The sequence below is a fragment of the Macaca fascicularis genome, chromosome 14, assembly GCF_037993035.2.
Source record: "Macaca fascicularis isolate 582-1 chromosome 14, T2T-MFA8v1.1".
In the NCBI taxonomy this organism is placed as follows: domain Eukaryota; kingdom Metazoa; phylum Chordata; class Mammalia; order Primates; family Cercopithecidae; genus Macaca; species Macaca fascicularis.
The window spans coordinates 52,719,941-52,783,520 of record NC_088388.1 but is presented as its reverse complement, the minus strand read 5'-3'; the positions used below and the strand labels follow the sequence as shown (position 1 = coordinate 52,783,520).

General features: G+C 42.1%; 1 protein-coding gene and 1 long non-coding RNA gene across 3 annotated transcripts; one reads left to right on the top strand and one right to left on the bottom strand.

Annotated features, from left to right (window-relative positions):
• Positions 1-5,899: 5,899 nt before the first annotated feature.
• On the bottom strand, positions 5,900-32,829 carry LOC123568748 (uncharacterized). Of its 2 annotated transcripts, XR_006692249.3 has the most exons (4): positions 32,253-32,829; positions 24,680-24,817; positions 11,662-11,729; positions 5,900-6,769 (listed from the first exon to the last, which is right to left on the bottom strand). It is a non-coding gene; the product is annotated as an uncharacterized lncRNA (long non-coding RNA). The 2 variants fall into 2 exon arrangements; XR_012423388.1 differs by lacking the exons at positions 5,900-6,769; positions 11,662-11,729 and adding an exon at positions 21,947-23,135.
• Positions 32,830-32,943: 114 nt separating this feature from the next.
• On the top strand, positions 32,944-37,777 carry RASSF10 (Ras association domain family member 10). Its single transcript, XM_065528535.2, has one exon. It carries the CDS (start codon positions 33,204-33,206, stop codon positions 34,728-34,730), a length of 1,527 nt encoding a protein of 508 aa, XP_065384607.1. The 5' UTR covers positions 32,944-33,203; the 3' UTR covers positions 34,731-37,777.
• Positions 37,778-63,580: the final 25,803 nt, after the last annotated feature.

Below are 63,580 nucleotides of genomic sequence, written 5' to 3'. Positions count from 1 at the left end.
GACTTACACAATATTGAATAATGAACAAAGCAAGCATGTGGCCTAGCTTTGTCCCTTGACTTGGGTTTGTAAAGAGTAACATGGACTGCTACTCAAAAAATTAAAACCAGAATTCTGGTAAAACAGGAAAAAGCTTCAAGAAGAATATGGATCATTTTGCCAGGACTGGATTTGCAGAGTATCCTGACAAATTAGACAGGAAGACATATGTTGGCCATAAAGGAAGGTTCTAGAGAGATTTCAGATCTGCCATTAATTACTAATATCCAGGTTTCTCACCAACTTAGTCAATTTACAGAGGCCTGAACACACCCACATCTGTGTTGCCTGGGAATTTTAGGTAATTTCTCTGGTTATGTGGGAAAAGTTAAGGAATAAGAGTCTAGGAAACTATTAGCTCTGTCATTAACTGTGCAATCTTGAGCAAACTATTTTCTAGGCCTCAGATACCTTATCTGTAAAATGAAAGCATTGAACTAACAATAAAACTAACCATTTACTGAGCATATACTAAGTACTAAGCTCTTTGCTATATACTGTATGTACTTTATCTTATTTAATTATCTGAGGTAGGTGATATTACTTTCATTTAACAGAGGAAACTGTGGCTCAGAGAGTTTGCAAAATATTTTATGCATAGTCATTTATTTGATAAATATTTACTAAGCATCTTCTATGTATCTTATGTCAAGAGTTAAGGGTTGACATTTAGCCCTCATCCTCAATGAACTCACAATAGGAGTCATAACTAGAAGACGGAAGCCTGAGTATGTGAGCTTAGGCAGGTCTAAGCTCTTAGCCTTTTCAATGCACTGGATCAGAATACAAACATGCTGATGTTTCTTCCATCTAAATGAACAAATGGCTTCTCTCAATCCCACTTTTCCCACCAGCTTCCACCCCATTTAGATGCTTCTCATTGCAGCGCTCCTATGAGTTGTCTGTACTGCTTGTCTCCAATGCCTGTCCTATTTTCTCTTAAACTCACCCCACTCAGGCTTTTGCCCCCACCACACACCCAGGTCTTATCATGGACATCAAGGATCTTCACACACTAAATCTAATGGGTAACTCCCACTCCTCATCTTACTTGAGTATCAGTGGCATTTGACACAGTTGATCCCCTTTCTCCTTGCTATATTTTCTCTTCACTTGGCTTCTAGGACTTCCCCTTTCTCTTAGTTTCTTTCCTATCTCCTTGGTTGCTCTTTATCAGTCTTATTTGATGGTGTTTCCTTTCTCATAGATTCTTAGCGTTGTAATATTCCAGGACTTGGCCCTCTTCTTTGTCTACACTGACTCCCTTGGTGATAGCACCCAGTTTAGAACTCTTTAATATCATCTTTATGCGGATGACTCCCAAACTTGTGTCTTTGGCCCAAACCTCTCTCTCAGATTTCAAATGTAAGAAACAACTGCCACTTGCCATCTCCACTTGAACATAATAGACACCCAGCATCAGCATGTTCAAATGTGAACCTACGGTCTTTTCTCTAAAACCTGTTCTGCTTGCAGCCTTCTCCATCTTAGATGATTGCAACTTTACCTTCTAGTTCCTCAAAACCAAATCCTTGCCTCATTCTTCACGCCTCTCTTGCTTACGTACTCCATGGCCATTCCATTAGGAAACGCATTTGGCTTTATCTTCAAAATGTATTTAAAGACTGATCAATTCTCACCACTCCTACTACTATATCACCCTGGTCTAAGCCATCATTAACTCTTAGCTGGGCATCTACCCTGTGCTGGGCTTTGTGCCAGATGCCAGGAATGTAGATAAACAGGACACAGTCCCTGCCCACAGAGCGTACACAGTCTAGTGAGAAGACAGATATAAAACTTGATAATCATAATGCATTATGATAAGTGCTGTGGTAGAGTCACGGAAGTTTAGAAGACGGTATGTCATCTTTATATCCCTTTCAGCTCAGATGTTAAAGCTGCTCGCCTTAGTCCTATATCTTTAAGCTAAGCTGACCCACAATGTACTAAACACCTTAAAGCTAATTAAAACAAGTCTTGGGTTCCATTCACAAATACCGGACCCATTCATTTACAATACTTCAGTACTTGTCTTTCTACTTTTATTTTTGCCTTCTCTTCCTTGTATTATGCTCATCCATGAGCTTAGAGGTAGAACTCAGAATTCTCCAGCACTGACGTTCAGTGTGTGTTTCCCAGGATTGGCCTGCATTCACCCTTCTTCTCCTGGTAACTTTTAACAAATTGCCCACTGTACCTGCTCCAGCCCCACAGACTCAGACCCAGTGGCCTGACTGGTGCTCAGTCCGTGGAAGATGACGATAGCAATATACCTTGATGACATCTCAAATTCCCATGGAATTAACCAGGTTGGTGCTTAATTAAGAACAATTGGCCTTGGCACCCTTAGTATGAGAAATATCTAGGTATCCATCTGTTCCATCTGATTTTCACTGCTTCCCCTTAATCCAAGTTCTCTCCTTTCCTTCTTTCTCTCCCGACAGTCTAATTTGTACATGGTTTTCCATACACATTTTTTTAAAGTACTGCCCTGGCTACATCATTCTTCAGGCAAAAGTCTTCCAGGGTTCTTTATTGACTACCAGATAAAATTCATAGTCATTACCAATCAAGGCCCTCCATACTTGGACTCAAACTTTCCCTTCTTATCTCCCAGCATACTTGTATATAGCCATGACCTATCTACGCACGGAGCCCACAACCTGCACACCCTTTCCCACCTTCCTCTTCTGCTCTCTCCACCGCCGGGCATGCTCTTCTCCCCTTCATTCACTGAGACAATATCTTCAAGGCCCAAGCTAACTTTCTCCTCCATCTTGCCCACTGTGGCCCACAAATCTCTGCCTACTCTGAAGTTACAGCCCTTTGGCCTATATTCACTAGCAATGAGTCATGTCCATCCCTCTTCATAACATCTCTTGCAATGTAGTCCTTATTGTTTTATTTTCCTACTCTTATACTGCTATTGATCCTTTTGTCAGCTATGTCTTCTCCTTTGGGCTATGTCAGGAACCTGTGCAGTGGGAAAGCACAGACTTTGGAGTGAGATATGGGTTGTATGCCAGCTGTCTTATCGATTAGATATGTGACTTTGAGCAAGCCATTTATGCAGCCTCAGCTTCCTCATCTATAAAATGGGGATAATAAGTATCTCAAAAGACTGTTGTGAAAATCAGATAAGATAGCATGTGTGAAATTGCTTAAGGTGCATGGTACATAGCGTTTTTTCCCTTTTCGTGTCCCACATGGAGCTTTATACATAGCATGGCTTGAAAATCTATTGATTTAATTTTGAAACAATATGTCTATAATTACCTTGAATTATGAACAATTAGAGAACACCCATTTCTGCCATATACATTAGTGCCACAAAACACCTAGAAATAATGGGTACATTGTATCCTTTTAAATGCATAACTGGATTTGCAAAAGGAAAAGAAAAAAGGAAGGAAATGCTCCGTGTCCACAAATGGAGCGTGAGCTGATAAAAGGAGTTGCAAGGAGTATCTGATATTTCGGCTGTCCTTGGGGGCAAGGTTGTCCATTTGGGGTTTCATTGCTCATTCAGGAACAAGACCTCAAACTGAGAAGCCTGCATAAGCCAATACCTTTCAAAGGCACATTTGGGGAAATTCTGCTTTGCTGTAAAGGGCTCTGGGTAGGAAAAAATGTTTTCCTTCTGAAAAATCATAGCAAACATCCAATTGTAACTAAAGGATTATACCCACAGCGGGTCTTATACCATAAGGGTTTGAGGTTCAAAAAATATTCTGGGGGACAGAGTCTCTATTGCCCAGACTGGAGTGCAGTGGCACAATCAAAGCTCACTGCAACCTCCTCCTCCTGGGCTCAAGCAATCCTCCTACCTCAGCTTCCCGAATAGCTGGGACTACAAGCATGTGCCATCATGCCTGGCTATTTTTTGCAATTTTTCTAGAGACAAGGTTTTGCCATGTTGCCCAGGCTGGTCTCGAACTCCTGGATTCAAGTGATCTGCCCACCTTGGCCTCCCAAGGTGTTGGGATTACAGCCATGAGCCACCACACCCAGGGAGGTTCTAATTTATATTACTTGAGTGTGGGGGAGGTCATCCCCAATAATTCAACATAAGAAACAACTTGAGCTGATAACAAGGTTAGCAGAAGCAAATGAGAAAACCTTTTTGAAGAGATACTCTTAACCCAAGCTGCACAGAAATTCCATAAACCTCATCGAACATCAACCCACACACCAAAACTGTGAAACACACATAGAAACAATCTCACAGGAAACAGCAGACATAAAAAAAAAATAAGCAAAGCAGCAACCACAAAAGCAGCAGAATTAGACCCCCAAGTTAGCAATATTTACTGCAGTGGTTGGACCCGGGTCTGTCTTCAAGGAGCATTCAATCAGACTGGGAAACAATTCATTAACAGTCTAAAGCAATACAGACAAAACCCAATTTAAGAATGGCCCAGGTTCCACAAGGTAATTAGAATATGCTGTTCAGCAATCAGAATGTCATTTTCCTTAGAAAACAATGTTTTACCCAGTAGATCACAAAAGCTTTTGGAATTCACAGGTCAGAACCTCTTGAGGACACCGAGGCACAGTTTCCAGCACAAATTTGTGCTCCATAATCACTGGCTAAATGAATTCATAAATGAATGAATGAGGTAGCTAAATCTGACACAAGTTCCAGTACCGCAGAACACGAGGCCAAGGAGTGAAGAGGAAGGAGGAGAAACAAAATATTACTGTATTTCCAAGGCACAAGCCCAGCTGTCTGGAAAGCTTCTGAATAGATACAGTTTGCATCAGACACTCTTCCACCTGCCCATTGTAGATACTGGAGATTATCTCACTGATCCTAAACCCCGGAGTCACTGAGGCTGTCTACACCTAAATGCCCCCCTGCTCTGAATGCCCATCTTCTCAGTGCTGGGATCTTAGCTCCATGTTCTTGGAAAGCAAATAGAGTGAGGATCAGGGTAAGATGTAAGATATGAACAGCCATTTACCCCTCAGAGATGTCTGTAACTCTAAAGGATGCTTGTTTCCCCAAATGAATCTCTAATTCTTGTGACAAAGTGAAATAAATGTATTCCAGCTATGTGGTCATGATGGACTAGGACTGAAAACCTTTGCCCAGGCTCACCTTCCTGAGGTCCATCCTTGGGGTCTTCATTCATTCACTCATTCCTTCAGCAAAGTGTATGGACTGCCTACTTTTTTTAGGCTCTGTCTACCTACTTCTGTTTCAGGCCCTGGAGAGGCAGCAGTAAACAAGACACTATAGCCATGCTCCTATGGAGTTTTCATTCTAGGTAAATGGACAAATAATAATAAAAGAAAACACATGGACAGGATATATGCAGAGTGATACATGCTACTTAAAAGAACAACAAAACAGGGAGAAGTAAGAGGGAGCAGCCCTCCCTTCCTCTCATTTAAAAAAAAATCAAAGCATGGATTCCTTTTTATTGCTTCCCCCGTGTTTTTTTTGTTTGTTTGTTTTTTGTTTTTTGTTTTTTGTTTTTGAGATGGAGTTTTGGTCTTGTTGTCTAGGCTGGAGTGCAATGGCGCGATCTCAGCTCATTGCAACTTTTGCCTCCTGGGTTCAAGCAATTCTCCTGCCTCAGCCTCCTGAACAGCTGGGATTACAGGTGCGCACCACCACACTGGGCTACTTTTTTGTATTTTTAGTAGAGACGGGGTTTCACCATGTTGGCCAGGCTGGTCTCAAACTCCTGACCTCAGGTGATCCACCCACCTCGGCCTACCAAAGTGCTGGGATTACAGGCTTGAGCCACCACGCCCAGCTGCTCCTCCCATGTTTCTGTCTTCCCTACCACCTCTGAGGAACCCACAGTTTTTTTTGTTTGTTTGTTTTAAGCTTCTGGTTTTTTTTTTTTTTTTTTTTTTTTTTTTTTTTTTTTTTTTTTTGAGCTTCCTCTCTTGGTAGCTGAGTCTGTTGACTCAGGGAGGGAGGAGTGAGTATATAGAGGTGTTGAAATATTTGTAGAAATGTCTTAACCTGCACTGATAACTGCCATCACACTATCTGATTCCTTAGTGGTTCACTCACACACACTTCAGCAAAGTTCTTTCTCTATGTGAGTTTTAAGGGTCTGCCTATCAGTGGACTCATCTTAGCCTCCCTATTAATTTCAGCATAGAAAAAGAAGTTTTCCCACATGTAACCTTTGGAAACAAAGGCAGAGCTTGAGCAGTGATCGAGGCAGTGATTAAGCAGTCAGAAATAAAACGTGAGCTTGCATTCACCTCTGCCGGTGGTAGCCTGAGCTTCTTCCTGTAGACTGTTGACAAAGAAACTTGAGAAGGCAAAAAAGCCTTTTCAATAGCAAGAGGATGCTGTGAAGTGCAGGGAGGACCACATTATGTTGATGACGGATGAGTGGATCCCTCTCCGCTGAGTGTGCCAGGTTGGAGCCCAACCATTAGAGAGAGCTTAATCTGCCCAGAGATCTCAACAGCTCCAGATGCTGAAAGAGAAGCCTCCTCTTCCTGCCTCCTCAGAGGGCTGTTCTCCTGGAGAAGCCACCTGGCGTCTGTGTAGTGTTCAGAAACTGCAGGAGTGATTGCTCCTCCTCCTCTCTGGCTGGCAGCCTTTGGGGTGCCAAGCATGAATGCAACCTGGAGTTCTCATGCTGCAAGCTTCCCTGGTGTCCTGGTCACAGCAGTCCACAGTTGTTCTAACATCGTGGAAGAAAAAGTCTTTTATACTTGAAAACTCATAGTGAGGAGAGCTTAAACTTTCTCCCTGTGCAGAAAAGAAAAAAGTGGATCCTGTTTTTAAATGGATTTCCTCATAGAATCTTTCGATGTGTTAATTCCAGGTCTTGGTCTACAGTTTGAGAATAAAAATACCAACAAATCAGTGTCCCTTGTGAAGGACTTCTCTCGATCTCTGCCACACCTCTGTCTGTCCCTGTCTCTGTTGTCTCTCTCACATGTCTTCCCCACGCCCTCTGTGTTTTGTTTTGCTTGTTTTGTTTTGAGACAGGGTCTCTGTCACCCAGGTGGAGTGCATTGGCTCTGTCACAGCTCACTGCAGCCTCAACTCCCTGGGCTCAAGTGATCCTCCTGCCTCAGCCTCCCAAGTAGCTGGGACTACAGGTGTGTGCCACCACACCCAGCTAATTTTTTCTTTTTTTGTAAAGACAGGGTCTCACTATGTTGCCTAAGATGGTTTTAAACTCCTGGGCTCCAGCAATCCTCCCATCTCGGCCTCCCAAAGCGCTGGAACTACAGGCCTGAGCCACTGTGCCTGGCTTCTGCTCTGTGTTGAACCCACTGTATTTCTGCCCATTCTATTCCATGTATTGTCCCCCTCCTCTCTGCCCCTACCATCCCTATCCACACTTTCAACATCTCCCACTAGTGCCATCAGCCTCCTAACAAGCATTCATCTCTGTGCTTTTATATGGGTTTTTTTTTTTTTTAAGTCTATCCTCTTCACTGTCTTGGCTTATTATTATGTTGGTCAGCAGCTCCTTATTACCTACAGTACAGGGTCCAAACATCTTAACATGACATAAGCAACACCTGTCTACTCGTTTCTTTCTGCGTCCTGCAGATACTCTTCTCACAGCTGAAGCACTCTATTTAAAGGGTCTCAAATGCTGAACTGCAGTCTCTAGTTGTTGCAATTATGTCCTTTGCTCTTCTTTCTAGATGAGCTCCTATTCAGCCTTCAAGGCCCAGATTAGAAACTTTGGAACTTTGAGAAACACATTAGGCTTCTGGGATTGTGTTGCTATTGTAATATTGTATTGCTTATCTATTTCAATTTAATGAGTTACATAAAAATTTAGTGGCTTAAAACAACAAACATTTATTAGCTCACAGTTTCTGTAGGTCCGGAATTTGGGAGTGGTTTAGCTGGTGGTGCTGGCTTACAGTATCCCATGAAGTTTTAAGTGGAATAACAGCAGGAACTGCAGTCATCTAAAGGCTTGACTGGTACTAGAGGATCCAATTCTAAGCTCACTAATGTGGCTTAGCAAGAGACCTCAGTTCCTTGCTTGGCTGTGGGCTGGAAGCAAGTCCCTTACCAATTAGGACTTTTCTCATGACAGGGCAGTCATCTTCCCCAGAGAGAGTGACCCAAGAGAGACAGGCAGGAACCATCATGTCTTTCAGGACCTAGATTTAGAAGTGCCATGTTGTCAATTTTACCATGTTCGATTGGTCCAACAAACAATGGGGTGGGAGACCACGTGGTGTGAATACCAAGAGGCCAGGATCATCACTCAAAATTCACAAGACCCGGGCTCAAATTTTGGTTCCATCACTTATTTGCTGGCGGACCACAGGTAAGTTACTTAACCTCTCTGAGCCCTGATTTCCACATCTGTAAAATCTGAATGATAGGATTGACCTGACGGGGTTGATGTTGAACCTAAAAACATGATTTACATTAAGCACTTGGCAGGTAGTGAGCATTTAATAAATGCTAGCAATTACTATGTTGATAACAGTTCACAGACTCCCTGGGCCAGTGGCCCCAGGGGTGCTCCCATACAGTCCTATAATGTTCTTATCTTACATTACTCTCCACCTGGGTACTCACTCTTAGATTCACAAGTGTTTAGACCTTCAAATATATGGCCTCTATGTCCATCTCCTTCATGAACTGTTTTTCTGTGCACAATCTCAGACTTCCCTAATGATATTAAGCTTCAATCCCATTCCTCCAGATCCCAAAGATGTGAATGAGATCATATTTGCATCCTTAAATTAACACTCCAAGTTTAGCTTGTTTGTTAACTCCATCCCACATGTGGTCATCTGCTTCAGACCTTGGGGCCTCATCCCCATTGGAATTGTTTTTGTGTCATTTTCATTCATTTGTCAGCTGTGAGTGGTTGCTCCTTGTTAGGGCCTAGGCTCAGTGCCAATGATGCTGAGATAAAGAAAACAGAGACATAGCCCTTTAGAACCCTAGTGTTGCTTCATATCATCATTTTTGTATTTTATCTGGATATGTCTTCACTTTGCTTGAAATGCAGTTTTATTACTAACAACCACCAATTCTTGAGTACTAGCTTCATGTCAGAGTATGTTCATGTCATCCCTCTGCCATTCCTGCAAAGTAGGTATTACCTTTCTCACCATCCCTTCTCCATCTTGGAAACATAAGGCTCCTTATTTATTACAGAAATTTCTGACTCTGGATCTTGAGCCCTTTCGAAAATGACAAGTTGCCAATGTAAATATTGTTTAAATTTAGTTTTATTCCTAGAATGCGATCACCTTACTGCAGATTGGCACATCACTCCCAGTCATGTCCCTTGTCCTAGGGAGACATGCACGCCCGTCTGCAGGTGTTTGTCCAAAGGGTGACAGGGCCCCTTCAGATCTTTGGTTTCCACATTAACTGTGCAGCCAGTCATTCACTCCTGGCTCCAGTCCACTTTCCAACAAAGAAGAAATGAGCATATTAATTGAAACCCTAACCCCTTCAGTTTTCTACTTAGGACTTCACAGTTACCAGGAAGTCCTTCCAGATCTCATTTGCCTGAATAATTCTTTCGCAGGTTGGTCCCCACCCCTACCCATGTCCACTCCCTGCCTTCCTTTGCTCTACTCTGTGCTCTAGGAGCCTGGCCCCTCTGAAGCATCACCACAGCTTTTTTGCCCGCTGGTTCCCTTTGGGTTCAGACAAAGTGAGGCACTAGCTAGAGATCAAAGGGCAGCAGGAGAAGGAGATTGAAGTATTTCTTCTTTCTTGATTCCTCTCTGCTTCCGTGCCATGTCTCAGGCAATATTTGTGTCCCTGGTAGCCATAGCTCCTGCCAGGGTTGGTGGGAGGGAGGTACCTCCTCTGAGTCTCTAGCTCTTACTTGGCCCAGAAACAATCTTTCTTCCCCTTGTCCTTTCATGCCTAGGGGTGCTAATCCCTTCCAGATGATGCAAATTATGCCCTATACTAGGTTATTGTCTCAGTTCCATGAAATTGCAAAATACATTATTGACCATCATGGTTTTCTTAACACTACTTCTGATCAAGGAACACGTTTCACAGCAAAATAAGTGAGGCAATGGGTCTCACCCATACCCATGGGATCTGCTCTCTTAATCTTGTAAGAAGCAGTGGGCCAGATAGAATGGTGGAATGGAACAGCCCGCTGAAGACCTATTCGTGGCACCAGCTGAGAGACAATGCTGTGAAAATTCAGGGTGCTGTTTTACAGGATGCAGTATACACTTTGAATCAGCATATGATGTATGTTGCTGTTTTACCCATAGACAAAATGCAGAGGTCCAAGTATCAAGGGGTAAAAGCAGAAATGGCTCCTCTCACTTATTGACCTAATAACTCACTTATAGAACTTTGTTCTGATGTCTTGGTGGTCTGAGTACCCAAAGGAAGAATGCTTCCACCAGGGGACACAACCCATTCAACTGAAACATTATGGCCTCCTCAGGCCACTAAATTAAAAGGCAAAGAAGGAAGTTATTCTACCTGCTGGGGTGGTTAGTTTTGATTACCAAGGAGAAATTGGATTGCTGTCATACAAGGAGGGCATGGAGGACTGTCTGGAACCCAGGGGATGCTTAGGGATGCCTGTTAGTACTTCCATGTCCAACAGTAATACTTAACGGAAAAACAGGCAGAATCCGAAAGACCCCAACCCTTTAGAAGTGAAAGCTGTGATCATTCTGCCAGGTAAAGAACCCACAACAGCTGACGTCCTGGCAGAGGACAAAGGAAGGAAATGTGGAAAGAGTAGCGGAGGAAGGAAGTTATAAATATCAACTTTGCTGGTGATCAGTTACAGAAACAAGGACTGTTAAAAACTATGCATGGTTTTTTCCTTACGTGTTATTTACACATGTATTATTACACACATACTTATGCCTTCTTTTTATTTCTTCCTTTCCTTATGATTTACAATTATTTACGATAAATATTTATTGTATTTATCATACAATTATTTATGATTTACAATTTATTTACGCATTGGTGGTGGTTAACTTAACTTTAACATATAGTCTTTAGTAGAGCAAAACATCAAAGGCCAAATGAAGAAAGTCTGGAGGAAGATGGGGACGGTCAACTGGGTTAAAAGTGCTTTCTTCATTTCCACACCTGCTGAGGGGCTCAAGAATCCCCTTGTCTGGGAAGCTCTTTTGACATTCTTCGACCAGCAACTTTACTAGCCAGCCAAAGCTACCCTTGACTGAGGACTTTCTTAAGTACTTCACAGGCATAATTCCATTCAGCAGAATACTCTTCAATTTCTCTGTGAGATAGGAATTGTGACTCCAATTTGCACATTCAAGAGCTGAGGTTTACAGTATTGAAGACACACACTCAAGTTTAATATCTGTGGTGCTATTTGATCTAAACCAGGTCTGTATGAGCCAATGTCCTGTTTTTCATTGCCTCATACTTGATTTGTTTCTTATTTTTCACTAAGGTAAATACTATTGATATAAACATTGTATACAAAATTAAAATTTAGCCTCTAGATCACAGAACATTCAGATGGGACTTTAATTAAATGTTCAGACAAGACTGATAATCACATCACCCAGAGACAGATACTGTGACTGTCATCTGGAAATGAACACAATTACTTTTCGGATTTTGTGTCTTTTGTCTTTTTTTCTCTGTATTGCCCAGGCTGGTCTCGAACTCCTTACCTCAAGCAATCCTCCCTCCTTGGCCTCCCAAAGTGCTGGGATTACAGGCTTGAGGCACTGCATCTGGCCTAAAATAAATAAATAAATAACAGTGATTGATTTATTAAACACTATCTTTTTCTCTGGAAAACTCAGTTACATGGATTTGACAAGGTTACCGACTTTCAATGTATGGCTAAAATTGGTGGTAGATTAATTTATGGACATTCTAGTAACAAAATAGAATTTAATAATCTGTTTCATCTTCTAAGTATTTCTGACATTTTGTTGTTGTTGATCATTAGTCCTTGGCTACAAATAACCACAGACTCCCTAGTTAAGATGATGTCAGGACTCTCAGACTAGGAAGAAAAGCCACATTTTGAGTTGTAAATGAAAATTTAACAGAGAATAAGATATTTGAAAGAGAAAATCATTGTTTTGAGAAAGGAACAAAGAAGCCAGACAAGATATAAACTTTACCAAATGTTCAAAAAATTCATTTAATATTAGGCTTTATAATACATGAAGTTTCTTTTCTTTTGGCTGCCAACTTATCTTTCTAATTGCAATTCTAGATTGACAGCAAAAATATTTAATATTCTCTGAGGAAATACCCAACTCAGGTGAGACAAGGGCAGAGCAATGAAACGGAAGAAAACTGTGGGAAACCAGGGAGACCGTATTAGTCCGTTTTCACACAGCTATAAAGGTCTACCTGAGGGCCAGTCATGTTGGCTTATGCCTGTAATCTCATTACTTTGGGAGGCTGAGGCAGGTGGACCACCTGAGGTCAGGAATTGGAGACCAGCCTGGCCAAACTGGTGAAACCCCATCTCTACTAAAAATACAAAAATTAGCTGGGCGTGGTGGCAGGCGCCTGTAATCCCAGCTCCTTGGGAGGCTGAGGCAGGAGAATCACTTGAACTCAGAAGGCGGAGGTTGCAGTACACTGAGATCGCGCCGCTGCACTCCAGCCTGGGCAACAGAGTGAGACTCTGTCTCAAAAAAAAAACAAAAAAAAACAAACTACCTGATACGGGGTAGTTTATAAAGAAAGGAGGTTTAATTAACTCACAGTTCCGCATGGTTGGGGAGGCCTCAGGAAACTTACAATCATGGTAGAGGGTGAAAGGGAACCAAGCAGTTTCTTCACAATGCAGCAGGAGAGAGAGTGAGGTGGGAAGTGCAACACTTTTAAGCCATCAGATCTCATGAGAACTCACTCATCATCACGAGAACAGCATGGGGCAAACTGCACCATGATTGAGACACCTCCCACCAGGTTCCTCCCTAACACATGGGGATTATAATTCAAGATGAGATTTGGGTAGGGACGCAGAGCCAAACCATATCAGAGACGATCCAGGAGTGGCCATAAGGTCGGCTCAGCCCTGATGTACTCTGGAAATCCTGGGATCAATGTGCCCATAGAGGGCTGTGTGACAGGGAGGAGGGACCCTAGAGGGTCACAATACAACCTGGAGGCAATGAGATCAAATTCCTGGTCCTGCTAAGCCCCCAAATCATAACAGCTTACATGCTTTCAGGTCTTTTTGAACTGTGCTTTTTAATATCTCAAAACCTTTTTACATATATCACCTCATTTAAGCCTGATACAGACTAGTGTGCTAGGTGAGGTTCTTCTCCATCTAGGTGAGGAAAGTGACAGTCGGGAAGAGAAAGGACAAAACCACTGCATGTTAATGTAAATAAATGACAAGGAGAAACAAAACAAAGGCAAGGACTCCATGGTGATGAAAGAAAGGCACATTACCCAGGAAGGGAAGTGGAGGCCACGGCCCCACTTCTGCTCCTGACCCCAACCAGGAGACCACAAGGTTGAACCCAAGGGTGTGGCTGAAGATGTGCCTGGTCTTCTAAGACGTTTGCTGTCCAACTGCTGGTATTGAACCTCCACCCCTCTTAGTTCCTTAACAATCATGTAGATAGTCCATTTACATCTTCCACTAATACCAACTTTTACAGTGGCATGGGGTAAAGCCCTAAAAAGTATTTGTTACTGTAATGTATCATATAGCAGTAATTATTATTATATAAAAGTACCTTGTAAACTGCCAAGTGCTACACAAATGCCCATTATCATTATTATGATGATGATTATATAATGATAATGTTGTTTTTTCCTCCAACCCAAGGAGTGCTCATTCAGTCCCATCTTTTCTTCTTCAATTTCAGTAGCTTCTCTATCCAGAGCCAAATAAATTTTAGTGCTTTTAATACCCTCAGTATAGTACCTTGTCAATGTCTCTTAAAAGCTCAAATAATTTATGCTTACTTTTTTTACTTTCTTCTAATAACACAGCTTCCCCTTCCTTCCCTCCCTGTCCCCCAAAGCCAGAAACTCCAGTGGCCTAGAGAAATCTCCAACTGGCAGGGCTGTTAGAAATAGAGTTAGGTGGCCGGGTGCAGTGGCTCACGCCTATAATCCCAGCACTGTGGGGGGCCAAAGGCGAGGTGGATCACCTGAAGTCAGGAATTCAAGACTAGCCTGGCCAACATGGTGAAATCCTGTCTCTACTAAAAACACAAAAATTAGCCAGGTGTGGTGGTGTGCACCTGTAGTCCCAGCTACTCAGGAGGCTGAGGCAGGAGAATTGCTTGAACCCAAGAGGCGGAGGTTGCAGTGAGCCGACATCGCACTGCTGCACTCCAGCCTGGGCGACAGAATGAGACTCCGTCTCAAACAAAAACAAACAAACAAACAAAAAAGAAATAGAGTTAGGCTCACAGTCACAGTAGTGGAAGGACATGGAAGTGAAGAGATGACAGTACTCAAACCCACAGTGGTGAGGTCACCTCCCCAGGATCACAGTGGGGCAGCTGCAGTCATGAGTGAAAGTCAGGACTTCCAGCACCTGGCCTAGCGCTCTTTCCACTGAGCAGGGCCCTCTGATGTGATTTTCCTTTGCCTCCAACGTCAAAATCCCAGGCTTCTGAGATTTTATTCTTGGTCATAGTTTCCCCAGAATGGTTCCATGTAGGGGGTCGATCATAATCTTGAAAGACCCATCCCAAATATTGAAATCCTGAAAGATCAAAACCCCAAAAGTATAATTCTGGAAAAATAAGAAGAAATTATCTTTAAAACATTTATTTACTTTTTTTTTTTTTTTTTTTTTTTGAGGCGGAGTCTCGCTCTGTCGCCCAGGCTGGAGTGCTGTGGCCGGATCTCAGCTCACTGCAAGCTCCGCCTCCCGGGTTCCCGCCATTCTCCTGCCTCAGCCTCCCGAGTAGCTGGGACTACAGGTGCCCGCCACCTCGCCCGGCTAGTTTTTTGTATTTTTTTTTTTAGTAGAGACGGGGTTTCACCGTGTTAGCCAGGATGGTCTCAATCTCCCGACCTCGTGATCCGCCCGTCTCGGCCTCCCAAAGTGCTGGGATTACAGGCTTGAGCCACCGCGCCCGGCCAAACATTTATTTACATTTTTAAAGGGAGATTTATTTGAAAACCATATAAAAACATGACAGAGCACTTCAGAGGCCAATTTACACAGTAAAATAGGTAATAATAACATATATATCTTTGCAAACATAAGCACTCAGCTATTCTAACAAGTCACATGGTTATAACAATTACAAGCAGAAGAACTGTATTCATAAGGCAACAGGCCAAAAACAAAGTGTATAAACGCATATCATTATGGTTGGTAGTTGTGTGCACCTAGCTTTATAACTGCAGTCATCTGAAATACCATGACCGACAACCTGTCTTTCGACAAGATCAATCAAAAACCTCTATAGATCACAACTGCATATGCAGTTGCCCAAAAAGGCAAGATCTCAAGAAATTTTTTCTTACACAAATGCAGATATACAAAAAGGAAATACCTTCATTTATTGAGGAGGTTTCAATATTTTTATATTGAGAACCAGGGCAGCCCATGGTGTTACTCTGAGGCCAAAAGTCCTCAGGACCCAGGGGGCCACTGGTGTTAAGTACTGGAGTGCAAAGGCTGGTGAGCCTGGAGTTCTGATGTCCAAGGCAGCAGAAGAAAAGTCTGTCTCAGCTCTCAGAGAGAGACCAATTGGCCTTCTATATTTGTTATCTCCAGTTCCTTGGCCAACTGAATGGTGTCCACCAATATCAAGGGGAGATCTTCCTCACCAAGTCTACTCAGTCCTCTGGAAACACCTTCACATGCACCCAAAGTAATGCTTTACCAGGGTTTCAGGCATTCCTTAATCAGTCAAGTTGACACCTCAAATTAAGTCAACAAATCCATCCCTGTCAACCTGGCACCTATATGCATCTCCTTAAACCATACTTAATTTCCAAACGTAGACCGCAACAAGGTAATAGTTTCACCTAACATGATGCAACTATCCTATGATTGTGATTTTCAGGATTTTAGGGGTTTAGTCTTTAGAAAGTTTGGTCTTTCAGGATTTCAACCTCGGGGATGATGGCGTTCAGGAATATGTCTTTTGGGATCATAATCCAAACTCTCCATAAGTGTGTTTCCCAGTGGCCCTTCTAGGGACACTCTCATGGATGGAAGTCACCTGGGAATCTGCCAGGCTTTAAGAACAGGGGCTAGTGAGAAACCAAGATTGCACACAGTGTGAATCAATAATCCTAAAATGTCTCTCTTGAGGTTCTTGGACATGTCATGGTCTAGCCATGGTATCCTGAAAATTTGCCTGCATTGAGTTATGTCTAGAGTGGAGAGTCGCAACTGCAGTGACGTTCTTAGAGTCACTTGGAGGTCTTTTTGAAAATATTGATTCCAAGACCTCACTCTGAACTGCTTGAATCCAAATCTCTGGGGGAGAAACCCTGGCAATGGTAGGGTTGAAAAGCTCCCAGGGGATTCTAGGGTGCAGCCAGGGCTGAGAATTGGAGCTTCAGAATCTAGAGATCATACTAAGTTCACAGAGATCTGGTGTCTTTGATTTGTTAATTTCAAAGTCTAAAATCCACTGTTATTCATTCTTGAGAATGATCTCCTTTTCTTAAACCCAGATAAACCCACAGTCTGCTCCAATGGAAGAGTTTTACCTGCTCAGCCTCCCAGGTCCACCCTCAGCATCCATCCTTAGACAAGTGCCCTTTGTCTTCTGGTGAAGCCCATCATTCATATGCTGGCTTCCCCCCAAACCCAAATACCCCATCTCTAAATGAACCCCAAATCTGCCTCCTTGGTTGCTACACTAAAAGAGTCCTCCCCAGACAACTGAATATGGCAGATGTTCATCAGATGAGGACATGAGACAAATACAGCTCACGTCTACTGAATCCTTAATTTGCCCCAATTTCCATTGAATTATTCATTCATTCATTACGTATTTAAGGAACACCTTTTGTAACCAGATTCAGCCTCTTCCCTTCTGAATATCTCAAATAATCCCACATGAGGACCAATATCTTTGCAACCATCAGACAAGTCCCCATGCAACTTCTGGTACTGTCTAACATCCAGCTAAGGTTTATGCCTGATGAACCCATCTGCAAAGCGGCAGCTTTCCATGCCTGTTAACTTGCTACCCTCTCTCTTTCCTGGTGTCTCTCTCTTCAGAGAGAGAACACTGATGATTTCTCACTGCTTGTTTATATACCACACTGTATGCTTTGACAAATAGCCCCTAGGAGTCAGACTAGATACCAGCATGCGAACTGGTTCTTCCTAAACAAAACAAGAAGGCCTTATTCACAAATTTAAGTGTGTCAACATTGCTCTGAGAAAGAATGCAGTTATGCTGCCCCAGCACATTCCATACACAAGTCTGCTGGTCATTTCAGAGCCTGACATTCTCACCTGCTCTGATTCATGAATCACCTCCCAATAGACAGTGGTTAACTCCCTGACTTCCCATTTCTCCAGATATAAAGTACGAATGCAAACTCAACTTTAAGCAACAGAATCTGCCAACAGATTCTAGTGTACAAATTTTATAGCCAGACTCCCTGGTGCACCTGTCCTTCTCCAGGGAAACCCCTAGAACTGCCTGAGGCAAAGGCCTGAAGAAATGTGAAATAAGTGGTGTGTGGATTCCCACTTTCCCCTTTGGCAAGCTTCGGCAAGACATCTCTTTTGTCTTTCCCTGTCAACCCGGATGAGGCTTCAGTCTTCTCAACATGAGATCCAAGTGGTCACTATCCTTTGGAGCCAGTACAACAGGGGCAAAACCTATTGTCCAACAGAAGCAGTGGAAGAAAGTATCTTTAGAACTGTACACACCTATGTTTGGAATTCAACCCTATGACTCACCCAACCTCAGTTTCCTTATTTTTAGACTGAGATACTACTACCTACTTACCATGGTGTGGTTGTGAAAATTAAATGAGTTAATGTCTGTAAAGTATCTAGTATCTTCCTAGCACAATAAACACAGGTTCCTTTCTCTTTTCTCCCGCTGTGGGACATTTCCTTGAAGATGTGACGAGCATTTTGTTACGTAATTTTAGGGTCGGGGATAGATAAGATCCATTAGAGTGGGGGAAATACTATGTATAGATAAAAATGGAAGAATTTTTAGAGTTTACAGAGGAAAAGCCCACAGAAACTGGAAATTCTAGCTGTAGAGGGAGGCACCAAAGGTAAGAATACAGTGTGGTGAGGCTGTGTTTTTGAAATATAAGAAATGGTAATGAAGGGTGATTACCAAGAAATGAAAGTGCATGACAAGTTTCAAAGAAAATAGCAAAGCAGCATACATGGTTGAGCCTAAGTTGCTGGTAAACTAGCTGTAATTAAATAAAAATTCTTAAATGAGATCCTTACACCTTCTCTAACTATTTGATCCTTTGTTTTTTCTAATAAATCACGAGGGCCCATAGTACAGAGAGTGGCTATAAAGCAATGACATTAATTGCCAGAAGATACACTTGAGGAAAATCAGTTTTAATATTTCCGAACATATCCAATCTGTGGTTAGAAATAAGGATAATGCACATTTTACTCATTGTTACCAAACCCATCACAAGTGGCTAGAATAGTAAAAGGAGAAAGGCCTGGAACTGGGAAGGCAATTCCTCCTAACTAGTCACGTAGCATGTGCAAGACTTAGTCTTTTCTTCTGTAAAGTGAAGGAAGTGTTTGACATGGATCACTGGTGTAAGCAGAATGTTTTTGGTTCTAAGTGACAGAAAAGCTGGTTCATATTGGCTTAAGTAATAAAGGGAAATTACTAGCTCATGTAATTGAAAAGCCCACAGAGATTCAAAAAACTTCAGGGCTAGCTCAAACAACTTGATCAGGGACCAACATTCCCCTCACTATTTCCTGGCTCTGCTATCTCAGTGTTTCTTCACTAAGGAGACTTTGGCAGATCTCCCTGGTTGCAAAATGGCTTCCAGCTGTTCTGTGAGGTTACATGCCCTCATTCATTAAAAAAAAAAAAAAAAAAAAAAAAAAAAAAAAAAAAACTTTTTTGCCAATGTTATCAGCAGAAGTCCCAAAGTTTACTCTAACCACACCTTCTTAGGTCACATGTCCATCCCTGAACCAATCACTGGGTCGGGGATAGAATGTGATGATTGATCCACCCTAGGTCATGTGGTGATAGGTTCATTCCCATTGCTGAAGGTGGATTCTCCATAAATGCATGGATTCCCATACAAAATTAGGACGGTTGGGAAGTGAGAAGGAGAGAAGGAAAGGTGCAGAGTCGAGCAACCCATTTTCTTTCTTTCTTTTTTAAAATTTTTATTTTAAGTTCAAGGGTATATGTGCAGGTTTGTTATATAGGTAAACTCATGTCATGGGGGTTTGTTGTACAGATTATTTCATCACCCAGTTATTTAAGCCCAGTACCCATTAGTTCTTTTTCCTGATCCTCTCCCTCCTCCCACCCTCTACCCTCCAGTAGGCCTCAGTATGTGTTGTTTCCCTCTATGTGTTCTCATCATTTGACTCCCACTTATAAGTGAGAACATGTAATATTTGGTTTTCTGTTCCTGAATTAGCTTGCTAAGGATATGGCCTCCAGCTCCGTCAATGCCCCTGCAAAGTACATGATCTTGTTCTTTTTTATGACTGCATAGTACTCCATAGTGTGTATGTACCACATTTTCTTCATCCAGTCTACCACTGATGGGCATTTAGGTCAATTCCATGTCTTTGCTATTGTGAATAGTGCTTCAGTGAACATGCACACACACGTCTTTATGATAGAATGATTTATATTCCTTTGGGTATATTACCCAGTAATGGGATTGCTGAGTTGAATGGTATTTCTATATTTAGGTCTTTGAAGAATCACCACACTGTCTTCCACAATGGTTGAACTAATTTACACTCCCACCAACAGTGTATAAGTGTTCCCTTTTCTCCACAACCTCACCAGCATCTGTCATTTTTGGACTTTTTCATAATAGCCATTCTGACTGGTGTGAGATGTTATCTCATTGTGGCTTGATTTGCATTTCTCTAATGATCAGTGATGCTGAGCTTTTTTCATATGATTGTGGGCCACATGTATGTCTTCTTTTGAAAAGTGTCTGTTCATGTCCTGTCCTTTGCCCACTTTTTGATAGGGTGATTTGTTTTTTTCTTGCAAGTTTGTTTAAGTTCTTTATAGATGCTAGATATTAGACCTTTGTCAATGCAGAGCTTGCAAAAAATTTCTCCCATTCTGTAGGTTGTCTGTTTACTCTGTTGATAATTTCTTTTGCTGTGCAGAAGCTCTTTAGTTTAATTAGGTTCCATTTGTCAATTTTTGCTTTTGTTGCAATGGTTTTGGCATTTTTGTCATGAAATCTTTGTCTGTGTCTATGTCCTGAATGGTATTGCCTAGGTTGTCTTCCAGGTTTTTATAGTTTTGAGTTTTACGTTTAAGTCCTTAATCCACCTTGAAGTAATTTTTGTATATGGTTAAGGAAAAGGTCCAGTTTAAATCTTTTGTATATGGGTATCCAGTTATCCCAGCACCATTTGTTGAACCTTTCTCCATTGCTTGTTTTCATTAGGTTTGTCAAAGATCAGATAGTTGTAGGTGTGCAGTCTTACTTCTGGATTCTCTATTCTGTTCCATTGGTCTGTGTGTCTGTTTATGTACCAATGCCATGCCATTTTGGTTACTGTAGCCCTGTAGTATAGTTTGAAGTCATAAGCAACCAATTTTCATGGTCAATGGGATTTAAATCTTTTTTGGGGTGAACAGAGTCCCAATATATAAATACGTGCAAATGCTTTACTAGCTGATACAGAAATGGGGGTTTATAGCCATGTCTTCTCTCACTTTTAAATGATCTGCTTAGAAACCTAGTGCTTTAGAGGACAGGGATTAGGCTCTCTTTGGGTCCCTCCAGCTCTATTGTTTGCTATTGCTTGATAAGCAAATATCTACTAAGACAACATGTGTTCATGTCTACTGTCTCCAGGCACTTTGGCAGGCTTTGTGCTATTTATCCTGTGTACAGCTTTGTGAACTAAGTAGAACATTAATTTTATTAAGAATATCCTTTTTAAGTATCCAAGCATCATTTGTCAAGTTGCAAATATTTACCTAAGTTTCTGATAAAGACCAGAGCAATAAAGCCACAGACTAGCACAAATAGCTAACAAAGCTGACTAGCATACAGCACTAGGGAAAAATTATGTGAAAGGAGAGAGAAAAAGGAAGTCTTTCTTCAAATAAACAGTGATCAGAAGTTTGGTTTTCTGAAAGTCCCAGGGAATTAATTAAATATTGTATTTACTTTGAAAGTTAGGTGGAAAGCATTTTAAACTTTTTTGAAAAAATTGAAAGTTCCCTTAATAAGAACTTTGGCATAAAATTTGAAATACTTTCAAAAATTATTATTTTAAATTATGGTAAAATACAAATAACATAAAACTTACCATCTTAACTATTTTTTAAGTGACACTTTCAATGGCATTAAGTATGTTTACATTGCTGTGCAACCAATACCACAGTCCATCTCTAGAACTCTTTTCACCTCACAAAACTGAAACTTTATGCCATTAAACAGTAACATTCCTCCTTCCCTCCAGCCCCGATTACCATCATTCTACTTTCTGTCTCTTGAATTTCATCTAGATATCTCATATAAGTAGAGTCATATAGATTTTGTCTATTTTTGAATGGGTTATTTCACTTACCATAATGTCCTCAAGGTTCATACATGTTACAGCATGTGTCAGAATCTCCCTCTTTCATTTTTTTCTTTCTGTCTTTCTTTTTTTTTTTTTTTTGAGGCAGAGTCTTGCTCTGTCACCCAGACTAAAGTGCAGTGGTGCAATCTTGGCTTGCTGCAACCTCCACCTTCCAGGTTCAAGCGATTCTCTGGCCTTAGCCACCTGAGTAGCTGGGATTACAGGTGCCTGCCACCACACCTGGCTATTTTTTTTTTTTTTTTTTGGTATTTTTAGTAGAGACAGGGTTTCACCACGTTGGTCAGGCTGGTCTTGAACTCCTGACTTCAGGCAATCCACTTCTATCGGCCTCCCAAAGTGCTAAGATTACAGGCTTGAGCCACTAGCCCAGAAGATCCTTCCTTTTGAAGGCTGAATGACAATTCATTGTTTGTATATACCACGTTGTATTTATCCATTCATACATGGATGGGCGCTTGGGTTGCTTCCACCTTTAGCTGTTGTAGATAATCTGCTATGAACACAGGTATACAAATATCTCTGAGATCTTGCCTTCAATTCTTTTGGGTATATGCATTCTTAGAAGTGGAATTGCAAGATCATATGGATGAAATACTTTTTATGGCACAGTTTTGTTTTGTAAAATTCTTAAATATATATTGTGAAGTAGCAAATACTCGCAGATTGATAATTTGGTGATTTCATTTTATAGCTTAACAATAGGTATAAAAGAGAAAGCAACCAGGCAGAACTTTTATAAGATCAAGTGGCTTCTTTCCTGTTCATGGAGATGTAAGCAAATAAGAGTGCGATTGTGTTGTAGGCTTGCATTTGTGTAAGTCTTACAATCATAAAATCAAGTGTAAGGGATCCATAGTCTAACTCAGGTTTAACTTGATGCACGGGTCCAAGAAAACAACACGGTGCTTCAGGAATGAAACAAAGAGGAGCTTCTTCAGCAGTCAGGGAGAGACTGCTGGGCTACCCAGATGTAACCGATTTTCACTTGTCTAGCCCACAGACTTTCTTTTCTGTCCAGATGGACATAACGACAATAGGAAACATGTCTCCATTTCTTCCTCAGTGGAGAAAATAAAAGCATCTCCTTGTGAATATGGTTTCATTGTTTGAAAGTTATTTGCATTAAAGCTTCCAAATTTAGTCAAATGTAATTTCTTAGAAACAAAATTTCTTAAAGGGAGTTATGTGTTCCTTGAAGTTTGCACCAGCTACTAAAACAATCATGCTTTCAAACCAATAAATGTGGTATTAAAACGTCTTCCAACTCTTACCAACTTCAGTGAAAAAAGAAAGCTAGCATTTTTTTTGGCACATAAAACAGCAATAACTCAAGCACAAGCCTCATATTGTGTTCTGGTTGTGACACACAATAACTGGTGTTGGAGTACTTGGAGAGACAGAGTTTCTATCTCCCTACAATGAAGAAAAGACACACTTTGGGTCAGGGCTATTCGTCCCTGAAAAAGCTGAGAATGCTTCAGAGGTGGTAACGAAGACACTGTCTCGTTCACACACTCATTAATAGTATCACCTTTCATTAGTTGGGTAACAACAGATAATGAAAATTAATCAAACAAAACCCCTTTTGACAGAGTCTTCAATGGTGATGTCATAGACCATTGAATATGTAATGCTTTTTGCTCCAGAGACTTCTTTCTGGCTGTAAGTGCTATACACTCCCAGGATGATTTGTGAATCAGGGACTAGGTTGGTTTTGCTGAAACAAAGACATGGCTCATGCCTGTAATCCCAGCACTTTGGGAGGCTGAGGCGGGCAGATCACTTGCGCCCTGGAGTTTGAGACCAGGCTGGCCAACATGGTGAAACCCTGTCTCTACTTAAAAAAAAAAAAAATTAGCTGAGTGTGGTGGTGCATGCCTGTAATCCCAACTACTTGGGGGGCTGAGGCAGTGAGAATCACTTGAACCCAGGAGGCAGAGGTTGCAGTGAGCTGAGATTGCGCCACTGCACTCCAGCCTGGGTGACAGAGCGAGACTCCCTCTCAAAAAAAAAAAAAAAAAAATACTAAGAATGCTAAATATCTTGCAGAATGTCTTTCAGGAGACTGAAGTCACTGCTACCTTAGACTCTCTTACGTAAACATTTCTGCATTATCATCTTAGTAACCTATGCTTCCACCAAAGTTACAAGATTCTAAGGACGATAATGACTGAGTAGCTCCTTCTCTACTCTGCCCTGTGTTTCTTTCTCCTTCCTCCCAGGGGCAACTCTTTCTCACCTGTCGTATGTTGGCATTATCCTCTTGTGTACACATATGATATATGTATCACTGCCATCTATGGGGTCAAGATGGCTAAAGAGCATTTGTGCTATGAGCATTCTTGTCTCTGGTTCTTCCCTCCTCATAGTTAGGGCCAACCTTTAGTGTGCATAAGAATCTCCCTGCTTTAAATGCAGATTCCTGGACCACTCCCGGGGATTCTGATTTACTAGTTCTAGGATGAGACCCAGGAATCTGCATTTTAATAAGCACCACAGGCACTTCTGGATAGGTGACCTCTTGACCTCACTTTGAGAAGCCATGTCTCTGAGTATGACAGCCCAGCATCTCTGCCCCAGCCTGGAGCTCAGTCTCATCAGGGATGGGTTAGTGCCCTTGGACAAGAGCAGCAGTTCCCAAATTTCCTCCAGTGTGTTTGAGAGCAGCTGCATGTTTCTGTAAATACATTTTGCAGATCCATTTTCTGGGGTTAATCATTACAAGGATCTGATTCAGACAGTAGGTTTTAGTCACACTTTTTCAGGGCTCAATATAATTAAGGGCGGAAGTTCCTGTGTTGGGTGTTCCATGGTGGCCATGAACCGTGACTGACAGATTGGACAGGCAGAAGTTCCAAACAAAACACCAGCTCCCTCGGAGCTTTGTGAGCTGGGAAACTGGCCAATTCCTTTTCCTTGGCCTCAGTTTGCTCATGGGTAAGGGAGCTACGTCTTACCTCTCATAGGTGTTAGGAAGATAAATGACTAAAAAAACCATTGGGTCGAATGACATGCCACCTTTGAGATCCATTATGAGGATTTTAGCAGAGGGCTCTGCCACCACGGTAAAAACTGCTGTCTTCTAAAAATCTTATCTGGAAGAGAAAGAAAGAATCCAGTGTAAAGCACATACTTTGAACCAGATGCCCCATTAGATTCCTCCTTAATCTTCATAACCCCTTGGGATACAGTAGTGGATTACTTAAGTTCCACCAGGGTACAGGGAACAGAGATTTGCAAATGTTACCCTGGGGCTTGGTCCACAGAAAAGAGACACAGGCAGGTAAATGAAAGGTCTAGAGCAGGGGTCTCCAATCCCCGGGCTGCGGACTGATATGGGTCTACGGCCTGTTAGGAACTGGGCCACATGGCAGGAGGTGAGCAGCAGGTGGGTGACTGAAGCTGAGCTCTACCTCCCATCAGATCAGTGATGGCTTTAGATTCTCATGGGAGTGTGAACCCTATAATGAACTGCACATGCGAGGGACCTAGCTTGCGTGCTCCTTATGAGAATCTAATGCCAGATGATTTGTCACTGCCTCCTGTCACCCCCAGATGGAACTGTCTAGTTGCAGGAAAACAAACTCAGCACTCCCACTGATTCCACATCATGGTGAGTTGTATAATTATTTTATTATATGTTACAATGAAATAATAATAGAAATAAAGTGCACAATAAATGTAACACGCTTGAAGCATCTGGGACCACCCCTCCACCCAGTTCATTGAAAAATTGTCTTCCATGAAACCAGTCCCTGATGTCAAAAATGGGGGCCGCTGGTCTAAGGGAGAACCAAGATTTAGGGATCCCAACCCAAGCCCTTTCACTTTTAAAAAGTTACACGTTGTAATTGCATAATGAAGTAACATGTGACTCAATTCCTCTTGCAAATTCATCCAAGATGGAGTTAAATTCCTCTTTGTCTCTCCTTCTGTAAATGTCCACATTCTTCTAGGAGGATTCACTGCTTTAGGTTTACTGAATATTTTAAAGACCTTGTGTTATGCACGCACATCTGTACCCCTGGAAAACCTATGGAGTGATTTTATGCATATGTACCCATGTTCTATGTATGTGTTTTTAAAGTAGAAATGGAACCACATCATATACATCACTCTGCAACTTGCCTTTTGCACTGAACAATACCTCTGGAGGATTTGTTATTACCTGTACATGTCAGTCTACTTCACTTGATTTAACTGCTGCTGAAGCTTCCAAGCTTTGAGTATCCCCAGCTTACTCAGTCATTCTCTTATTGGTGGACATTTTGATTATTCTCATTGTTTGCTAAAACAAATGTAGTGAACACCCCATACACACCTCTTTGTGCACACGTGTCTTTCTAAAGTAGATTCCATGAAGTTGGATCGCTTCATGGTATGCAGGTATGCCCAGTTTTATTTTTTAGTAGAATTGTCTCCAAAATAGATACATGTATTTACACCAGTGGTGTCTGAGAGGATATTTCGCCTGTTTTCTTGGCCAATATTGATATACCATCAATTTAAAAAACAGTTGCCAATCTGCTGGCAAAAAAGAGCATGATCTTTCACTTAAATTTGCATTTTCCTGATTACTGGTGAGGTTGGGCATTATTTTATATGTTTGTTGGCTATTTATGTTTCTTCTTTTATCTACTTTTTACCAGTTTTCCATAGTGTTGCATAGCTTTTTTTTCTTGCTAAATTTTTGGAGTTCTTTATTCATCCTGAATCTTAACCTTTTAGGATCTATTTTCTCCTGGATTACTTGACATCTTAACATTATAGTGTATTTCTCTCTCTCTCTCTCTCTCTCTCTGTGTGTGTGTGTGTGTGTGTTTTCAAATAGAAGTTTCTAATTTTGATATGATCATATACTATTGAGCTTTTCTTTTATGAATTGTAATATATGTTCTGTCTATGAATGCCTCCTCTATCCCCAGGTCATAAACATATTTTTTCTATCATGAAGCCCATGTATTCTTCTGGCCAGGGCACAGCATGAATCTACGTACCTTCTATCAGGCTCAGGGCTGCTGCATGAGCAAGTCAACTGACATCCTGTCTGGGGAGCAACCATTTATACTTTAACTTTCATTGGATTCAGCTGCAGGGTGGTCCTCAGGACTATGATTCTTAGGCAGCCTAAGGGGACTGGCTTAGGCTGTAGCAAGAAGCTTTTGAGGGCCATCATCAAACAGAAACATTTAAACCACAAATCCAGAAAAGGTATGGAATGACTTTCTTTGGAGATAGCCAAAACCCAGATGGATTTATTATCTTAGGATATTTAGGGTAAGTCCACACTTGAGAAGGTTCAAATGATCTGCTACAACTTACTGGGCCTTCCCACCGGCAGCACTGTGTAATGGAAATATAACTCAAGCTGCATAAGTATTTTAAGACTTCTAGTAGCCACACTAAAAAATAAGTAAAAAGAAATAGGTAAACTAATTTTAATGATTTAACCCAATATATCCAAAATAGTATCACTTCAACATGTAATCAAGATTACATATTAATAACATATTTTACATTCCTTTTTTTGTATGAAGTCTTTGACATTTGCTGTGTATTTCTGCTCAAAGCCCATATCAATTCAGAGAGCCACATTTCAAGTATTCAACAGCCCCATTTGCCTAGTGGCTACTGTATTGGACAGAGCAGCCCTAAGGATTAAGACTGCAAAAGATCTATGATGTGCTGAAAGGCATCTTCTCTATTTATATGAAAGTGATTAAGCAACCAGTCTGAATTTTTAGTACATCCTTCACCCTCCCCCATCCTTTGTTCTCCTAACACAAGTGTATTATAACTTCAATTGATCCCACCTACTGATGTAGACTAATCTTCCTAAAGCAGTTTTGTTTGGATTCTTTCCTGGAGAGGATGTTGCTGCCAAAGAAGACTTTTAGGAGGAGGTGAAGTTAAGCGGAAACTTGGAAGGTGGGCAGCAATTAGCCAGAGGTCAGAGGGAACTGTGTGATTGAGGATGTGGCTGCAGTGTACAGGCTGAGAGTCAAGCAGACCTTAGATCCTACAGAGACATATAGGTCCTGCTGAGAACTTGAAATGGATTCTGAAGATAATGGAGTCATCAAACATATGCAGTAGAGAGTATGGGGGAGAGGCAGGATTTGAGGCAAGGAAACTAGTTTGAAGGAAAGTGCAAGATCCAGGTTAAAAATAAATGAGGGCCTAAGTTAAGGCAATGCATGCGTTCATTAATTAATTCACTCTATGAATACTTATTGTCTACTGTGTGAGAATTGATGTCTCAGGTACTGGAGGTTAAGTAGGAAAAAAAGCACGCAAAACCCTCTGCCCTCACAGAACTTCAACATCCTGTGGGGAAAGGAGGTGGATGGTGATGAACAAGGGTGATCCTCAAGTTTCAGGTCTTGCTTGGTGAATGATGGGACCATTTTCTGAAACAGACATTCCAAGAGGCAGAACAGGCTTGGGGAGAAATGATTGGTTCAACTTTATCTATTTGGCAAAGGTTTGGATGTTTGGCGGATACTCAAGTGGAACTACCCAGCAAGCTGTTGGATATGCATATTTGGAGAATTCTGGAATAGATGTGGGAGCCATGGCATATCAATTGTATAAAATTCCTGGGAGTGAATGAGATAACCCTGGGAGGATGTATGGAAGCAAGAGTCACAACTCAAATGATTACAGGACTCAGGTGAGTCATGAATATATGTGAATTGGGACATATGTTAAATAGAGTGTTGTTTTTGTGGCTAAACAGAAAGAGTATATTCTGTCTAAGGCAGCAAGATTTGGCTGGTAGGCCACCAGTTTGCAATTCCTATACTTTTGGAACTTCTTTCTATGCCTCTTGTCTTACTTTTCAAATAAATATTTTTATGGTAGGCAGCTAGCTGTTCATGATAACCCATTTCCTCTTCTGAGGCACTCATTGCAGTTTCTAGCTTCCTTGCCATTACCAGTGGCCATGACTGGGTTCTAGTCAAAGGGGTATGAGCTCAATTTCCAGCCAACGCCTTGAAGAAGAGGGTGTGACCCTCCTTACTCTCTCCTCTTCCTCTGGCTCTATGTACATGATGATGAAGTCTAGAGGATTTTGGAGTCACGAGATGGAAGGAACCAGGGTTTCTGTATCTTTATCTGGAATAAGGTCACCTCCCAACCAGGACATCTTCTTTTGACTATTATCTGAGTGAAAAATAAACCTTTGTTACTTTTGAGCCACTATACACATTTGGCCCTGTTTGTTACTACAGCCTAGCCTAACTTAAGAAATCCATTGCTAAACCACACTAATCCTGGCCGTGACATCTCTAAGGTCAGGGACCATGTCTGTCCAGTTATTTCACGGATCCTCAACACATAGCCCAGGACATAGCATGCAGTAGGTACTTAATACAATTTCTTGACAATGTTAGCTGGGTTTTATTGAGCATGTTTTATGTGCCAGACACTGTGCTAGATCTTTTATATATTGTGCATTATTTCATTTCATGTAATGACAACTCTATAAGGAAGGTTCCACTATTATACTTTGTTCCTGGTGAGAAGACTGAGGGTTGGAAAGCTTATAGCTGGTATTTGAAATGAGGCAGGGTAACTCCAAAACACACACTCTGAAACACTGGTACATGACCACATGCATACTCATTTTAGCATTATAACTAATGTATCTTCTCCCACCAAGAATGCTCTCAACCCCTCCTCCGCATTTGTTGAAGCCTGCCTTCTGCATCCTTCCTAGCACCCATACAATCACTCTATCCTTTAATTAGTCCGACACAAATTTCATATATATCATTACTACAACAGGGATTCCATGTATTTGTCTGCTTCTAGAAAGAAGTTATCTTGAGGGTAGCACAATATCTTAGACATTATTTATCTGGGTGTTCCTTAAAACATAGGAGAAGATGGAGAACCTGCCATGTGCCAGGCACCCTAGGCACTAAGGACTAAACTGTAAATAGGACAATCTTTTTTCTTTTGAAAAGCTCTATTCTTGTGGGAGTAAACAGACATAAAAAACGCATCACAGCACAATGTAATCTCTGCATTAATAGACGCAGAAGAAGAGCGGGGAACCAGTTCTTTCTGGAGGAGGAAAGAAAGGACTCCCAGAGCAGGTGACCTGTATCTGAGCTTCTGAAGAGTGAGTAGAAGTTCTCCAGTTGTTTAAGAGGAATCTTAATTGTGGGAAAAGCATGTACAAAAGTGTGGATACATAAGATGCAGGAGTTCTTCTGGCTGGATGAGGTGTTGGCTTGCTAAAATGTAGGATTCCTTCATTGATTCATCAATGTATTCGACAGCTACTGAGTAAACCTAGAATGTGGTAGGGATTGCACTAAATGTAAAGGATTCAAAAGTGAGCAAAACAGATATATGATCCCTACCCTTGTGGAGCTTAGAATCCAGCAGGGATGGCAGTTGACTACAAAGCTAGCAATCCTATGTGAGAGGAAAGGAAGAAGGGATAGCCCACATGTAAGTGAGAAGTTGGAGAAGTGGGCTGGTCCAGATTGCAAGAGACCTTTGACGCCATTCTAGGGAGAAAGAAATCCTTCGTCAATCTATCACCACATCCTGCCTCTCCCACCTCCTTGATAGCTGTCAATTGTGTCCAGTCTTCTCACCCCCACTATTCTCAGCATAGGTCATCATCTCTTCCTCGAATGAATGTGATAGTCTTCTAAAAGGCTTTCTTGCCTCTCACCCCCCACCCCCACCCATTGTCCTCAATGCAAACAGACTGATCTTTAAAAAATCAAAATCTGTTCATGTTATGCCCTATGGTAGGCAGAATTCTAAGACAGCCCCATAATCTCCATCTCCCTGGGGGCGACTTTGATGATTATATTACAGTACACAGCAAAAGGGGTTTTTCAGATATAGTTAAGGTTATTAATCAGTCAACCTTAAGACAGAGAAATTATCCAGGTGGGTTTGACTAATCAAGCACTTTTAAAAGCAGAGAGTTTTCTCTAGCTAGTGGCAGAAGAGGATGGTAGATTGATTAAAAGCAAAGGAGGACTGGATGGATTTGACATGTGGTTGCTGACTTTTAAGTTGCAGGGAGGGGGGTGGATATCCTATAGAAAGGATCTGAGAGAGTCCTGTAGGAGCTGAGAGTGACCCTGGAGGACAGCCAACAGGAGAATGGGGACCTCAGACCTACAACTGAGAGGAACCAGATCATGCAAACAACCTGAATGGATTTGGAAGTGGGTATTCCCCCAGAGCCTTCAGACAGGAACTTGAACCAGCCTATACCTTGCCTTTTGCCTGGGACATCCTGAGCAAAGTATGCAGCAGCCATGCCAACTTGGACTTGTGATCTACAGAACAGTAGAGTAATAGATGGGTGTTGTTTTAAGTCACTAAGTTTGTGATAATTTGTTACACAGCAATAGAAAACTAATATACGTCCCAGCTTTCCAACCCCCCAATAAAACTATTGGGGATTTACCAGGCCCAGGCAGTTAATCCTTACACCAGTTCTATTAGGGAGGTATTTTTTTATTATCAACATTTCACAGATAAGAAAACTGAAGCTCAGAGAGATTAATACTTTTCCTAAGGTTATAGAGCTAGTAAGTGCTGCTGAGATTTTTACTTGACTGTTCTGACTCCAGATTTGCACCCTATGGGTTCTCACTGTCTTAATGACAAATCCAAATACATAAGCATGGAATTAAAGGCCCTTCCTGATCCTGTTCCTGTTCAATCATTCAACCTCAATTTTAGACACTCCTCTCAAATTCCTGACAGCCCCAGTAACTAACACGCTCTTGATTCCTGACTGCACTACAATTCCTTCTAGAATACTGCTTGTCCCTCCCCTCCATCTACTTTCCTTTTGGCAGACTCTAATGGTCCTTTGGGTCTTGCTTAAGACACCTCCTCTGGGGGAAAGCCTTCCTTGCCCCTCCAAGATGGGTTGGATGCCACTCCAGGTTCCCCCAAAACCTCATGCTCTCCCTTATCAGAGGACACAAGACATTGTGTTGGAAATGTTTACTTGGCTGTGCTCTCCCACTAAATTGTGAACTCCTTGCAAGCCAGAACTGGCGATTCATTCATTGTCAAAGCCCTAGCGATAGGACCTGGAGCACAGTAGGTACTCAATAAATATTTGCTGAGTGAATCATTGAATGAACAAAAGTGCTTTAGCCAAGAGGCAATGGGGAGCCATCCAAGGTCTTGAAGAAAGGGAGTGAGCTTATTATTAGACCTGTGCTCACAAGGACAAGCTAAGTGCGAGGCTTGCACGCAATAGACTATCCTCATCAGCAGTTAAGGATGAAACAAGTTCACTTGCATTGTGGCCTTGGGTTTCTTGCGCTGTAAAGCTTGGCTGTTATCTCTTCTGGACCACGTCTGAATATTAGAAAATGCCAGAAGCCTTCACGGTTTCCCCTTATGGATGTGGAAAGCATAAAAATAGCTTGTGACTCGGGTCTGGGCCCTGAACTCCCACTAGAATGAGAAGCCCCTCTCCCAAGAAGGCTGTGGGAAGCTGAGGTGAAGATGACGTGGAGACCCACTTACGTGACACTACAGAAAACCGGCAGCCGCCTCTGAACGTCTGTCCCCCTCCAGCCCAGACCGTTCCATGCCTGCACTTGCTCCCGGAGCACATTGCTGAATCTTGTTCTCCTTAGATATGCAAATACTGCTTCCTGTCGAGGAAGACTGGGAGGCCTTCCGCGTTAGAGGCAGCTCTTCATAGCGCTAGCTGGACGTGGAATGTGATTAGAGCGTCTCCATTGGAGACCGCTGAGTGCCTCGGTTTCCCTGTCTGTGCAAAGTGCACTCCCCAGGCACCGCTGCCTTGAGGGACCAGGAAATGCGTCTGGAGGCGCCAGGAAAGATGAGAAGATAAAAGTCAAGATGCGTCCGGCTAGCTATAGACACAAGGAGAAGAGCCAGTAGGCCAAGGGAGACGCACAGCTGATCCGTGCCAAGGCGCGGGCTCCACTCCCTGAAGTGGAGGGGCCCTTGAATCTTCCCTTGCGTAGGCGCGCGGCAGAGCAGCGATTTGGCGAAAAAGGCCCAGACTCAGGATGCCCGCAACGCGAGCGAGGGGCGGACGGGGCGCACGCCGCGCGGCAAGGCTGCAAGGGGCGGGCCTGGGCCCTGAGCCTCCTGTACTTCCAGCCACAGCTCTGGGCGCTGGGGGCGGGAAGGGGTGGAGCCACGTGGGGAGGAGCAAAACCCGGAGGTCCCGGGCACCTTGGGTAGAGCCAGAGCGGCGGGAGCCGGTCCCGGGCGCGTTGCCCCGGGAGCGCCCGTCGTCCGGGCAGAGCGCAGCTGCAACTGCGACCACAGCCGCAGTCGCTTTCCAGCCTGCCTTCGGTGCGCAGTGGGGAAGCAGGGCTAGTGCAGCCGCAGGAGGGGGCACGGGCTCCTCTCCCATCCCAGAGCTACTGGGCTGCCCTTGCTGTCCTTTCTGCCCCAGCAGAGCCCGGCCAGACCTGCCACCTGCGCCCTGGTTGCGCCATGGATCCTTCGGAAAAGAAGATATCGGTGTGGATCTGCCAGGAAGAGAAGCTGGTGTCCGGTCTCTCCCGCCGCACTACTTGCTCGGACGTTGTGCGAGTGCTTTTGGAGGACGGCTGCCGGCGGCGACGGAGACAGCGGCGGAGCCGGCGGCGGGGGTCGGCCGGCGACCCGCCTGGCCCGGGAGAGCTTCCCGAACCTCCAGACGAGGACGACGAGGACGACGAGACGCTGCCGCAGGGCATGCTGTGTGGGCCCCCGCAGTGCTATTGCATCGTGGAGAAGTGGCGCGGCTTTGAGCGCATCCTCCCTAACAAGACTCGCATCTTGCGCCTCTGGGCTGCCTGGGGCGAAGAGCAAGAGAATGTGCGCTTCGTGCTAGTGCGCAGCGAGGCATCGCTGCCTAACGCCGGCCCCCGCAGCGCCGAGGCGCGCGTAGTGCTCAGCCGAGAGCGCCCCTGTCCGGCCCGCGGGGCCCCCGCGCGGCCCAGCCTGGCCATGACCCAGGAGAAACAGCGGCGAGTGGTGCGCAAGGCCTTTCGCAAACTGGCCAAGCTTAACCGGCGGCGCCAGCAGCAGCCTCCGTCGTCCTGTTCGTCCACTTCGTCGTCCACTGCCTCGTCCTGCTCTTCGTCGCCGCGGGCCCACGAGAGCGCGTCGGTGGAGCGCATGGAGACGCTGGTGCATCTGGTGCTCTCCCAGGACCACACCATTCGCCAGCAGGTGCAGCGGCTCCACGAGCTGGACCGCGAGATCGACCGCTACGAGGCCAAGGTGCACCTGGACCGCATGCGGCGTCACGGGGTCAACTACGTGCAGGACACTTACTTGGTTGGGGCAGGCATCGAGCTCGACGGGTCTAGCCCAGGAGAGGAGCCAGAAGAGGTGGCGGCGGAGGCAGAGGCGGCGGCGGCGGCGGCGCCGCCCCCTCTAGACGGCGAGGCGCAGGCGGCGGCGCTGGAGGAGCTGGCCCGGCGCTGCGACGACTTACTGAGGCTTCAGGAGCAACGGGTTCAGCAGGAGGAGTTGCTGGAGCGCCTTTCAGCCGAGATTCAGGAGGAACTCAACCAGAGGTGGATGCGGCGGCGCCAGGAGGAGCTGGCGGCGCGGGAGGAGCCCCCGGAGCCCGATGGCGGCCCCGAGGGCGAGCTGCTGCTGGAGCAGGAACGGGTCAGGACGCAGCTCAGTACTAGCCTTTACATCGGGCTCCGGCTCAACACGGACCTGGAGGCCGTCAAGTCGGACTTGGATTACAGCCAGCAGCAATGGGACAGCAAGGAGCGCGAGCTACAGGGCCTTCTGCAAACTTTGCACACTTTGGAGCTGACAGTGGCGCCGGATGGGGCTCCTGGCTCCGGCGGTCCCTCGCGGGAACCCGGGCCTCAAGCCTGCGCCGACATGTGGGTGGACCAGGCCCGTGGACTGGCCAAGAGCGGTCCTGGCAACGACGAAGACTCGGATACGGGGCTGAGCTCTATGCATAGCCAAGACTCGGACTCCGTGCCTATGTGCGAATCCCTTGTCTAGGGGTAGCGGGGGAGAGGGGGAAACAGGGATCTCTTTTTTCTTGCAGAATGCAGTGGGCCGGCCGGCTCAGGGACTTGAAACCAGGCTGTTGGGCCGGGGGAGGGCTTAGGACGCCTGCCCAGCCTCGCGCTCATCTGGCTCCGGGGTGAGTGCGGAGGAGGGTGGGGGACGAAGAAGTAGGGTCCCCAGTACAAGTTCTTTAAAGAGAGGGAAGGAGGGAGGAGGTGAGAACCACCTATATTGGAAAACAAACACCCCAAGGAAATTGACGTGGTCCGAGCCCATTTTCAAAGTAAGGAAGTATTATGGAGATTTCACTACTCTTCTGTATGGGAAGGACTGATGGCAGCTAGAACTTTAGTGTGTGGTATGAAGTGCTTTTAAAAGAAACACTTGGATGAAAAGGAAATTCCTTGAATGTTAATTGTGACTGTAAACGTGTTAAAACTAGCCAAAGAGGACACACTGGTGTCGGTCTCAGCCTTTCTTACATCTTTGATAAAACCCATAGGCACCAAAATCCTGGCTGTTTACATTTCTGCAGATTTGGGAATTACCCATCTGCTAAATCATTTGTCTTTTATTTTCTTTCAAAGGCTAAACTGTATCGAAGTCTAACTCTGTATTTCCTCCTAGTAAACAGAGTAGATGTTAAAAGGGAATTCTTTTCCCAAAATAAGCTTTTATTATTACAAAAGCCAAACATAATCATTTGAGATATAAAATCCTGGCAAACATAATCCTGGTTAAAATTTAATCTGGGCCCTTTGGGGTCTGTCCCTGCAAAGGCAGGTGTGTTGTCCTTTAATTCATATTGCCACTTCATTGACTCAATCACTGTTATTTCAGAAAAAAATAAAAGGAAGTGGCAGAATTCAAGTTACGCACAACAAAACTTGCTGTTTAACAAGCACTCTTTGAAAGCAAAGGTATGTTAGTGTTCAGCTTTTAAATTGAGCTATGTGATTAAAACCAACCATGACCTCAACGGATTTTACCCAAACTTGTCTAACTTCAGTATCTTTTGTCAGAGATTAATTAGTTACTTGTTCAAACTCAGATAGAGTAAATATCAGGGTTTCCTAGATAAGGCCAGAAAAGAAAAAATAAAACAAAACAATCTCATAGTACTCCTTGGGTGAACAATTTGATTAACGATGGCACATAGCCATGGAAAAAAAGATAAAAAATGAGTTAAGAACTTGACTTACTCTTTTCTGGCACACGCCTATGCACATGCCAGGAGATGCAAGTACACCACCATCTCAGTAGCTGGCGACAGAAGTGGTGGGGACTCCATGTAATTGTTCCAGTTATTTCAATTAAAACTTATCAGTTGTAGCTAGTGGTTGGCCCTGCGGAAGGAGCCTGCTGGCCGATTTCCCTCTGCAGCTCAGTACTTCTGAGGAATGTGGGATCTAATCTGTCCTCAGGAGGTATTAACAATGGGTCCTGTGTGTGGTACCAGCATGGTGCAGAAACCTCTTATCAACCTACTCTTGAGGGGCTGGCTCCAGTTTCAACACTACATGTGAAGATAACTTAAGAGGCCTTTGCTTTATACAGAAGTTCCTTCCCTTGCAGAGATTCTCTATCTGCTTGTTGCCAATGGGAGCCTGCCCTTCTGACCTCCTCAAACCACTGTTTGTGCTGTCTCCTTTTTAGAGACAGCACCCCCCACCCGCCCCTCACTGCCACCACCACTGCCCTGGTATTAAAACTTGTGTACCTGTTCGCAGATTTTCAAGTAAAAATGGGAATTTAAAGGCCATTTTCTTAATTGATGTTTTCAAAAGACATTAGCTGGCATAGCTATGGTTTTTTAGTTTGATCTGATGCAGGAAATGTCTATGCATTTGGTCTTGAACGTGATTAAAATGAGGAAGGGACTGAAAGAAACCCACCATCCCCAGACAATCATTTGATCCCATAAACACGAAACCTAATGATAGCTTTCGTTTTGAGGCAGAGGTAAAATCCTCATTAGAGTGTGACAAAATGCTACTTGTCTGAATGGTTTATGCTGACAATGGGCTGACCTGGTGGTTTTAAAATTATTGTGCTGTTTTTCCCACTCAGGGTGGTAGGAGAGGTGATTCTTGGACGTTTATTAACTCAAAAAGAACGCAGAAGTTGGCAGAACAGGACTGCCTGGCAGAAAGGGGCTGTTTTCCTTTTCACTATTATTATTTTAAACTTTGATGGGCTGCTGACGTCAGCAAATATGCTTGACACCTGTAAAGCAAACAAGCCACATCACAAGGAGAAGGCCTGTGGGATTTTCTGGTGCCCTATTTCTAGAACCTTCCCTGTCTTGACCATTTGAAGGTGCTTCTTTAGTCAGCTGTTCAGACAGCTGTGAGGCTTTATTGATAACAAATGGCAGCCTAGTTGGCCCATTTTTTTTCTCTTATCCAGATCAATTATATTCCTAAAAGGCTCTCTTGGTGAGTAGAAGAAAGGAGTGTGTAGAACACGCTGGCGTGGGGGAGTGAGGAGGAAGGAGACAATGGTTCTTTTTACTAAGAGCTTTTGTAAGCCTGAGAAAGGTGAAATACAGTTATAAAAAGCACCAAAACAGTGCCTGTGCATAGGAAGTGCTTAATAAATGCTAAATACTTTAAATTTTCATTCACATTTATGGTCACCATGGCCCTAAGAAGGAGAGTAAATGCATGACAGGGAATGTACCAATATCAGGATTTCAGGGCCCCTGGGAAAATTAACTCAGCTCCTATTCTCCAGTCCTAATGGAAATCCTGGGCAGAAACCAGCAAACTTAAGAAGGGTATGAAATGTAGGTCCCTTACCAGCCAGCCCCACCTTTTTTTTTTTTGGAATTGAGATAATTTATTGTATTTTTGATCTGAGTTATCCCAGTCTCAGCCATCTCTCAAACCAAAAGATTCCATATGGCATCTCTATGTTTGTTTATTTCCTTATAAAGTGTGTTTATTTTTTTCTGATTAGAAAAGTTGTGTACACTATAGTCCTTATGATGAACCTGAAAATAACATAAATAAAAAGGCAAGAAAAGTCACTCTAAATCTCTGTACCAAAAACCTGTCACTACCAAGATTAGTATATTTACTTCCAAACCTTTTGAATTGTGCAGATTTCATATTTGCTTCTGTATTTAAAAATATATAATTTTGATAAGATTGTATATACATGTTTATACTCAGGTTTTGACAGACTCCCTATAAACAGATCCACCCAAATTGGTGGATATACCATAGTTTACAGAACTGGGCATGTTATCAGTTTGTTTCTCATACTTTTTTTTATTGTTATAAAATAACACCATAATAAGTTTCTTTGTGCATGTATCTGTTTACCTAATTAGATTCCCACCCTCCCCACAATAAGATAGGTTTCCAGAAAGAGAATTCCCAGGTCAGAGTACACACATTTAGAGGCTTGATACTGCCAAATTGCTTTTCAAAAGATTTCTTCTAATTACAATCAGCTATGCATGAGCGTGCCTGTTTCACTACCGCTTAACTTTCATTAGGTATTATATTTTGTTAGGAAAATATTTTAATCAAAATTTACTAATTAATTCTTTGTTGCCTCAGGAAGCCAAAGCTGACAATCACTGACTTAAAATGTTCTTACAACAGCAAGGGTGGGCCGGTGGGTCAGAAGTGTTAGTCAAGAGGGTGTGGTGTTTTCTCTCCTTCCCATTTTGTTTTTTCCTTCTCTGAGTACTTGCTTAAGGTAATATTAATAGAATTTTATCTCATATCAGAATTGGTCAATGATCTGAGAACAGAAGGGACAGAAACTCTATATAAGCAGGACTAAGGAGATAACAAATTGAATCAGAGTTATAAAAAGAAAATATTCATGATCTTTTTCATCTTCAGTCTAGCGGAAAAGGCTATTCTTAGAAAGTGATGCCATAAAACATATTTGATTTTGTGCTTCTCCATACCAACCTCTATCAAAAATTACATCAAAATAAACACATAAACCAAGTTGTTTATAAGGAATCTGTAATTAAGTTTAGATTTTTCTAGGAATTTCTTTCTACATATGATACACGCTTGAGGTTGTTCTTAATATCTTGAAAAGAGAAGATTTGATTATGACAATCTGTGAAATTTCCATTGTGAAAATGGGAAGACAGCTGTGTGCTAATCACACTCATATCTGGAAGGTGGTATCAACCATGGCCGTGCTGGTGGGAGCTGTTCCTAGCACTTTTAACAGGCCTTGTTTCTGTTTGAGCCTCTGGGTACATAAGAATGAGGGAGGAGTTGAAGGAGGGAGTGCCAGGCTTTCCAAGGATCTTTGTGTGTGGCATTAGGTATGCACACCTGGCTCAGTGCATCTTTGGCCACATTGACCCCATTGTGCTCATGGAGACCTTGCATGGGTTGCTTTGAAGGCCTGCTGCCCCCCAGCCTCTCCCCTTCTCATCCATTCCCATGCAAATCTTTCCTGTTTCAGACACTTCTAGGATTTCCCATAGCTTTCAAGATAAAATCCACATTTCTTAGCAGGATTGAGAAGGTGTTGGTTTTCCAGCTCAAGATCCCTCTTTTGGGTCCAGCCTCCTCCACTTAAGACCACGGAATTGAGTTGATTCTATTTCTTCATTTCGGGCACACTATCATCCTCCTTTTTATGCATGTACCCTTTTCTATATTCACTTTACTTCATGTTCTCCTTCCTCTCCATTCCCACTCCCATTTCCCTCCTTGCTCTTATGATAGGCACCTATTCCAATGCATTAATCTACAACCTTCCAAACCATCTTATATATTCAAGGCTGCCATGTTGCACACTCTGCACTAGTCACACTCATACTTGGAGTGTAAGCAGCACACAGTGTACAACATGGCAGCTCCCATTCCCACTCCCATTTCCCTCCTTACTCTCATCATAGGCACCTATTCTGACATTAATCTACAACCTTCAGTAGTCAAGCCTGCCATATTGCATACCCTCAGGGGGCACCTTTCATGTTGTATTCTGGCATCTTTCCCCAGAGGGCACCATTTGCATGGAAAACTGTGTGAATTTTAACCCTGAGGCTGAGCAATGTGCCTGCACAGTTCATATGCTTGTGTATGTATATGTATCTTGACAGTAGACTGAAACTGTCTGTATGCTTGTGTTTAATATATATAACTTTATTGAGCTATAAAAGTTATTATATTTCTTTCTTTTTCACATGACACTAAGTTTGTGCAAGCATTTTGCATTGGTATATACACATTTAGACCATTTTTTTTACCTGCATGGTATTCTGTCACTTTCTATCATTCCTTAGTGAGCGATATCTAGGTTGTCACCAATTCCTTGCTATCTCAAACAAGGTATCGATGAACACAGATAGAAATCAGTGGACATATGTGAGTGCTGAAGTGCAAGATTACTCTGCCAAATTGCCATTACAGGTTAGCCTCTTACTAGGAGTGAAGATGTCCATATTCCCCACAAGCACTTGATATTGACCAACCTTCTACTATTTGCAAATCTGCTTTAATTTGCATTTCTTTAAAATCTAGTAAAGTTGAGCTTCATTTGCTTGTTATCTTTTAGGTTCCCTTTTGTTAATTGCCTATGTTGTTATTGACCATTTTTCCTTTGAGTTTCACTTTTCTGGCAGATTTTCAGAAGTTCCTTAAATATTCTGAACACTACTTTCTTTTAACCTTAGAGCAAGTGTAAATATCTTCTATCTGCCCTCCATCTTTAACTGTGTCCCTGGTGTCTGTTGTTGAAAATGTCTTTACTTTTAATGTAGCCAAATTTAGCATCCATCTCCGCTGTGACTTGTGGTTTGGGGTTCTTGTTTAAGTAATGTAGTCACAAAAATATGGTTCTATGTATTTTCTTCTACTAGCTTCATCCTCTCTCTCTCTCTTTTTCTCTCTGTCTCTCTCTCTGTCTCTTTGGTTCTTTCTTTCTCTATCCCTCCTTTCTTCCTTCTCCCTCATTTCTTCTTCACAGATGAAGTGAAATACTTCTGTGGAAATAATCTTTATCTCATCAAGTTTTACCCTAAAGAATAGTTTAAATCCTGATTATCCTGAAACATAGACTATATTTTTGTATTTTTGGTAAAGATAGGGTTTTGCCACGTTGGCCAGGCTGGTCTCGAACTCCTGGTCTCAAGGGATCTGCCTGCTTTGGCCTCTTACAGTGCTGGGATTATAGGCAAGAGCCACTGTGCCCAGCCTAACTTACTTTTTTTTTTGAGATGGAGTCTCGCTCTGTCGCCCAGGCTGGAGTGCAGTGGCGCGATCTCGGCTCACTGCAAGCTCTGCCTCCCGGGTTCATGCCATTCTCCTTCCTCAGCCTCCCGAGTAGCTGGGACTACAGGCGCCCACCACTAATTTTGAGACGGAGTCTTGCTCTGTTGCCCAGGCTGGAGTGCAGTGGCCAGATCTCGGCTCACTACAAGCTCCGCCTCCCAGGTTTATGCCATTCTCCTGCCTCAGCCTCCCGAGTAGCTGGGACTACAGGCGCCCGCCACGTCGCCCGGCTAGTTTTTTGTATTTTTTAGTAGAGACGGGGTTTTACCATGTTAGCCAGGATGGTCTGGATCTCCTGACCTCGTGATCCACCTGCCTCGGCCTCCCAGAGTGCTGGGATTACAGGCGTGAGCCACCGTGCCCAGCGCCAGCCTAAGTTTCTTACCTTATATTTTTATTTACCAGTGTTCCAAATAATGAGGTTGTCCACTAGCATTCTCCAAAGGTGACTAATAGTTTTTCTTGTTTGTTCATCTTTTTAAGGATAATTATAAAATTTTAAATTTAAAGTATTTCATTTGCTTCAAACCACTGTGGTTATTAATATTACTGTTGCTCCGTTTACCTATGTAACAAACTTGTACATCCTGCACAGGTTCCCTGGAACTTAAAATAAAAGTCAAAAAAAAAAAAATGCTGATGCTTAAATTGTCCCCTCTTTAGCTAGTGGGAGCCTTTTCTGGTCAGCTTCTGAATTCTTTTCACACAATTTTCATAGTCTTTGATAGTGTTCTTTGCTCTCTGGTAGGTCAAACTATTTCTGGCTCCTACTGTTCATTTTCTGTGCCGGTCCTGAAATCAACCATCATTACAAGGAGTCCTGATTCCTTTTAGTGGGAAATGATATTTAGAAGCCACAGTCTGGATGCTAGGGGTGCTCATTGCCACGAGGTTAGTGATTGCTTTTAGGACTTTTCAGTGTCAACGTGTAGAAAATATGGTTTTGTTTTCTTATTATTCTTTTGTTTGTTTGGCTTTTGTTTTGTTTTCTATTATTTTTAAAATTGTGATGTAATATATATAACATAAAATTAATCATTTTAACAATTTTTAGGGCTGGGCATGGTGGCTCACACCTTCCCAGCACTTTGGGAAGCCAAGGAGGGCAGGTTGCTTGAGTTTGGGAGTTCAAGACCAGCCTAGGCAACATTGCAAAACCCTGTCTCTACTAAAAATACAAAAAATTAGCTGGGTGTGGTTGCGCATGCCTGTAGTCACAGCTACTTGGGAGGCTTAGGTGAGAGGATTGCTTGAGCCCAGGAGGCAGAGGTTGCAGTAACCGGAGATCATGCCACTGCACTCCAGCCCCGACAACAGAGTGAGACCTTGTCTTAATTTTTTTTTTTTTAATTTACAGTTCATTGGCATTAAGTACATTCACAGTGCTTTGCAATCATCACCACTATCCGTTTCCAGAAATTTTTCATAACCTCAAATGGAAACTCTGTATCCATTAAACAATAACTTCTTTCCTTCTCCCAGCCCCTGGTGACCTGTATTATCTTTGTGAAGAATGCCTATTTGAGCCATTTCACCATTTAGAATTGGGTTTTTGAGGGGAATGGGAATTGTTGAGTTGGATTTCTTTGTTTATTTTGGATATTAATTACTTATCAGATATGTCATCTGCAAATATTTTCCCCCATTCCATTGTTTGCCATTACTGAGTGTCTCTATTAGTCTGTTTTCATGCTGCTGATAAAGGCATACCCCAAAACTTGGGAATTTATAAAGGAAAATTTAATTGACTTACAGTTCCACATGGCTGGGGAGCCCTCACAATCATGGCAAAAGAGCAAGGGATGTCTTACGTGACAGCAGGCAAGAAGATAGCTTGTGCAGGGGAACTCCTCTATATAAAACCACCAGATAACATGAGACTTTTACTCACTATTATGAGAACAGCATGAGAAAGACCCACCCCTGTGATTCAATTACTTCCCACTAGGTTCCTCCCCCAACGTGCTGGAATTGTGGGAGCTACAATTCAAGATGGGATTTGGGTGGGGACACAACCAAACCATATCAGGGTCTTTGATGCACAAACAGTTTTAAAATTTTGATGAAGTCCAACTTATCTATATTCCCTTTGTTGTCTGTGCTTTTGGTGTCATATCCAAGAAATCCTTACCAAATCCAACATCATAAAACATTCTCCCTGGGTTTTCTTCCAAGCATTTTATGGTTTTAGCCCTTTTGTGTTTAGGTCTTTGATCCATTTTTAGTTAATTTTTGTAGATGGTATAAGGTAAGATTCCAACTTTATTCTTTTGCATATGGATATTTAGTTTTCCCAGAGCCATTTGTTGAAATTATTATCCTTTCCCTATTAAATGGTCTTGGCACAGTTGTCAAAAATTAATTGACCACACATGCAAAGGTTTATTTCTGAGTTCTCCATTCTGTTCCATTTGTCTATACATCTTCCCTTAGTCTAGTTCCACACTGGTTTAATTGCTGTAGATTTGTAGTAAAATTTGAAATCAGGAAATGTGAGCTTTCTGTATTTTATCCTTCTTTTAAAAAATCATTTTGGCTATTTTTTGGAAGCACCATATGACTTTTAGGATGAATTTTTCTGTTTCTGAAAAAAAAAAAAAAAAGCCAGTGGAATTTTGATAGGGACTGCAGTGTGTCTTTAGATACCTTTGGATTGTATTGTCATACTAAGAACATTGTCTTCTAATGAATGAACGTGAGATGTCTTTCCATTTATTTATGTCTTCTTTAATTGCTTTCAGCAATGTTTTATAGTTTTCAGTGTCCAAGTCTTTTGCCTCATTGTTAGAATTATCCCTAAGTATTTTATTTTATTCTTTTTGATGTTATATTAAATGGAATTTTAAAAACTTCTTTTATAGATTGTTCATTGTTGATGTATAGAAATGCAACTGATTTTTTTTTGCGTTGATTTTGCATCCTACAACCTTGCTGAATTTATTTGCTCACTTTTTTGTGTATGGAATCTTTAAAATTTTCTATGTACAAGATTATATCATTTGCAAATCTTGTATCAAGATTTTATAATTTCTCTTGTGATTTATTCTTTGATTTATTAGTTGTTTAAGTGTGTTTTATTTAATTTCCACATATTTGTGAATTTTCCAGTTTTCCTTCTGTTACTGATTTTTCACTCATTCCATTATGATCAGAAACGATATTTTGTATGATTTCAACTTCTTAAATTTATTAAGACTTGTTTGTGGCCTAACATATGATCTATCCTGGAGAATGTTCCATATGCACTTGAGAAAAATTTATATTCAGCTTTAGTTGGGTGTAGTGCTCTGAATATATCTGTTAGGTGTAATTGGTTTATGGCATTGTTCAAGTTCGCTATTTCTTTATTTTTCTTCTGTCTTGTGTTCTATCTATTATTGAAAGTGGCATATTGAAGTTTATTTCAACTATTATTGGAGAACTATTTCTTTATTTGATTCTATCAATGTTTGCTTCATATATTTTGGGGCTCTGATTTTGGTGCATATAGGTTTATAATTGTTACATTTTCTTGGTGAGTTTACCCCTTTATCAATAAACAGTGTTCGTCTTTATTTCTTGTAACAGTTTCTGACTAAAGGTTTATTTTGACTAATGTTAGTATAACTACCCCAAATCTCTTTTGGTTACTATTTGCATGAAACATCTTTTCCCATCTTTTCACTTTCAACCTACTTGTGTCTTTAGATTTAAAGTGAATTTCTATATTTTCTATTTGTTGTGACAGCATCTTCATACTTTCCTTTAGCTTTTAAGATATGGCTTTCTTTGTTCTTTGGACATCCCTAAAATAGCTGATTTAGTCTTGTTAGTAAGTTCTGCTTTGAGCTTCTTCGTTGATAGTTTCTATTGACTGCTTTTTTCCCCTGTGAACAGACCATACTTTCTTATGTCTTTGCATGTCTCATAATTTTTTGTTGAAAACCAGACTTTTAAAATAACATAACATCGCAACTCTGGAAATCAGATCCTTCTCTTCCTAGGGTTTGTTGTTGGTGCTGTTTGTTTTTGTTGTTTTTTCTTTTTGTTATTTCTGTTTGTTTGTTTAGTAACTTTCTTGAACTAGTTTTCTAAAGTCTGTATCCTTGTCATACGACCACTGAAATCTCTGCTCAGATAGCCTAGTGGTCATTAATGATTGGACAGAGATTTTCTGAAATGCCTGGAACCAATAAGCCTCTCAGCCTTTACTGAGGGACTGTGTGTGTATGTGTATGAGTTGGGATATGTCTTCACTATTGAGGGGCTCAATTTACAACTCTGCTTTAGCTCTCACTTTCTACTTGCTTAGAGCCTAAAGGTCAGTCAGAGTGGGGAGCTTAGGACCTTCTCAGGTCTGTCCTGAGCATGTGCACATTCCTACACAGGTGAAACCTTCTAGATTTCTAGAAATGTTTTAGAGCTTTTCAAAGCCCCCATGGACTATTTCATTCACCAGCTTTTCCTTTTAACTAATTTGATCAGCTTCTTAGTTTTCCCAACTGCAATCACTGCTTCAAGCAGTTGTGATGTTAGATAATTGTTTGTAGTTGTTTTTGACAAATGTCCCCGGGGAAAAAGTTGTTTGCATTGTGTGAGATCTCAGTCAGGTCAAACAAATACCAGCCAGGGAACTGCCAGACAGGTCAAATATTGGCAAATCTCAGAACGGTACTTTAGCCAGCTCCTAACCCATTCACTCCTTCCAGTGGTTCCTGAGCTGTTGGTTTTCACTGTGATTGTGGGGCTGCTAATTTTCACTGTGACTGTGGGGTTGCTGATTTTCACGGTGAGTGTGGGGCTGTTGGTTTTCAAGGCTACTGTGGAGCTGAGGGCGGGGGTGGAAAGAGGGCAAGTTAAAACACTAGAAACCATGTTGTTTTTACTAATATTCTGTCATTTTTCTTTATTAAATGCTCTTTGGATCCTTGTAAGCTTCTGGTTAATTTGAAAAAACTGGGAAAAGTTGATTTTGACCATTTTTTGCCTGTATTCTTGTTGCTTTTATTGCCAAGTGGCTTTTTGGAGGTTCTTACTCTGCCACACCGACATAATTTGTCGAGATTGTTCTTTGTTCCCTCTTTTATAGGATGCACAGAATTTTCTTTGGCTGACTCGAAAGTTGTACATTTAATTTTACTCTTCGTTTCTCCAGATTTACTACGAGCCATACTTATGCTTATTTTTCCTGACTAATCTATAAACTTATCAAATCTGTGTTTGCCTCACAAGACCCCTAACACACTACTCTCACTTCTCTGGTCTCTGTCTCTCTTTTCATTTTGGCATCATCTACAATTTTAGTTCTAGAAAATCTTATTTAACTAATAACCTTTCTCTGCCTATTTTACTGGGATTGAATTAAATGTATACATTATCTTGAGCAGAATTGGTATCTTTAGGATGCCGTATCATTTTATTCAAGAATAAGATAATACCGCAGTATAGCAAACCACCCCAAAATTCAGTGTGTCTTAAAATAACAATAATTTATTCTCACACATGCATCTGTATGAGGCAGCTGGGGCTTAGTTAATCTAGGTTAATTTCAGCTGAACTTGGCTACAGTCTGAGTTAGCTTTAGACCTGCTTCGTGTATTTCTCATCCTCCTTGGACCAGAGGCATAGAATTTTCCTAAAGCTTCCTTGGAGTTGTTACAGAGGGGCCAGCCTAAACTCTTCTTTTTTCATCTGCTTCTGTGGGCCTTGGCTTTTTCAATCCAAGTGAATACACAAATATCACATGACGGCTATGGCCCAGGCCTAAGGTTTGGGCCTGCAAAAGCAGAGATAAGTGAAACAGACAGCATTCCATCAGTAAAAATACTCTCTAAGACACTGATAGTAGGATTTTAAATGGATTCAATATACTAGATTTATACTTTACAGTAACAGTTCTACTTTTAGGAATCTATAGAATATTTGCACAAGCAGTTAAGGATGTAAGTTAGTAATCTCTTTTACAGCAATTTTTAAAATAGTTAAATATGAGAAATCACCTCAATAGAAGACTAGTTATACAAGCTGTAATAATCATATTATTTTATGTTATGTAGCTATTAAATAATGTGGATCTGCATTTCTGATGTAGAAGAACACCTATGATATGTTGTTAAATAAAAACAAGGAAGTAAGTGGAAAGAGTATAAACTCATTACTTATTTTTATAATTCTAAAAATCACATATTTCTTAGCTCTGACCACTGTTAAGTTCTGGAATCAATGACCACCAAGTAGTAATGAGCACCCTAGCACCTATACTGTGGCATTTAAATATGATTTTTCATTAATAGAGTAAGTGCCCTTTAAAATAATGACTGATTTCAAATACAGGTCAGGACATGAGTAAAATGGGTCTACTACATCTTATGTACTATAAAGCAAGAAAATGGTTAAAAGCTTTGTGGTTATGTCTAAAGAACTCAGGACCAACCTACCAAGCTCCCAATGGCTAAAGATGGGAAAAATTTAAATTTCAATGAGAATAAAACTGTAACGAATTTGTCAAAAATATAAAAATCCTGAGATTCACAATGATACTACAAAAAAGAAATTAACTCATTAACCAGCTTTAGAGATTGCTAGAACACCGAGTTGTTTTTCTAGAAATCAGTAATAAAGAGAACATTTATTCTATCTTTTCTATACACACTGTGTTTCTACGTCATCAAACAGTTGATGAAGGGAAGTTCTTTACAAAAGAGTTTTAGCTAACAAACACAGAAGGAATAATTGCACTAGAAAAATACCCTTATGCAACTCCTAAAAACTTGATTCCTGGCCGGGCGCGGTGGCTCAAGCCTGTAATCCCAGCACTTTGGGAGGCCGAGGCGGGTGGATCACGAGGTCAGGAGATCGAGACTATCCTGGCTAACATGGTGAAACCCTGTCTCTACTAAAAATACAAAAAACTAGCCAGGCGTGGTGGCGGGCGCCTGTAGTCTCAGCTACTTGGGAGGCTGAGGCGGGAGAATGGCGTGAACCGGGGAGGCGGAGCTTGCAGTGAGCCGAGATCACGCCACTGCACTCCAGCCTGGGAGACACAGCGAGACTCCGTCTCAAAAACAAAAACAAAAAAAAAAAACTTGATTCCTGATGGATGCTAAAGTGAGTAGATGTCAAGAAAAATTTATAGTGGATATATCAACTGTGACAAGATTGAAATCCAGGGATCATCCAGTCACGCTTGCCTCTTGTTATGATAAAATAGGAAGTACTCAGCCCTACCTATCAAATATTGCACCCAAAATAATTGAATCTGAATTTAATCAAGAATCTAGTTCTATTGAGGAGATTACAGGAAGTTGGCAGACTAGAGAACATGTGGAATGATATTCTGAGTATGTAATCAACCAAATCCATATTGTGGGAAATTCTACAGAATTAAACCTCATTTCTTTAGTAAATCAATTGCCTAAAAGAAGGAAGGGAGATGTAACTATTGTAACCACTATAGATGAAAAGAGACTTAAGAGACATATCAATCATATGAATTTTGTTAGGATGTTAATTCAAACAAACCTAAGGTAAGAGAAAAAATTCCCACACATTTTAAGGACAAAGAAAAGAAAGAACAGAATATTGTAAAAGATTATTGTTTTTAAATATGATAATGGTAAAATCTTCATATTTTTAAAATATTTTGCCTGTTAGAAATACATAGTAAAGTACTATGGTGAAATAATATGATGGCTGAGATTTGCCTGAGATGTTTCAGGAAAAGATTGGAGGTAGTAGAGAAAGGATAAATATTAATAAAACAAAATTGGAAAACTGTTGCTATTTGTTGAAGCTTGGTGATAGATACATGAGATTCATTATGCTCTTCTCTGCATTTATTTATTGGTTTGACAATTTCTATAATAAAAAGTGAAAAAACTGAAAGAGAAAGAGAAAATGAAAGTCAAGTTGTGGAACAATGTGTATAGTATGCATTAATTTTTTCTTTTTAAAAAACAAAATAGAACAAAGCACTGTTATACTATTATCTGTGGTTATCTTTGGGAAATGAGACTAGAGAATTATGTAGGAAGCTTCTATTTTTTATTTTATGAACTTTGATTTTGTTTGAATTTTTAAATAAGAATATATAACTTAAGTAACTAAAAAAAAGAGAGAAAGAATAAATAAGATGTCATAAGTAAAGTATGAACAAAGTACTGTGGAAGCTTATTTCCTGTGTCGTGGCTGAACTTGGCTGCTGAGAGGGGGACCTGAGGTTGTGAAGCTGCAGGGCACACTTCAACTCAGTGGAGCAGCCTTCCGCGGACCCCATACCAACTCACCTGCCGTGCTGTGAGGTGGCCTCAGCGACGTGACCCATGCTGTCTGGGAAAGGCAACGATCGCAGTTCATTGTGTGACAGCTAAGCAGGCTTTACAGTAGAGTGAGTCCACAATTAGCTGCCTAAGGGAATGCATTAGATCTGCTCACTGTGTGTTAAAATACAAATTTGTATCATTCTGAACAAATCGCTTAATGCCTGAGTAGACGATTTTGTTATAAAGATGTTACCAGTTATTCGTTTTTTAACCATGTCTTCCACATCAGTGAGTTTCCTGAGTTGGTCCAGATCTGGGAGGAGAGAGCACTTGAAGGGCATAGAGGGCCGGGATGACTTTGGCATCAGTTGGTTTAAACCGTGGTTCCTGCAGGGGCTGTGGAGATTTCCTAGGGGGCCCGCAAATCCATAGCCATGCCAGGCATAATCTGAGCATCATAAACCATCCTTCACTTTCATGTACTGCTAGTTTGTGAATTTTCTGTAGACAGTATTGCGATGAGTTGAAATCCTTACTGAAATTGGAAGATTTTAGGATTTTCTGCATCAACTACCACGACATGGGGTGGGGAGTGTCTAGATTCTATACTATTTGATATTTGAAGGGGTCTTCATGTGGTAAGAAAATAGGGACCTCTGGTGTGAATTATGAATTATTCTTAAACTGCTCTTCAGGGTTGGAAGTTTGGGTGCCCTTTCTGTTTGTTTATAACAACATCCTAGGCATATTTCTGCCATAATGTCCATTGAGACACCCGAGGCTTCTCCTTGCTCCCAGAGCACAGAAATCCATTACAGTTTTTATAACAGTGATGTATGATAGCTCAGTGTTATGTCTCCCCCACTAGTGGGGTGGGGTGGGAAATTTGGAGAGATGAGGATAGGGATTCATTTATTCAACGAACTCATGAAGCCACTGGCTGAGGACCTAGAGGCAGAGAGATGAACAAGATCCCTCACAGAGCTCGCTGAGTGACCATCACGGTACAATATGAGTAAGTTCTGTGGCTTTCCTGGGAAAACGAATGAGGCCTCTCACCCAGATTGTGGAGGCCAGGGATGGTGGGAACAGATGTTGGCTAAATTGAGATTTGAAAGACCAGTTGGAGTTTGCCAATGAAATGAGGGTGGGGGGGAGCAATCTATATAGGAAAACCAGAAAGTGAAAAAGGGCAGAAGAAGAGATGATACAAGCCAAGTTGAGAGGTGGACAGTGTGGGGTGGGAAGGCTGGAAAGCTTTGTTGGGGCCAGACCATGATGGGCCCCCATCAAGGTGACATGATGAAGACTTGGGGCTTTATTTCGAGACAAATGAGAAGACACTGAAAACTTAAAGGCAGAAACCCCAAGATGAGCCAATTTGCCTGCTTGCGTGACTTGGGCAACGGTGTGCGTGATGGCTTGTTGTGTGCAAAATGGAAGTGAAGACAGGTGTCAGGCAGCTGATTCCTGATGCAGGTAAGATCCAGGTGGGGGTCTGAATGAAGGCAATAAAGTGGTTGGGATGGAGAGATGAGGACAGGCTCATGGGATGCCGCAGAGGAAGAATAGACTCAGCTTGGCACTGGTTTGGATGTGCAGAGGGAGGAGGAGGGAGGACTCAGTTAATGACTGGGTTTCTGGCTTCAGAAACAGGTGGCCATTCACTGAGATAAGGAATACAGGAGGAGGAGTAGGTTTCGGGGAAGACAGTGCAGGAACTCAAACTCTCTTTGGGTGATATTTTATCTATTTTAGTATTTCTAAGAGATAGCTAGCTACCAGAATAATCAAGAAGGTGGATATCTTAAGCCACAGAGGAGCATATAAATCTTCCTGCATTTGGTTGCCAGGGGCAGTTTCTGAAACGTATATACCAGGACAGATGCCTTAACCTAGGTAGCACAGGACCACACACTCTTTGGAAAAGCGACAATGAAGACAACCTTTGTGTTCTGAGGAAATGAATGCAGATTTATTTCCTGAGGGAAAAGTGTCATTTAGAGACAATATCGCTCAGTAGAATAGAAGATCAATGTGGCTAACATCAGTTTTTAGTAAGACCTAAAAATAATGCAACTGCTGGAAAAAGCTCTATGATTTGATGGAACGTTTAAGGTTTGACCCCAGTAGTTCAAATCCAGGCTTTTCCACTTACTAATTCTATGAACTTAGTCAAATTATTTAACCAGAGAGGTTAAGAATAATAAGTGCCTAAAACAGTTGTTGTGACAACAGAGGTTAGTAAATTTTAGTGTCGCAAACATATTATATTGAACTGGGCAATGCCAAGTGCCGTGTCCCATTTGTCCGTTCTTTCACTCATAGAGTCACAAACACCTACTACAAGTATCTACTAGGTGCCAGACACTCTGGCAGTCCCAGAGGACATCAAGTTTACTAAGACATGATCCTTCAGAGTCAAGCAAGGAAGAGAAAAGAAGAAAAGCAGGGAACCCAGGAATCAGGTGGTCCATTTTAGAAGAGAGTTGAAAAGGACCTGAACTAGGGCATGGGAGAAACAGACATATAGGAGCTGTTTAGGAGCTAGCCTCATTCACATGTCGTGATGAATCACTGATACAGTGTGAGAGAGGAGTAGCCTAGAATGAATCTCAGCCTTCCAGCTTGGGCATAGGGAAAGATATGGGTGGTGCCTCCTTGGATAGTGTGGAATCGGTCTTGGCCAGCAGTCGGGGTAAGAGGTAATGAAGTTACTTTGGAAGATATTGAATTGAGGCGTGTGTGTGTGGATGTTATCTGAAGACAGGACGGGGCAGCCATGGACAGGGATTTAGCTGCTCAAAGAAATGTGTAGAGTGGAAAGAGAAGAAGACTGAAGATGGGGCTCTGGAGAAGGCTGATATTTAAACAGTTAGATAAAAGGAGAGAAATACACAAAGACTAAGAAAGAACGGAGAAGCAGGAAAAGAAGGAAAAGGTAACATTGTGAAAAAGACCTTTGAGGGAGTAAGTTTCAAGACTAGGTGGCCACCTGACCTCATCAGGTTTGGCAATGTATAAATGTAATCTTGAAGAGGGTAGTGCGAGTAGACTGGTGGAAACCAAAGCCACATTCAGTGGCTTGAGGAGCAAGTGGGAAGTGGGAAGGTGGAGACAGCAAGGAGTAAGAACTCATTTGAGAGGTTTGCTGTGATAGGGTAAAGATACGACTGTAGTTGTAATAGGATGAAGGTCCAAGGAAGAATGACAGAAAAGGGGGAGGGAGATCCGAAATGAAGCTGAAGAAGTAGGTGGGAGGCACAACATGCAGAGCCCAGGAGGCCACAGGAAGGAGTTTGGATTGTATTTGCAATGTCCTGATTATCAGGGAACAGATTTAAGCAGGTGAATGATGTGACCAGACCTCTCTGACTGCTCAGTCAATGACAGAGGAAGGGAACAACTAGGGTTTGAGTTTCTCAAGGTGGAGATGGTCCATGATGAGGCCCTGGCAGTGGGTGGCTGAAGAGGTCTACTGAAGGTGAGGGTCACCGAAGCTGGAAGCCAAAGGTGTTGGGAGACCCAAAGGACCCATGGTGATGCCAGGAATTGGAATGGAGAGAGGGAAAGGTCTGGGGTGAGGGAACAGCGGGAGGTCAGTCAATGGAAGCAGGATTGTGACTCTGGGGGAGGTTTGCACTGGGGGCAGTGGCTAACTCTGAGCATGTTCCTCCTCTGTTCAGCATTCATCAAAACTCTCTATTACCCACTGGAGAATGCCCAAATATCTCAGCTCTGTCCTGCACAATACATCTTAACAGCCTTATCTCCACTCCACTCTCCCCCAGACTCACTGAACCACTTGAGGTTTCCTGAACATGCTATGCTGTCCTTACCATTCTCCTTTGCACACAGAGCTCCTCCCATCTGAAATATCTGTCTCTTCTTCCCTCCCTTGCAAGAACCCCTACTTATCCTTTATAATCAGTTCAAATATCACTTCTCTGTAAACCCTTTCTCAAGCGCCCCGGTCGTTCAGGAAGCCAATATTTACTGAACACCTATCACATGCCAGGCTCTGAGCAAGGCACATATTCATCTACTCCCTGCCCTGTGCCGCCCCATGCAAGCGTCCCAGGCCTGCCAGCAGAGTGGTGGCTGGCCCTGTGCCAGAGCTCCCAGACTTGGCTCAATAATCACTAAATGTGAGAACCAGGCTCCATTGGAATCTCATCAACAGGAAGGGCTGGGCAGGTTTCGTCTCATTTCCTTGCCTTGACTCCCACCTCAGCAACTTCTGCGGCTATAAACAACAAAGGACACCTAGTGTGGGAGCTTCCCTGGTCTGTGAAACAGTGTTCTTGATTCATGGGGACACTGTGATCAGCTTTTACTGCAGTACATTTTCCATGTTTTGATTTCTGGATACCTCAGTGCATGGTCTGTCTGTATCTGGGTGCCAGATGATTTTTCCTCAACAGTCATTTGCTTTGCTGTAAGCAGAATGGAAATAACTGAGAGCATCTCTTTGGGGGATATTCCTGTTAGAGTAGAGACATATGTAAGGTGGCAAAAGCACTCAGTCAGGGGCCGATATTGAGTAAACAAATATTTCGTGAGATAAGTGTTGTGCCAGGTTATGAGCTAGGCACTGAAGGACAAAGATGAACTTGGTCCCAGCCCTCTGGAACATCAGAGCTGCTGTTGAACCTGCAATGAGCTGTTTCCCTCACTCTCCTCTTGGCATTGACACTCTCACTCAACTTTCAGCATCAGCCTAAACCTCCCCTTCTCTGGAAAGTCTTCCATGGGGCCCAGCAGCCATGATAAGTTGTCTATCCAATACTTTTTTCCCTTCTTCCTTATAAATAAACTCTGGTTGTATGGTATATTTTGGACAGTATCGTATATTGTTGATGAATTTCATTTCTCAATCTCCCCTGCCATTGAAATGCAAGAAGTTGGGTGATGTTTCTGGCAAAGTGCCTTAAAAGGAAATGATTCAGTGGAAAGGAGCCCCTATTTGCCCTCACTCATTTTCTCCCTTTTCATTTCTGGACCTCAGATGTGATACCTGGAGCTCTTGCAGCCACCTTGAACCATGAGGCAATCTTGCCAATGTAAGACACATTATCAATGGCAGAGAAGAAATATAGAGGGCGCTTGATGATCTTGAAACTACTCTAAAAGTCCTGGACTGTCTACCTCTGTATTTCTCCATGTCAGAGAAACAAACCTTATATTATGCCATCTTTATTTGTGTTGCCTGTCCTGTGCAATTAAACCTGATCCTAACCAATATAACCCCCAGGCTACTTTACTCCTTTATCCTGATTTTTTTTTTTTTTGGTAGCCCTTACTACTATCTAACATTTTTACTGGTCTGTGTTGCCCATTAGAATATAAGTTCCATGAGAATAGTGATTTCTCATGACCTAGAATGGTGCCTGGCATGCAATACAACCTCATTAAAAAGTTGCAGCACTTGTTATTGTTATACACGCCCAGCACATTTCTTCTGTACAGTCATCATACTAATCACACTTGCAACCACACATTCAACATCTGCCTTCCCCACCAGGCTGTATACGTCATATTGACAGGGAATATATGTATATATTCACACACACACACATATATATATATGGTGTGTGTATGGGTGTCTTGCTCTGTGTCATATCATCAGCATGTAGCTTAATGCCATTATATAAAGAATCTATAGAAATGCAATAAGAGGAGAAAATATTAATTTGCTGAATTGTGGGCAGGAGGAGGTGGCTGAGGAGGTTAGGGTGGTCTGACAGGGGTGGTCTCTGTGAGAGGAGCAGTCCAAGTTGGGGTGGGAGGTGAGAACTGGAATACGTCTTCCAGGGAGCTGCAAGAAAAAGTCTCTTCAGAGGATCCTGGGTTGGAAACTGGCCAGGCTTCTGGAAAGAGGTGAAGTGAGAAAGATGGCAGCTGCCTGATGAGATTGTTCCCTGCAAACATTTCTCCATCTTAAATTACTAATTGCATGAAATTCCTGATCTTATTAGATGAGTTGTTGAAAATATTGAAGACATGGGGTAATGGGGGCTGTGTGTTGGAACTGGAGCAACCCATTTGAACACAGGAGAGGAAATGCAGAAAAACACGATGGCGTAGGCCATGGCAATCACAGAAATTCCGTGGGAGGCTCCTGACTGCCAGAGTGTCTGAAGCGAATGGTTATGGACAAGTAGACATCATTTCCCATTGTTATGGCTTGAATTGTGTCCCCCAGCCCCTGCAAAAAAAATATTGAAGTCCTAACTTCAGTACCTCAGAATGTGACCTTATTTGGGAATAGGATCTTTACAGAGGTAGTTACCTTAAAATAAAGTCATTGAGGTGGGCCTTAATCCAATGTGACCAATGTCCTTATAAAAGGGGAAATTTGTGGGAACAGATTGTGAGGACAGAAGAAAAAAATTATTTTAAAAAGGGAAATTTGGAGACCAGGTGCAGTTGCTCATACCTGTAACCCCAGTACTTTGGGAGGCCGAGGCAGGTGGATTACTTGAGGTCAGGAGTTAAAGACAAGCCTGGTCAACATGGGGAAACCCTGTCTCTACAAAAAATACAAAAATTAACCGGGAATGATGGTGGGTGCCTGTAATCCTAGCTACTTGGGAGGCTGAGGTGGGAGAATTGCTTGAACCCAGGAGGCAGAGGTTGCAGTGAGCCTGAATCGTACCACTGCTACTCCAGCCGGGGCAACAAAGTGAGACTCCATCTAAAAAAAATGTGGGCAAAGACATAGGCACAGAGGAGAGATGATGTGAAGATGCGCAGGGAGAGGACAGCTATGTGACAGGAGTAGTGTCTGCACAGCCAAGGAACATCAGAAACTGCCAGCAAACAGCAAAGCCTGGGAGAGACAAGGCAGGATCCTCCCCTTGAGCTGTCAGAGCACGGCCCAGAGACACCTGTCCTCCGGAACTGTGAGACAATACATTTCTGCTGTTGTAATCCACCCAATTTGTGGTGCTTTGTTACGGCAGTCCTAGGGAACTAATAGACCCATGAAGTATGTAGGGCCAGCTGACACCTGTCACAAAACTTAATTAAATTGAACTGAATTAGTGACGCTTCCTTTTTAGTGGAATGATAGAAAACTGTCCCAGGGCAATGGTAGCATAAAGTAAGTGGGCCTAACTCCGCCTAAGAATATCAGGGTGGGTTTTACAGAGGGGGTGTCATGAAACAGAGTCTTAATGGCTAAGTAGATGTTCACTGAATGGGTAAAAAGAAAAGGAAGGCTGGGCTGAGGGAACAGAAAAGAAAGGACATGGGAGGAAACAGGTCATAGGTGTGTTCAGAAAATGACTAGTGCTTTTTATGGTTGAGTGTAAGCTCCCTTCAGGGGAACAGCAGAGAAAACACTGCAGGGGACAGTTTGCCTAGGTTATGAAAAGCCCATGGTTCTAGCTAAAGAGTTTGGATGGTGTCCTCAGACAATAAAGAGTCACTGAAGGATTTTAGTTTTCAGAATTCTATTATTTCATCTGTGTTCTAGAATACCAACCAGTGGCAGAGTGGAGGATGGTCTGGAAGGATGGATTATAGTTAGGAGACTGGTTGGTGCAATAGTTCAGGGTGATAATAATAATAATAGCTAATATTCAATTAGCATTTTATTATCTATGTCTACATCTACTTTCTGATAGTTTTGTCAGTGCTCACCCAAAGCCTGAAAAATAACCATTAATGATAATTATCCAGGCCTTAGAGTTGGGGAAACCAGACACCTACAGTCTAGATAGACACATACATTTCACAGTGAGGACAAAAGGGTATCAGGCAAGTGCATGGATTCTGGGGCAGACTGTCTCAGTCTAAATGGGGGAATTCCACTTCCTAGCTGGGTGACCTTGGACAAGTGATTTAACTCTGGTCTCAGCCTTTTGATTCATACGTGAGGCTAAAGACAATAATTACTCCTTGGTTTGTTGCAAGGATAAGATGAGTGTGCAAAGTGATCAGAAAAATGCCTGTTGCATAACATGCTATATGATTGCTATTATTAAGAAGTGTTTTGAGAAGGCATTTACGAGGGATATAGAACTGTAGATGATGGTATTACTCACTCCCCCTGGAGGGATTTGGAAAAGGAGAGGGGATGGGACCTAAAAGATGTATGGGAGGCTGCTGGGCAGCAAAGAGGGGGAAGGCATTCCTGACAAGGGGAACAGAGTGTGCAAAAGCATGGAGAAATGAAGAAATGAAGACCACTGCATTTTAAGGGAGGATGGAGAGTTTGAAGCATAGGGTTTTCCTGGAATAGGTGGTGATGTAAGTGTGATAGGCTGGGGCCAAAGCTGATGATCCTAGAGTTGAAGATGTGTGTAACATCATCAGATCTGTCCTATGTTGGCCATGTGTGGAGGGAAGAGACTATGGGCAGAAAAACCTAGAAGGAGGTAAACAATGAATTGGGGCCGGAACTAGAATTATAAACAGTGTTTGTAAATGTGGAGAGTAAGAAACAGATGTGAGCAGCATTTCTGATTTGGAATGGACCAAATTTGATGCTGTATGTGGGAGGTGAGAAAATAAGAATAGAGGAGGAGTAAAAGATGACAGGTACCGTTCATTTAGACAAAGAATTCAGAGGGCTGCTTAGACTTCAGTTGGGCTTTGTACATGCTGGATATAAGGTGCTTTTCAAACATCCACTTTGCTGGAGGAGTGCAGAAGACAGTTGCAAAAATAAGTTTGGAGTCTGGAAAGCCAAGTGGGAGCATGATGTTGACTGGGGACCCATCGGCATGTAAACAGTGGCTGAAGCTGTGGAATTGGCAGAGCTTGTCTAGGAATGTATACGATGAGAAGAGGAGACTGTAGCAAACCTCCCACGACAAGTCATGGTTTCTTAATTTGGCTCATTCACCAAAATCCACATCCAAATTAACAACGTGGAACTCAGCAAATATTCTCTTTACTTTCAGCGCATTGAAGAAATGAGCTGAAGATGAAATAAGTTTGAGTTTTGAATAGGAGTGTTTCAGGAACCAAGACCTGATATTAAAGGGAATGAATAGAAATGAATGATCATTATAATACATTTAATAATATACTTAATAATACCTGGCATTTATAAAGCACCTTTCTCCAAAAAAACTGGAATCTCTCCCCAGACACTATGAATCTTTAGAGAAAGTTTGAGAGGTCTGTAAGAGGCAAGGGAGATCATATTAACTTGAGGGACACAGAAAAAAAATGGGGCTCTCGAAAGACCAGGAAATTCTGGTTAAGCACAGAGCAAAGAGTGTTTTGTGACTGAACAACCATTGCTCTAAGCCCCTTCCTTGTCTCCAGCAGTCTAACCTACCTTCTTGTCTAGATCTGATAACAAAATCTCGTGCACTTCTGGTGTTGCCAAATCCTCAATCTCAAATCCTGTCTCAAGCCATCCCAAGTATATGGGCTGCATACATTCCAGAAGAGGACTCTATTGCAACAAGGTATGCCCTACTGTAGAAAGTAGAGTATTTAGAATCACACCCACCTGGGGCCAAGGGCCACAGCTGCTACTTACTAGCTGTGTGATGCTGGGCTATTTATTTTATGTCTCTGGGACTCAGCTTCCCCAACCTCGAAGTGAAGATAAAACTTCCTACTTCAGGGTTGTATGAAGTGCAGTCAACAAACATTTATTGAGCTATGTGCCTAGCATTGTTTAAATTTCTTGGGTTATACTGGAAAACAAAACAGGGATCCTTACCCTTGGGATCTTACCTTTCAAGGAGGTAAGAGGTGGAAGGGAAGGAGAGATGGATGATAAACAATGAAATAATAGACCAAAGAATCTGCTGTGTTGGGAGACTATGTTAGAGTTCTGAGAAAAAGAGAGAACTGGTGTGTCTGTCATTGAGCACCCTGTCTAGCTAGCACACAGTAGGCATTCCCAGAATTGGTGCCACTATTATTGCAACTAAGGAAAGAGTGAAGTGCCTGAGGCAGAATGAGAGGCTGTAAATTTTTATGAAAATGTGTCTATCTCTTAAACTTCAATCAGGAGTAAGCAGAAAAGTTGCCAAGAAAGGATAACAGTAGAAGATTACGAAGTGAAAATAAAGACTGAAATACTTTTAAGTAATGTGTAATCAGTTGCATCTATTCTAATGACCATCAATTAAGCTGTCTCATGCAAGCTCCCAGAGAAGATCACTTGCCCAAACAGGTAGACTATGAAACGCATATTATAAGACCTTCAGCATTAAACTCATGAGTTTTATTTTTTACCATAACTCAAGGAGCAGTTAGAAAAGTTAGCCTATTTTATTCTAACAATCATCCTCCACAAGTGACCACTTAAAACCCACATATTTTTAAATGTATTTTAATTAAAAAGTTGACATTATATCAATGACATTTTCTTTTTTTCTTTTCTTTTTTTTGGGGGGGAGGGGGGAGATGGAGTCTAGCTCTGTCACCCAGGCTGGAGTGCAGTGGTGTGATCTTGGCTCACTGCAACTTCCGCCTCCCAGGCTCAGGCAATTCTCCTGCCTCAGCCTCTAGAGTGGCTGGGATTACAGGCGCATGCCATCACACCCAGCTAATTTTTGTATTTTAGTAGAGACGGGGTTTCACCAGGTAGCCCAGGCTGGTCTTGAACTCCTGAACTCAGGTGGTCCGCCCGTCTCGGGCCCCCAAAATGCTAGGATTACAGGCGTGAGCCACTGCGCCCAGCCAACATTTTCTACTACATTTCGTTCATGATGCCATCTTCAGTTGGCATAAAGGGTCATCATCAAAGGTTTTGGTGGTACATTTATTAGTTTGTCTAACAAACATTTATAAAGTTAATAATAAAAATGAAAGTGAAAAATTCTTCAACATAAACCCGTTACCATGTCAAATATTTATGTGCAATGAAAAATTTAATGTTCTCAACAACGGAGAGGTGGATACCTTTTAGATAAGAAAGAGAGATGCTTAGAGAGATTAAGTAAGTTCATATGATCAAATAAGTTTAAAAAAAAAAAAAGGCGAAGTCAGGATTTAAGCTCAAATCTGACTGGCCACTGAGCTCTCATAGTTGACTACTGTTATACATGACAGACCTCATGCTTAAGGGTAAGGTACGGTTCTGGTCTTGGAGGACCTAGTTATTCAACAGGGAGGCATACAAGTAAGCAAATAATTATGAGACAGTATGGCAAGTGCTAACCTAGACTTACTAGGCATGCTCTGGGAACCAAGAAAAAAAAATTTGCCTACTCAGATTGATTGCATTGGAGAAATGTTTCCAGAAGTGATTCTTAAGGTGGGTGTTGATGGATGAGTAGGAATTTCTCTGAAAGCAAAGGGCGAGTCATGAAGGAAAGAGCATACTGAGCAAGCTCTCTCTGGCTCTAAAGCCTATGCTTTTACACACGATGCTAAGCTACCTCCATACATCCCACGATTAGTCAGACGATCACTGAGTATTCTTTAGTATGCTCAGGTCTTTTAGGGAACCAAAAAGAAAAGAAAGAAATTACTCGAGTTAATATCTATAATCAACCCAGAGAATTCAGGTCTTACTCATGCATACTCTCCTTGTACATGTTTGCCCCAACGATTTTGAAATGAGTCACTTATCTGAACTCTGCCCAATGAGACAACCAGCTCTGACAGGCAGAGTTCACAGGGCACTGGGGACCTGGCTGTGTATCCCAGGAACTGATCACAGTGGGCTCTCACCCTGAAGCTCCTCAGCGAGTACCTGGTACACTCTGGACACAAAAAGTTAACGACAGGGAGCTGTTTAAAATAGGCTTGATGCAGCAATCTCAGAACAAGTGGTCAATGGGAACATGGTGAAATTGGTTTGGTTTTGGGCTTGTAGTTGTGTGTGATAAGAGAAAGAATGATTGCAGTGGCGACTGTGTAGCCTTGTCCCCCTAAAAGGATAGCTTTGTAGGAAAGAGTTTTTCTGTTCTCTGAGAAATGAAAGTGTGTTTGCATTTCTGTTGAATCATGGCAGAGAGTCTCAGCTATAGATATTTCTGTACTAAAGGCTATAATCACAATGGGAGCCCTTACATAATGCTTATTGCAATTGGGCTTGAGATTTGAAAGCTGAACAAGGGAAATAAAACATCTCACACAGAGGTAGGAACATGGTTGGCAGACAATGGGTATTTGCTAAATTAAATAACTAAAATATTAAGTATTAGAAAAGTCAAACAAATAGATACCTTTATTTGATTTTCCTTTGGTGTGGACATTTTAATTAAAAGTATGGGTTATTCAAAGGATTATAAATCATGCTGCTATAAAGACACATGCACACGTATGTTTATTGCAGCACTGTTCACAACAGCAAAGACTTGGAACCAACCCAAATGTCCATCAATGACAGACTGGATTAAGAATATGTGGCACATATACACCATGGAATACTATGCAGCCATAAAAAAGGATGAGTTCATGTCCTTTGTAGGGACATGGATGCAGCTGGAAACCATCATTCTCAGCAAACTATGGCAAGAACAGAAAACCAAACACCGCATGTTCTCACTCATAGGTGGGAATTAAACAATGAGAACACTTGGACACAGGAAGGGGAACATCACACACCGGGGCCATGACAGGGAGGGGGGAGGGGGAGGGATAGCATTAGGAGATATACCTAATGTAAATGACAAGTTAATGGGTGCAGCACACCAACATGGCACATGTATATATATGTAACAAACCTGCATGTTGTGCATATGTACCCTATAACTGAAAGTATAATAAAAAAGTATGGGTTATTTATGATTACAAAAGAAAAAAACCAAGCATTGAAGCAAGAGGAACAGCATGTACAGTGGCCCTGGGTAGGGGGACATGTGAGGTCCCTAGGGAAATGCAAGTATTCCAGAGTGGAGTGCAGGAGTGGACAGGGAGATGGATTCTGCCACATTAGGCTGGGGAAGGTGAGAGGTCCAGACTCGTGATTAAGGAGTTGAGAACAATGGGAATATTAATGGGTTTTTAGGTATAAATGATTTATGTCTTCAGAGGACTCCTATGGCTGCTATGTGGAGAAAAGATTGCAGGGAGCAACAGTGAATGCCAGGAGAGCTGGCCAGAGAACACCTGCAGGTTTCTCAGTCAGAGGATAATGAATCAGGGGGTGGCAGGGACATGGGCAGACAGGACGGATTAGAGATTGGGCAAGTAAAAGTTTTGGCTAGGCTGGAGGGAAAGAGAGTAATCACCATCAACTCCTGGAATTTTTACTTGATCACCTGGGCAAGGGTGGCGGCACATCCGGAGATGGGCAAGAGCAGAAACAGAAGGTGAGAACATCTGGAGGAGAAGATCAAGAGGTTGGTTTTGGATCTAGTAGGTTTTGGATTGCTGGAGTGACATCCAAATGGAGATTTCAGGCATAAAATATGGAGTATGGAGCCCATTGGAATGGTTTAGGGACACAAATTCAAAAGAGATGTGTGTGTGTGGTGTGTGTGTGAGATACTAAACAAAAACAGATCATAGGCTCCTACTATACAGCAACCTGTTTTCTTGGTCTAAAATATTTCTTGTGCACATTTCTTTGATAACCTATATAGAATTCTCTTATGTTTTAAATGGCTGCATGGTATTCTATTGTGTAGATATGCCATTTTTTAACTAAAAATTTTACATTATGAAATATTAGAACAATAGATAAGTACAGGATGTATAACAGATACCGTTACACCTAACAGCTAGAGTTAACAGATGTTAACATTTTCACGTATCAGTCTCGGATCTCCTTATTTCGGATTTAGAAAACAAATAGTTTAGATACAGATAAGCTCCTGCTCCCATCCCTCTCTCTCTTTTTCTTCACCCCCCTTATCCTTTTTCAGAGCTAACTAACTATCCTAAAGGTGGTGTGCATGATTTCTGGCCATGGTTTTGTACTTTCCAGTATGTGTTTGCTTCTGTAAGTAATGTATAGCATAGGTTTATTTTAAAATTCACATACATGGCTTCATGTAGTTACATATCCTCTTGTAATCCATTGTTTTCACTCAGTATTGTATTTATGATGTTTATCCATCTTTAAAAACAAAGTCCTCTATTGATGGACACTGTAATTCTGTTTTTAATCTGCATATTCCAAAATAAATACAAGGTGGTTTAACACGGGTACAACCTCGGGGACATAATCCCGAAACTGCTCTTTAACCATGTGCCATCTATGAACATTGGCATGAAAATCACATGTTTATTTCCTGAGCCTAACTCTGGAGCTCCAGTCTTGGATATTAATCAGAGACACCCGCAGCAGCTGCTGCATGCTGGGCAGGTGTTATGTAATGATATATTCTGGTAAGAATGCCCTGGAAGATGCCTTGTCATCACATCAGCTCAGGACAGGAACGAAGCTGTAGATGGAGAGGCAGAGAATAGG

Coding starts and splice junctions, on each gene's coding strand:
- RASSF10 (XM_065528535.2), top strand. CDS start 33,204: ATGGATCCTTCGGAAAAGAAGATATCGGTGTGGATCTGCCAGGAAGAG.